Genomic DNA, 71,816 nt, shown 5'->3' on the forward strand with positions numbered 1-71,816 from the left:
CTACAAGTGGTGTAGCAAAAAGCAGGTCTTGGACCTGGTGGAGGAGGGTTTGTGGCCAGAGCTTCTAGATAGCGGCAAGATTGAGATCTGTGTCTCTGGTGGGGAGCCCGAGACGACTATGGTTGTGTGTACCGACTCCTTGTCCAGCTTCTAGATGCCAGGCTGAACGTCCTGGATGAATTCTCTTCCTCCCCGGATCCCGTCCAGCAGGGGAACAACCACTTCTGCTTTCAGGTCACCCACGTGTTCTCCAACATCAAGACGGGCATGCGCTTTGTGTCTTTCAAACACTGGGGCCAGGACATGCAGTTCTGGGCTGGCACTATGGAGCCTGTGTCACCAACTCCAGTGTGGTCGTGCGGGCCTGACTGTCCTAGTGGAGAGCTACCCTTGAAAAACAACCTCAGCGGTGCCTTCCGGGACCTGGGACCGCTGACCAGGACTTCTCATGAACCAAGGATGGATATCACCTCTCTGGGATCCTGGGATCGAGGGGCCGCTGGGCACCCTCTTCAGGTTCTGCAAACTACTAGAAGAGACTTCTTCCGTCAGAGCTACGTACTGCTGTTACAGGGCAGTCCTCCCCTTGGTGAGCACGGAAGAATGCTGGATCTGGAGGGGCTCTTGATCCTCCCGTCGGAGGCCATCTGCTCAGCCCCACTCCCCTCTGCCCTTGCCTTTCTGCTTCAGGGGCTTTATCGGTCCCTTTACAGAAGGCCTGCCTTCTCTGAAGTGGAATCTCGTCCTTACTGCTGGGAAAATTCCAGCCACCTCAGGTGGCAGACGGAATGTCGGCCAGCTTTAAGGCGGGGACCAGGTCTCAAAACTGAAAGCCAATTAGCCCCCCAAAATGTGTGCAGATCCTCAAGGACCCCAGTGATTGTGTGGTGTATAAAATTATTATTTTTTTTTTTCGGCCTGAGTGGCTCAGGTTAAGTGTCTGTCTCAGCTCAGGGCATGATCTCAGGGACCTGGGATTGAGCTCTGCGTCAGGCTCCCTGATTGGCAGGGAGTCTGCTTCTCCCTCTGCCTCTCACTGTTCCTCTCTCACCCCGCTCATGTGCTCTCTTTCACAAATAAACTCTTTTTTAATTTATTTTTTAATTTATTTTTATTTTTTTAAAGATTTTATTTATTTATTTGACAGAGAGAAATCACAAGTAGATGGAGAGGCAGGCAGAGAGAGAGAGAGAGGGAAGCAGGCTCCCTCCCGAGCAGAGAGCCCGATGCGGGACTCGATCCCAGGACTCTGAGATCATGACCGGAGCTGAAGGCAGCAGCTTAACCCACTGAGCCACCCAGGCGCCCCATAAACTCTTTTTTAAAAAAAAAAATTTTATATTGAAAAGTTCTGTAAACATTGAGAGAAAAATATATCAGCAACAACTATCTGCCAATCTCACATAATTTATTATTTTGCCAAAAAGAAAAAAAACCCTACAATTTCTTCCAGCATTCCACCTAACAGAATTGCTCAGAGTGGCACACACTGTGGCCTCGGAGCCTGGGATGCCGTGTGTGGGCTTCTAGTGAGAATTGGGTGGGATCCAGCCAGGTCCCCTTCCTGGGTCAGGTAGTCCTCCCTGCTGGGGGGACCCGGGGCGGGGGAAGGCCCCCTCCCCACCTCAGGCGGTCCCTGTGCTGGTGGGGAGCCAGGGCTGAAGGATCCCTCCCTGCATCAGGGGTTCCCTCCGTGGTAGGGACCTGGGACTAAAGGTCCCCTCTTCATGTCAGGGGTTCGCCTCCCTGGTAGGGACCTGGGCTGAAGGATCCCTGCCCGCATCAGGGGTCCCCACGCTGGTGGGGAGCCAGGGCTGAAGGATCCCTCCCGCAACAGAAAGTTCCCGTCCCTGGTGGGGTCCTGGGGCTGAAGGTCCTCCCCAGCATCAGGGGTCCCTCGCTGGGGGGACCCAGGGCTGAAGTTTCCCTCCCCATATCAGGGGTCTCCTGCAAGTTGGGACCCAGGGCTGAAAGTCCCTTTCCTGAGTCAAGAGGTCCCCCTGCTGGTGGGGGCCCGTGGCGGAATGATCTCTTCCCATGTCAGGGGCCGTGCCCCCTCTCGCCCCCCACCAGCTGGTACAGAACAGTTCAGACTCAGGGACTGAAGGTCCGGTGACCTGGGAGCAGCCAAGCGCAAAGTTGGGTTGTGTGTTAGGTCTCAGTTTGCTGACTGGGACAGAACACAATTAATTCCTTCTGTGGCCTTGTGATTTTTTTTTTTTTTTTTTAACAGTTCTCCCACTTTTAATCCAACGTTTTGCTCTCCTGAGGACAAGATCAAAATTTAAGGCCCTGGCGGGATGCCACCTGGATAACTCAGTAGGTGAAGCTTCTGCCTTGGGCTCAGGTCATGATCCCAGGGTTCTGGGATTGAGCCTCACATCAGGTCTCTGCTCAATGGGGAGCCTGCTTCTCCCTCTCCCGCTCTCCCTGCCTGTGCACACACTCTCTCTCTCTCTCTCTCTGTCAGATGAATAAATAAAATATTTTTTAAAAGAAAAATGTACGGCCCTGGCGCCCCTCCCCACTTGGTCCCTGAAGGTCTCAGTATTTGCTGATGCTCTGTGGTAAGCACAGGTCATGACTTCAGGCTCACAGCTGCTTAGAAGGTCATTGCCTTAGTCCGGTTTCTGACTCTCCATTCCTCATGGGAGCTCCGTGGGCTGGGTTCTTAGTGGCCGTGAACATGCATCTGAAGCTTTTTTTTTTTTTTTTTTTAAAGATTTTATTTATTTATCAGAGAGAGAGGGGGGGAGAGAGAGAGCACAGGCAGACAGAATGACAGGCAGAGGCAGAGGGAGAAGCAGGCTCCCCGCCAAGCAAGGAGCCCGATGTGGGACTCGATCCCAGCACGCTGGGATCATGACCTGAGCCGAAGGCAGCCGCCCAACCAACTGAGCCACCCAGGCGTCCCGCATCTGAAGCTTTTGAGGGCATACAGTGTACTGGGGAGCCAGCTCTGCTTATTACAAGCAGAACTGTTCCCACTGTCTGGGTGCACTTTGGAGCCATGGTCCCAAGACCCACACCAATCAAAATCAAGTCAGAGAAAGACCCTGTTGAAGGAATTGCTTTTGTAAGCCAAGTAGCCTATTTGGTGATTTTATGTCGCTGAGTTTCAGCTTCCCCAGAAGTGTGGGGCATGTGGCATCAGCCACAGTGCGGACACCTTGTCCAGCTACAAGATGTTCAAAGGCGATTCTATGATCAGGAACAACTTTGGCTCTGCAAGGACAGCTGCCACTGGTGAGATCACGATTGTGGGCACATCTGATTTGTAATCATAAGAGCACAGCGGTGTGAACGTGCCATGATTTGCATGGGCATTTATGTCTGATTGGGCAGGTACAGTTATAATTGGAGAAAGGTAAACATGAGGCACGGATGCTCTGGCCGTGAAAGGCAGATTCCTTTAGGTGACTTCGAAGGCGGAGTGGGGAGTAGTTGGAAATAGAAGAAAGACGGATCACAGGGAGGACCAGAGGTCTCTACCATCGTGGATGGGTAGGGGGTTTTGACGACAAATCCAGCCATCTGAAAGGTTGGCCCAATTAGCAAAAGGAAGTGACCTTCCTTACTTACCCATGAGCAAGATTACAGACCAATTTATCCAAGCAGTTCCTGAAAACTGTGTGGTCATATCTGAGTCTGTGCTCGTCTCTCTCAAACATGACATTCTAATCAAACCCTTGGTCATGTGGGCAGTGTTTCCAGTTGTGTCCCATTATGAAGAAAACAGATTCTTTTTTTTTTTTTTTTTTAAAGATTTTATTTATTTATTTGACAGAGAGAGATCACAAGTAGGTAGAAAGGCAGGCAGAGAGAGAGAGGAGGAGGAAACAGGCTCCCTGCCGAGCAGAGAGCCCGATGTGGGACTCGATCCCAGGACCCTGAGATCATGACCTGAGCCGAAGGCAGCGGCTTAACCCACTGAGCCACCCAGGCGCCCAAGAAAACAGATTCTTATTGAACTTATGAAAATACTCTTAAGTTTCTGAATTCTGGAGGGAATAATTACAGAGGAAAGGTAAATATTTTATCTTTGTTTACAAAACTACCCTTTACCAAATTGCTATAAGTCATAGATAATTTAAGAGAAGGCATTGCCTTAGGTCTGGAAAAACAAAACATTAGGGAATCAGCAGTAATTCAAACAAAAAGTAATAAAAAGTCATAATCATTGTTGTGATTTCATTCAGTTGCATATACTTAGTATTTGTTCTGCTTGAATCCAGTTTTTCTATTAATTCTGGAAATTTGTACCCCGTTTAAGTTTATGATTTTTAAGTTATCAAAAAAATTGTGCTTGTAAAGTCTTTTCCATGAATCTCTTTTTTAAAATTTTAAAAAAAGATTTTATTTTATTCATTTGATAGACAGAGATCACAAGTAGGCGGAGAGGCAGGCAGAAAGAGAGGAGGAAGCAGGCTCCCTGCTGAGCAGAGAGTTCGATGTGGGGCTCCATCCCAGGACTCCGGGATCATGACCTGAGCAGAAGGCAGTGGCTTTAACCCACTGAGCCACCCAGGTGCCCCTCCATGAACCTCTTTGAAGATGAAGCATTTTGCAGAAACACTTTTACGATAGTATTAGAGTTAAACAATAAGATTGCTTTTTAATAATTGCCATTCTACCAGGTATAACGTGATATCTCATTGTGGATTCAACTGCCTTTCTTTGATGATTAGTGATACTGAGCATCTTTTCATGTGTCTTTTTGGTCATTATGTATGTTTCCTTTTTCCTATCTATCAGGCTCTGAATATCAACTTTATATTGGACAATCTGACCCCAGAGCTACTCAAAAAATCCTTTCAAATGGGAGCACCTGGGTGGCTAAGTAAGTTAGGCATTTGACTCTTGATTTCAGCATGGGTCATGATCTCAGGGTCGTAAGATCGAGCCCTGCATCAGGCTCCATGCAGAGTGTGGACCCTGTTTGGGATTCTCTCTCCTTTACCCCCTGTCCCTCCCCTACTCGTGCACATGTGTTCTCTCTCTCTGTATTAAAAAAATCCTTTCAAATGAAACTCACCACCATTCCCATCCCCATCTGGGTTATATTTTTTATTTTTTCTCAGATAGTAATTTTCTTCAACTTATACCTTTAAGCCAAAGAATTGCCTCCCTCCCATGAAAGCCCGATAAAAAGGAAGTTGCTATGGTTAAAGTATAAAGGTTGGCCAGACATAGACAAAATTTACAGACCCTAGCAGAGGTTGGAGGAAGTGGAGAATGGAAAGCTATTGTTTAATGGGTATAGAGTTTCTGTTTGGGATGATGAAAAAGTTCTGGAATTGGAAGTGGCTGTACCACATTGTGAATATACTGAATGCCACTTAATTGTACACTTAAAAATGGTTAAAATGGCAAGCTATCTTATGTGTATTTTACCACACATATACATATGCAAACAATAGAGAGTTCAGATTAATGTGAGACACCATTAAGATTATCAATATATGTGTAATGAAAATGTAGGTAAAATTTTCAAAGAAAAAAATAGTTGAAAACTACCCACATTTATTGAAGAACATTTTTCTATACATCCAAGAAGCTCAATGGACTCCAGGCTCATGGACTCAATGGACAAAATGAGAGATCAACACCCAGGCACATCATTGCAAAATGCTGAAACACAAGGAGAAAATCTTTTTTTTTTTTAATCATTTTTTTTAAAAGATTTTATTTATTTGACAGAGAGAGAGAGATCACAAGTAGGCATAGAGGCAGGCAGAGAGAGAGAGGAGGAAGCAGTCTCCCTGCTGAGCAGAGAGCCGGATGTGGGACTCAATCCCAGGACCCTGAGATCATGACCTGAGCCGAAGGCAGTGGCTTAACCCACTGAGCCACCCAGGCACCCCACAAGGAGAAAATCTTGAAGGAGCAAGAGAAATATGACTCATCACATATAAGGAAACCCCACAGCATAAACTTCCAATAACTCCTCATTGGAAGCAGTGGAGACCAGAAGGCAGAGGGATGGCATAGTCCAAGTGCTGGGGGGAAAACATCCTGGCAACTAATGATCTTATATCCAGCAAAACTATCTTTTTTTTTTTTTTTAAGATTTTATTTATTCATTAATCTGAAAGAGAGATGGAGAGTGCCCAAGCAGGGGGAGAGGTAGAGGGAGAGGGAGAACCAGACTCCGTGCTGATGAGTGAGCCCAACATGAGGCTTGATCCCAGGACCTGGAGATCATGACCTGAGCCAAAGGCAGACGCTTGACCAACTGAACCACCTAGGTGCCCCATGAGAAACTATCTTTCAAATATGAAGGTAAGCATTTCCAAATAAACATAAACTGAGAGAATTTGTTGCTCAAGCAGCCATTTGATAAGAAATACTACAGGAAGTTCCTCAGGCTGAGAGCAAGGGACCCCAGAATGTAACTCGGTCCACATGAAAAAATAAAGAGCACCCACAAAGGTAAGTAATTATAACAGCTAGAATAAACACTTATTTCTTCTACTTATTTAAAAAGCAACTGTAGAAAGCAGTATGTATATAATTGTATCACTGGCCTGATAGAATATATCAATATAAATAACAATAATGGCACATGCGATGGGAGCAAAGCTGCCTTAGATCAAGGAAATGATACCAGATGGTAACTCAAATCTGCAGAAAGAAATTAAGAGAAATGAAAATGGTAAATAAGGCAAGTAAAACAAACTCCATATATAGTCCCTCAGTTTCTTTCTGAAGCTCAAGATCATATAAAGTAACAATTATAACAGTGTATTTGGGATTTGTAGCATACACAGATATAATATGTTTAATGATAGTAGCACAAAGCAGAGGAAAAGGAAATGAAACTACATAGATGTAACATTTCTTTTTTTTTTTTTTTTTTAAGATTTTAAAGTAAGTTATTTGACAGACAGAGATCACAAGTAGAGGCAGGCAGGGGGGGGGGGGAAGCAGGCTCCTCACTGAGGAGAGAGCATGATCCCAGGACCCCGAGATCATGACCTGAGCCAAAGGCAAAGGTTTAACCCACTGAGTCACCCAGGTGCCCCTAGGTGTAACATTTCTATATGTCACTGGAATTAGGTTAGAATAAACTTGATAAGAATATCCTGATAAGTTAAGATGTATATGGTAAGCACATAGAGCAAACACTATGAACATAACAAAAACACGTAGTGCAAAAAATCATTAAAGGAATTAAAATTTTACAAAATAAAATATTCACTAAATATGAAAGAAATCAGCACAGAGGAATAGAAGGGGAACAAGACTTGAGACATATAAGAAACAAGTAAAATAGCAAAGATAAATCCAACTTTGTCCTAATATTAAATGTGAATGGATTAAGGAATCCAATCAAAAGGCAGAGATCGACAGACTAGATGAAAATATAAGCTCTAAATACAGATCTTCCTTAACTTTGGCCAGGGTTATGTCCTGATAAACCCTGGTAAGTTAAAAATATGAACCATAAGTTGAAATACATTTAGGGGCCTCTGGCTGGCTCAGTTGGTGGAGTGTGCAACTCTTGATCTCAGGGTTGCAAATTCGAGCCCTCCGTTGTGTGTAGAGATTACTAAAAAAAAAAAAAATCTTAAAAAAATACATTAAACACACCAAACTTACATACCATCATAGCTCAGCCATGCGTCCTTTAAATGTGCTCAAAACACTTACATTGGCCTATAGTTGGGCAAAACCACTTAACACAAGGCCCGTTTTATAATAAAGTATTGAATATGTCATGTAGTTTATTGGCTATACTGTACTGAAAGTGAAAAGTAGAATGGTTGTATCAGTTGTTTACCCCCATGATCACATGGCTGACAGGATGCTGTGACTTGCTGCCACCCAGCATCGCAAGACAGTGTTGTTTCACACAGGAAAAAAATAATCATTTGAAGTATGGTTTCTACTGAATGCATATTGCTTTCGCAGCATTGTAATGTCGAAAAATTGTTAGTTGAACCATTGTAAAGTTGGGGACTGTCTGTATATAGGGACTACAGGAAAGACACTTCATATTCAGAGATGCAAATAACTTGAAAATAAAATAATGGGAAAAGATATGTCATGCAAGCAGCAACGATAAGAAAGCTGGAGTGGTTTTGCAAGTATTGGACACAAGAGACTTGAAACGTAGCGATAATGAGGTTCATTTTATGATGATAGCAAAACTGATCAAACTGCGGGGACCAGTAGGCATTTCAACTGTCAAAGCTGGAGACTTGAATATCCCACTTCCAATAATGGAAAGAAAAATTGTATGTGATCCACTAAGAATAGAAGACTTGGAAACACTGTGAACCCCTTGGACCTAAAGACTATGTATAGAACACTCTACACAGAAACAGCAGAAGACATATTCCTCTCAGGTGCACATGGAACATACTTTCAGATGGAAACTTAGCTTTGAAAAGTAAAAAGGATTGCAATGATATAAGGTATGTTTCCTGATCACAGTGGAATGAGAATTGAAGTAAAAAATGGAAAGCAATTTGGGAAACTCACATATATGTAGGAGTTGACCAACACAGTCCTGAATAACCAAAGGGTCAAAGATAAAGTCACAAAGAAAGTCAGAAAATACTTTGAGATGAATGGAAATGAAGACACACTACACCAAAAGTGTTGGGACACAGCCAGTCAGTACTTAGAGGGAAATCTGTAGCTGTCCGCCATCACCACCAGCCATTTTCTGAACCATTTTCCCCTTGCAAAACTGAAACCCTCTACCCCTCACCCCTCTAACCCCGGCCCTTGGGAGCCATCATTCTCCCTTCTGCACCTGTGAGTTTGATTAATCCAAGAATGTCATGTAAGTGAAGTCTCGGTACTTTTCTTTATGTGACTGACTCATTTTACTGAGTAGGCTGCCCTTGAGGTTCACCCATGTTGAAGATGGGGTCAGAGTCTCCTTGTTTTTGAAGGCTGAGTATATTCTGTGATAGGCAAAACACACCGCGTTTTGCTTCTGCACTCGTGTCAGCGGACATGGGTTGTTTCTGCATTTTGGCCATTGGTGAATAGCTTCTGGGAACATGGCGTGCACCTCTCTCTTCAAGACCCTGCTGCCCAGTCCTTTTACATTCCCAGAATTGGAACTGCAGGATCATGTGGTAATTCTATCACTTTTTTAGTGTTATGAAAGGATATGATGAAGGATGGGAATCAACAGCCAGATGGAACTGATGCACGGGGTGAGATAGGGGAGAAGGGTTTGGAACTTCGTGTCCCCTCCATGCGCGTGACACAGGTTCACCCACCCAGAAGCTCCAATTTTTAATTTTTTGAGGACTCTCTTCCACAGCAGCTGTACCGCTTTAGCTGACCGCCAACAGGGCAGGATAGTTCTGATAGCTCTACATCCTTGCCAATACTGTTAGTTTCAGGTTTTTTGTTTTGTTTTTTAAATATAGTAGCCAACACAATGGACATGAGCTGGTAGCTTGTTGTAGCTTTGATTTGCATTTCCCTGATGGGTGCCGGTAAACATCCTACACGTGCTTCCTGGCTATTTGATGGTACGCTTTGGAGAAATGTCTGTTTAAGTTCTCACACAGTTTTAAACTGGGTTTTTTGTTTTCATGGCTGAGATTTAGGAGATCTTTACATTGTGGCTATTAAGCACTTATCAGATGTGGGAGTTGCAATCACTCCCTGTTGTGGGGTGCCTTTTAACTGTGTGATCATGTCTTCCAAGGCACAAGACTTTTAACTTTCATGAAGTCCAATTTGTGAGAATGACTGGTGTTTTAATTTCACTGAAATTCTCAACCTCTAGTTTTCAAGCTGGAGGATATTTGGGAAAATGAACTGGTTTTCATTCCTGACAGGGTGAAAGAACCAGCGGTGACCACTCCTATGAATTGATTGGGAACATTTATTATAGTAAGGCAGTTATGGACTTGGGTTAGTGGCCTCGGACCCCGTCTACTGTGAGGCCTGCCTCATATGGGATTACAGGTCCTAGAAGCCTTAAAAATGTTTTACCTGCCGTCTCTGCCTTCTGCTCGGGTTGTGATCTCAGGGTCCTGGGATCGAGCCTCACATCGGGCTGTCTGCTCAGCAGGGAGCCTGCTTCCTCCTCTCTCTGCCTGCTTATGATCTCTGTCTGTCAAATAAATAAATAAAATCTTAAAAAAAAATGTTTTACCTGCCTTAGGGTGAATCCATGGCCAAAAAACTTGAGGACAAAAGTTACCTTTTCTAAGCGCTGCCCTTCTGTGCTATTAAGTTCTACATGCCATTGACTGCTTCTAGATGTATGGAATGTTCATCTGTATAGTTATTGCTCAGCTTAGAATGAAGGCCATCTAGAGTCTCAAAGCTCCCAGCTGGTTTAGAACGTGGAACAGTGTAGCAGGAAGCACCGGAGTTGGAGGTGCGCAGGTCTGTGTTCAAATCCCACTGAGGCACTTGTGTCTAATATTAGAGATACGCTGCTCAGCCTGTGGTTAAGTTCCCTAAGTGGGGTGCACCTGCTTCACCAGGCGGCTGCGAAGACCGAAAGAACACATGGAAAACACACACAGAGCTGTGCTTCCCCGGTGGGCACTAGCAACACAGCGCCCGTTAGAAGCGGACTCTGCCATCTTTTGTGCAGGAAATACAAAGAAAACAAGTAGCACTGGTTACAACACATTTATTCACGTACCCTGTTGTGTGATCGGGAGGTGCTTCTCACTCCCAGTAATTGAATTAGGTTGTAACAGTTAAAATTCCAGAAGCCAAACTAGTAATTTATTGGTGCTCATGAGCATAAGTAAACAGACATGGTACCACATAATGGAATTTTAAACACTTCTAAACTTTTGGTATAGCTTTGAATATGGACCAGTATACTTTGGCAGTGGACCTGATAGATTTCCAATATGCTTCGAAATCCCACGGTTCTTTCAGACACAACAGGAGAAATTTGGATTTAACTTTGGAATCTTGAGGACCAGAGATTCTCAGGAAGCTGGAAAAGGCCAACATTACTTAAGCCTCTACTTACCGTGAATACAATTTAGTGCTATTAGAAAGAAAACGGTGGGCAGCAGTCAACCGATTGCTGGTTTCATTTTTTTTAGATTGCTTTAGTATTTTTTGAAAAGAATTGACCTGAGATGGTGGGCTATAGGAACTTGTTATTTCTGAGGAGTTTTAACTTTGTAACCTTCCTGGACTACTAGTTATAGAGTCTCTTGTCTCAAGAAATTGATGGCATTGTCAGATCGGACTTTATGCGTTACGTATTAGAAATAGCCGGTTCCAAGAGAGACTGCATCATATGGGCTGATTGCTTTTCAGAATGCCTCTACTCCTGACTTCAGATCGTACTTCCATGATATTTTGAGTGGGCTGGATAAGTGCTAACAAATGGGTACTCACAGCTAGGGCAGGAGGTTAAGAATGTGCTGATCACCAAGGATGAGATTTTATGTTACATTAAATTAAAATTCTCACTGTTGGGAACAGACAAGACCAGGAGTTCCTAGATCCTAGAAAATATTATGGCTAAGGAAATAGAGAACTCAGGGAAGGGATCCACCTCCAAGAAACTTTGAGTAAAACAGAATTAAGTGCCCTGTCTTAGGAAACAGTTCACTACTGATCAGGAAGTGGGACATCCCACATCGTTTCTTTGGAGATTAAAGTGCAGGCTACGAAATGGCATAGAAAACAATGCATAAAATAGTGCAATTTCAAGGTGCCGTGTTGTCTGCTTCTTACACACAGCCTCTGTTCCTATGTCCATCTTTTCTTAAAAAACAAAACAAAAAAAAATCCAGCTATAGTGACACCTTTAGCTTATTTATTTAGGCATGACTCATACTGTTTTACCCACCTTCTGGGCTACATAGAATATTGCAACATTTTAACAAGTAGAATAATAGTGCATACACCTTGAAACTACTAAATAGAGATTAAGGCAAGCCCCTGTAAAGTTCAGTACTCCAGAAAACACGTTTTACCAAAAGTAAAAAAAAAAAAAAAAAAAAAAAACCCAAAACAAAAAAAAAACCAAACCAACCCAAAAAGCTGCTTCTAAGACCAGTGGCTTTAGGCCAGATGGCACCCCAATGGTTTTTTAAAACAGTGTGATTCGTTACGGGGACTGCGTTTGCGTCTGCCCCATTATTTTCAGGCTCTGAAGAGCCAGAAAGGAGCTGAAAAAGCAGGAGGTTGAGTAACCTCAGGTCTTGAAAAAGACTTTGTATTTGGGATTAGGGGAAAACCGAGCTGAGTCTGTGCAGGAGAGAGGCAGAGGGCCCTGGGTGGGTGAGGTGGGGGCAAGTCCCCATGGAACTGACTGACGCCTGTTCCCCTGGGTCTGTGTTGTGGGCACTGTGCCATCATCGACTGACAAGCGCGAGTGACCCACTAACACAAAGTCTCCTCTGAGAAACAGGACCCGAATAACTCTTGGCATCTCACTCCAGGACAACATGACACTCACAGATGCCGCCGAAGTCACGGGTGAAGCCACGGGTGTCTGACCCCGGGCAAGATGGCTCCCATCCGGGAGGCTCATCTGCGGTGTTGCTGGGGCCTGCCGGTTTTAGCTGATGAAAATCCTTTGTGATCTGTCGAACCCTCAATGCCACTCTACTATCCAAAAGCAAGCACCTGACTTTTTCTTAAGCAAGATGTCTTTGGTAAGATCGAAGACTTTAACAGATAACTGAACCGTAGTGCTTTCTTCTCCTACTCTTACGGACATTCGTGCATTCACAGGTACAACTCATGGGCCTTACGGACAGTTACAAGTGAATCTTTTAGAAATTTGGACTTTACAAAGAGACAGAAAATACCTTCCGATAGTGTGGATGCTTCCTACGAAAGCCAAATACTCATGCTAACTAACAGAAGGCTCTACATACATTTAGGGTATGTAGGTGCAGTTTAAAAAGACACCTAGGAAACTTGAAATAATTCAAGAACAACTGCTAATCATCTGAGGTTGTACCCCTTTGATGCGTAAGGATCCTACTTTATAAACCTGTAAACATGTTACCTGGTTACTCAAGAGTCTTCCTTTTACTGGGAAGGCAGACTATTCATGGCCATGAGTATCCCAGCAGGCCTGCTTCAGAGTTAGAACAATATGGCTAAATCCTAGGATTAAATAAATGACACCTGCCGAGAAAACGAGTTCCAGACGGGGACTTTTATGGATGATCTTGGCTGACAAATGTTTTTTGGAAATTGTTTATTTTAAAATTACCTTCCCAACAAACCATGAAAACACTTGGATGTTAGATGTTTTTTTTTTTTCTTCATTGAAAACATACTACATTGTAAATGGAGTTTCCAAGTCAGACAGAAAATTGATCAAAATCTAAGGACAGTATTATGGAAGGACAATATTAAAAATGGGTAAGAAAAAGCTTCGTTTGGTGAGATTAAAGGATGCATAACCGTGTCATGGTGGACAGGCAGAAAGGGTGGTAACCTTGTGCTTTTATTCAACTAAGGTACTTACCAAACCTTAGGTTTTTTGCAGGTGTCCAACTCCCACCTGGACAGGGGTAATTTTCTATATTACACCTAAACCTATTTTAAATAACTGAAGCCCATGGCAACAGCTGTTACGAGTTGATAAAAGAACTTATCAGTCAAATAATAACTACATAATTTAGTACATAAAATAAAACGAGGACAGTAATAGATGAAGGTCTCAAAAATATACGACTGGGGAAAGTAACCACTGTATACAATTTGGAGGTTGTTAAAGTGACCGCTTAGAAGGGTGAACAGTGCAAGACATGCTTTTCCAGTTATACGCTCAGAACAGGAGTGCAAACAAAATTAAAGCTTCTGTTTAAAGTTGTAGGAAAAGGAAAGCTTGAAATTAGTATTTAAAAGCTTCCCTCAGGTCATCCCCCAGAAATGAAATGATCAAAATGCTTTTTCATAGTTGGATTTTCTTCAGTGAGTTTTCTTTCAGTGGTAAAACTGCATCCTACAAGTTGGGTCCCCTGCTCACACCCGTGGTGATCACGTGCTGATCCATGAACACACACGGTGGTGAGGAAGGGCCACGACCAGTCCCCAGAGGTCCAACAATGACAGAGCCTGGAGTTTGGGGTTCTTGCCTTGGCTACTATACCTGAACCCTACAGAGAACAGAGAAAGCGATGAGCTTTAGTGTTCCCTTGTTCCCCTAAAACTGGAGGACAAATGGACTAATTCCTCCCTGGAGGCAAGCTGCTGTAGCAGTGGAAGGTGTTAGGCGCTCAAATAAGCTAACGCTGCTCTAGAAGGTGGAGAAGTAGAGAAGTTCAAGGTCAATGCCAGTGCCAAGAGCTTTTTCCGTGAGCTGACTAGGCGATGCGGGCATGCATCCATGCAAAGGCAGGGCGTGGCCCCAGAAGAGAACTGAAAACATGTGTAGAACAACTGGATAAGTCCCTTGCCAGTAGTTTATAAAAATATATAGTCAATCCTGTAGAGGCCCCTCTTACAGTCAACACTATGGAAGTCTGTTTTAGTTACCCATTACTTCGATACCAAAAAGCATTTACTACTTTTCAGACATTCCAGACAAAGGTCACTTATAACAAAAAGTCAACTTTTTTTTTTTTTTTTTTTTAAAACAAGAGACTGTCCATTTAAAAAGTAGGTCTTTTCTTTCAAGTGAAACAGGACACTTTCTGTATTCAACTTAACTTCTAGTCTGTCCAGACTGGTTTGTTTCAGATCCTTCTGTAATGTGCATATATGCAGGAACAAATAAACTTACTTTTAAACGTTATCTGCACAGAAAAAAGTTAACTCCTCAAAACATGATAGGACAGGTCTGGTTAGTACAAATCTATTGCAAAGTAAAAAGACTCTGTGCATCAGTTCAACCAGGAGAAGCGGGAGAAGACTGTCCCAACCGTGAGAGTTCAAGTTGAAGTTGTGTTCTGTCTGAAAGCCCAGAAGCCTCTGGGGCGTCCTGATGGGCATCACTGCTTCGGTTGCTCAACCGCGTCTTCCTTTGGAGCTTGAAAGCCCCCCACCCCCAACTTTACTTTCTATTCCGAAGACGCTTCGATTTCCTAAGGGAGTCTATGGCTTCTGGTGCCTTCTTCCGTTTCCGAGGGGACTCCTCGTTCTGCCCAGCCCCTGAGGAGTTCCCCACCGCGCTCTCCATGACCTCCCGCAGTTTGCGCTCCAGCTCCGCCAAGCGTGCGTTCTGTTCGCCTATGATCTGGGTCTGCTCTAGCAGCTTCTGGTCCTGGTCCTGAAGCTGCTTCTGCTGCTCCTGCACTTTGGTGCGAAGCTCGGAAATTTCACGCCTGAGAACAGTCACGCCGGCACCGTTTGTCTTAACCTGCTGCTGGAGTTTGGTAACCTCTTGTCTTGAAGGGTTTTGCTTGGAGAAGAGCTGCATGGTTGTGAGGGCTGCAGAAGGTCCCGGAACTGCAGAGAAATGGTTTTAAATGGTCAATTAATCACTTAAAATGTCTCCCACTACTGGTAATACTTCATTAAACTTCTTTTGAAATGGAACAGCCTTATAATATCACTTCTGATCATTTCCTCTTGGCAATCTACACCCGTCTTAACAGTAAATGAGTTTGAATTCTGATGGTTGGGTTCACGTGGCAAAGTATGGATTGCCGGGAAATGGACAAGGACTACAAAGGCAACATCGCCATAAAAATCACTATCATAAATAACCTCCCTTTAAAAAAATGTTATCTCTTAAAGGTTTTTTGAAAGGACTGGATGGATCCATTCCTACCCTAAACCCGCCAAGACATATATATATAAATAATCTTCCTAGACAGATGCATTGTTCCTTCTCTTTCTGCTTACCTTTATCTAATTTCCACAAACACAGCAAGGCTTAGATCAATTCCTACCTCTTGTCAACTCTCAGTCAACAATGGTTCTAGCTTCCTTAAGATCCTGTCTCTGCTACTCATTTGGCATTTCAATGGACCCTTCTTTAAAATGTTTCTCTTACCAGTGATAATTTAATTTCGAGTCTGGATATGTCTTACCTTTTGACATAGTAAGATCCTTGAGAGCAGACACCAAGTATTACACTTCCTTTTAGTCTCCACAGGACACAGTACAGTGCTGTGCGCGTAATAGGTACTCAATAAATAACTGATTAACGCTGAGATGCCACAGGCATTATGATTCAATTACAGCCAGCCGCTCAGTCACCCCACTGAGCACTCCAGGGAGATAACTCATCTGAACAGAACGTGACGTCTTACTAAAAAAGATTTTCCTGATTTAAACTATCTGTGAGAGTTGAAGATATTTTGAATAATTTTGTCTTTCAGTAGATAAGGGATATACTTCTGCAAAAGAGCTGCTAAAGAAGTAGCGGCAGGGCTCAAAGCAGCCTTACGTGGCCTGTCTTTTCAAGCAGCGGCCACTCTAGGGGCTGAAATAATTAAGTGAATAATCCGTGAAGAATTTGGGGGGGTTTTATCTGGTATATTTCATTCTGTTTTAGCACCATGGATGTTAACTAGTCAGAAACATCAAAACGAAACAACAAAAGACACTCCACAAAATCCCCCCCCCCCAAATATACATAGCTTTTTATCCAAAATTCTAAGTTATTGTATGTCAGTAGTCACGGATATGTACAAAGATACAGCCACTAGACTGTTCTTCAAAGTGTAGTTTAAATACTGCAAAACGAGCTCAACAAACGTGCTAACAGCGATGGATCAGTTACACGAGTGACGTCATTAAAAATCACGTTGCAGACACTATTTACAGACACAGGAAAGGTCACAATATACGACTAAGTGTGAGTGCGGGGAAGCAAGTTAGGGAACTGTGTAGGAATGTTCCTTTACACTGAACATATCCACACGAGCTACCTGGAGGAGAGCCCATGAGCCTTCCGGACACGTCTGATCCTGGTAACTTCCTCTTCAGAATGGGCACGATCTTCTCATCAAAGTACTCCATCGCCATGGAGGAGATGTCCCTTAGCTCTTGAAGTACTTCATGAGCTCGCTGAGGGGCTCTGGTGGAATTGACGTATCTCAACACTCGATAAATCTCATCAATCACCTACAATAAGGAGGTCTCATTAGCACTTTCAGTTTTGTCTTTATAAGAAAATGGCTCAACAGGGAGAGAGGGGACGATGCCGTCTGTACCGCATGGCTTTGGGCTTGTCATAAGCCTTCGTGTGTTTCATATGCACATTTATTAAGATTTTCTGCATCAGGTGCTGAGGCTAAGGAATCAGGATGAATAAAGTACAGCTCTTGCTCCAAAGGAAACCAGAGGGCAACAGACACGGAAATAAGTGGTAGGAAAAGGGACATACAAGCCGCGAGAGAAACCAGAGAGTGAACTATGACGCTGAATCCTGTCTGCGGAGAGGGCTAGAGGAACTGACCCAAATCCACTTCACTCCAGCCTGAGGGTTTCCTGAAGCCCCAGGAACCCAAACAGACTTCCTGCTCTGGGACCAGGCACTCTGTCCTCGGAGATTTCGTTTCTCTTCAGACCTGCTATGGACTAGGATGAGGTCTCCTCGGATTCCCCTCTCCCACTATCAGCAAAGGGTAGTGAGAGGCCCCTTTTCACTTTCAGGGTAACTGCAATGGGAAACACAGGCGTAACATACATGGGGGAGAGAAAGCTCTGACCACCCTGGTTCCTAGTCCTCTTGCTGGAATGGCAGCTGAACCTGCCTCAGCTCTAATCCCTACAACTGATACACTGTGCTCCTGTAAACTGACTCGTACCTTATCTTTACCGTTTTTGGTCTTTGAGGTAATAGTGTGAAAGCAAGGTCTCTCTCCATTTGCTCAAGTCTTCCATTAGGAAAGGTAACATGTTACAGAGAGATTACGGTAGTCAAGAGGAATAATCCATGTTTTCAATAAAATTAAAACCATTCTCTTAATTCTGTCCCAAAGTTATGCACCAAGGACAAGATGAAGGAGATGACCTACACAGCTTCTACCATTCAGAGGGACTGGTGGCCACAGTGTCACATGTTAGGAAAACATGGTATTGACCCAATTTTCAAAATTATTTCACCCTGCAAGGGTTTTAATTACTTTCTGAAAATTACTTTAGCAGCAGGAATGTAAGGGCACGATAAGTCTGGAGGTCTACTAAAGGGATCACAGGCCTTAGGCTGGTCACTTAAAGTATTTCTAACAGTTCGTGATTTTTCTACTTCTCAGTAGATCATTCCTTCAATCTTTTTAATAATGTCTATATCCAACATGGGCCTCAAACCCAGGGATTGCACACTCCACTGACTGAGCCAGCCGGGAGCCCCTGGCCACTCAAAGTTTTTACAGCTTTCAAATATGCTGCATGCTGAACCCCTCCTGAACCTGAGATGATAATATTTTACAAAGTACGGTATGACCATATATGATGCTTCTCTAATGCTCTAAGCTCATGTTAAAACTGGCACCACTGGGGTGCCTGGGTGGCTCAGTGGGTTAAGCCTCTGTCTTAAGCTTAGGCTCAGATCATGGGCTCAGGATCCTGGGATCGAGCCCCGCGCTGGACTCTCTGCTCAGTGGGGAGCCTGCTTCCCCCTCTTTCTCTGCCTGCCTCTCTGCCTACTTGTGATCTCTGTCAAAGATAAATAAAATCTTAAAAAAAAAAACCAACAAAAACCCGGCACTGTAATAAATGACATACCATAAACACGACTGAAGCATGTGGACTATTAAGAGAATTTCTATCTTGTGTAATCTAATGTTGAGCAAAGTTCCTATTAGAAAACAGAACTTTGATGTCCTCACTTTTTCTCACATTCCATCTTTTTGTTCTACTTGAAATTTTCTTAACTTTCCCCTCTACCCCTTTTATTTAATTAAATGCTTTTTCTATATTTAAAAAATTTAAATGCACTTAAAAATTTTTGATTATTTCTATATGGCATGTGTTTAACTCTATCTCTAATGATTCTCTGTGCTCTGCTCATATTTAAGAACCCAGCACACCTGGGGTGCCTGGGTGCCTCAGTTGTTATGCATCTGCCTTTGGCTCAGGTCACGATCCCAGGGTCCCAGGATGGAGCCCCACATCAGGCTCCCTGCTCAGCCTGCTTGGAAGGTTGATTCTCCCTCTTCCACTCCCCCGCTTGTGTTCCCTCTCTTGTTGTGTATGTGTGTGTGTGTGTGTGTGTGTCTCTGTCAAATCAATCAATCATTTAAAAAAAACCCAAAACAACACACAGACAGACAGCTCACCAGAACCCCTGTGCTTAACCCAGAGGGCAGGTGGGGTTGGGGGCAGAGGAGAAGGGAGAGGTGGAGACGAGGGGAGGGGAGGGGCAGTGTGCCAAGAAAGCAGGGAGGGGAAGGGGGGCGCAGGGGGGCTGATGACAAGGGGGGCGGGGTGGGGACACTGGGAAGGGGGGCGGCTGCAAAAGTCAACGCAAGAACAGATTGATTTTTCTTCTTTCATTTTAAAGGTTCGGGGACTGTATTTATTTTCAGCACAGTAAAAAGAAGAAATGTGCCCAAATAATACTGTTCTAAGAATGTCTTCATATTAAAATCAATTTTAAAAGAGATAAAAAACACAACATTCTGGAAACATTCAATAAACTCAAAGAATATTTCTCAAAATAAGGGACCCATGTTCTTCAAAAGCAAAGGAAGCCCAGGAACTATTCCACATTAAGGAGGTTATAGAGTCCAGCGGGACTGCAGACTGGGTTCTGGACTGAGAAAAAAGTCTCTAGGACGAGTTTCACTATCAGCGGTGAAATGTGCTGTGGGCTGTCAGTGAGAGAGGCCATGGTAGCAAACCTGCATTTCCTGATTTGGTAACTGTGCTGCAGCTCAGTTTGAGAATGCCCTTATCTCAGAAACTGCATCAGAATATTTAAGAATAAAGGGTCATGGTATCTCCACTATTTTGAAATGGTTCAGAAGAAATAAAACAGAGAATAAAAGCAAACGGGACAGAAGGTAATAATGCGGGATCTGGATAAAAGACGTATGGAAGATCCTTGTACTATTCTTGCAATTTCTGTGCAAATGTGAAATTGCATCAAGACATGTAGTTACCAGAAAAAAAGAAGAGACTGCAAAATGCCATACCGCTGTTCCTCCCGCCGCCTCCTGGCCCAAACATGAAAAACCAACTAACAAAACCCAATTCTCAGATTTTTAGTTTGTTCAGGGAAATCCTGCCTTGTGACCCTGCATAATCATGCACACTGAATATCCTGACTTTTGGGAACCACTGGGTTTCAGTGAGCACAGAAGCGGTATCAGAGCCACTGGTAAGGCCTTAATTAACAGGGTCTTACCCATGTTTTTCTTTACTATTCTATTTCCCAGAACGGTCAGTTGGCCTCTGTTCACTTGTGTGCTTCAGTATGTGTGAACTGCCAACATGGACACTGAATTTTTCGTACAGTGTGACTTCTGTCAGAAGAGTTGAAAAATACCAATACAGGGCGCCTGGGTGGCTCAGTGGGTTAAGCCGCTGCCTTCGGCTCAGGTCATGATCTCAGGGTCCTGGGATCGAGTCCTGCATCGGGCTCTCTGCTCAGCAGGGAGCCTCCTTCCTTCTCTCTCTCTCTCTGCCTGCCTCTCAGTGTACTTATGATTTCTCTCTGTCAAATAAATAAAATCTTAAAAAAAAAAATACCAATACAGTGATCAGGGTCAGCAGCTGGGGCCCTACTGACCTGCAGCTGTTTCTGTTCCAATGTTTTACTGGAACACACGCACATGCCTCTGTTTCCCGCATGCTGTCCATGGCTGTTTCATGGAGCTGAGAGAGACCACGTGGCCTGCAAAGTCAGAGATGCTTACTACCTGGCCCGTTATAGAAGGAGTTTCCTGATCCTGTTCCATGATCGACAGTGGCAAACTACCAACCAGTCTGACTCTCTTTTAATGCCCTTGTGATCCATACGGTCTCCCTGTCCAGAGACCCCATTCTAAACCCCTTCCGCGAGTAAGACCTGGTTTTTCACTCAGGAGGAGGGCAGTGACCTAGCTGTTTGGAGTTGGAGAGGGGACCTGTAGGTTTAAATCATTTTTAAATACAGAGACGCAACCCACCCTCCCTTGTTAGTCCCACTCGCACCTGGAGCTTTCTAGAAGCCAGCTGTGCAGACCACACTGCCACCCAGCTCTCCCACGGCCCATCTAGGCTTTAACCTCCTCAGCTCTGCTGAATCAGCTACCACTTCTCGTGTACATTCCAGCTTCCAGAATTTTGTTGCTGCTGCTCTCCTGACTTCACTCTCATGGGTCTCGGTCTTTTTTTCCTTTTTAAAACTAGCTCCTTTACTGTAAGAACAAGCTTTGGGAGGAATCTGAGGTAAACATGCATTTAATCTGTCATCTTTAACCTACCATTTGCTTTTAAGAGTAAATTTGATTGCTCTTTCAGAGAATATTTAATTTTGAGAGGCGGAGGGAATCTTAAGAAGGCTCTGGGCTGAGAATGGAGCCTGACATGGGGCTCGATCCTGTGACCCTAAGATCACGACCAGAGCTGAAATCAAGAGTTGGTCACTTAAGCGACTGAGCCACCCAGGCACCCCAGAGAACAACTTTAAAAATGCTTTTTGCCCAAGTGTTAGTTTAAAATTCCAAAATTCTGTATGTATTGGGCATTCTAATTTAAACTATAATGTTGATATTACCCAGGTTCACTTAAGTACCTTGTAAAAGAGTAATCTGTGAATGAAATATTTACTATAGACATGAAAACGAGTTCTTTTATCAAGTATGAAAATTCCTGAATTTTTAAAAGTTTTTATTTTAAAGGTTTACCCAGGGGCACCTGGGTGGCTCAGTGGGTTAAAGCCTCTGCCTTCGGCTCAGGTCATGATCCCAGGGTCCGGGGATCGAGCCCCGCATCGGGCTCTCTGCTCAGCAGGGAGCCTGCTTCCTTTCCTCTCTCTCTGCCTCTCTGTGATTTCTGTCTGTCAAAATAAATAAAATCTTAAAAAAAAAAAAAATAAAGGTTTACCCATTTGTCAGAGAGCAAGTGAGAGAAAAAGAGCACAAGCAGGGGGAGGGGCAGGCAGAGGGAGAAGCAGGCTCCCCACTGAGCAGGGAGCCTAAAGCGGGACTCGATCCCAGCACCCCAGGACCATGACCTGAGCTGAAGGCAGATGCTTAACCTACTGAGACACCCAGATATCCCAAAAGTTCCTGAACTTTTAAGTAAAATCCAGAAGCAGGGTCTGGGGGAACACAAGAATAACCTAATATAGAAACCTTGTACCAGATCACGATTATAGGTTAACACTGAGAAAGAATTATTATTTTTTAAATATCTTATTTATCTGTCAGAGAGAGAGGGAGCAGCAGGCAGACGGAGAGGGGGAAGCAGACTCCCCGCACAGCAGGGAGCCAAATGCAAGGTTCAATCCCAGGACCCTGGGGTCATGACCTTAGCTGAAGGCAGATGCATAACCGAGGGAGCCACCAAGTGTCCCTGACAACTATTTTATAGAATGTACTCCTTTTGCATTTGAGGATTAAATGCCACGTCCTTCGGTTCTGAAGACAGAATGTGAGGACTTTTAGGCTGAGAAGTGCAAAAGGGGAGAAATAGGAAAACAACCCCAAATTACAAAGTGTGTTAGGTTGGCAGTTTCATTTTTGTCTAAGCAAGCTAAAAAGTACCAGCTACATGAAAATAAAAAGTAACATTCTGGGTGGTGCCTGGCTGGCTTGGTCCATCGGTAAAGCAGACAACTCTTGCTCTTGAGGTCATGAGTCTGAGCCCCATGTTGGGCTCAGAGATTACTTAATTAAAAAAAAAGAAAAAGAAAAAGAAAAAAAGTAATATTCTAAGGATACACAGTGTTTGTTGTTTTAGGCAAAATATAAACTAAGAAGATGGCACTTTTAAGAAATAAAGTTATTCAAGATGAATCCAACAAAAATCATTTGTTTTTTTGGGGGGTGGGGATTTTTCAGGTTTACAGGAGAAAACTTTGGATGAGTTTTTGTGAAGACACAGGTCTTATTAAGGAAGAATCAGCAGGCTGGCGCGAAGCTTCTGTCAAACCCATCTGCCAGCTGGGCCCTGGTGCTCTTACCAAGGGTACAGGGACAGACCCTCCACTGCCGTGTGGAAAAAGGCAAGGCCACGCACGTGAATGTGCTCTGAGGACAGAAGTGTTTCCCGCATCTCGCTTGAGAGCAGTGACGAGGGAGAGGGAGAGGGGACGGGTCTGGGTTAAAGGTGGGCCTGGGCATGAAACTCCTTCTTGACCGCTGTGCCGCTGAGGGCCCAGGAAGGGCTGCAGTGAGGAGCTGGCCTGAGCTGATGTCCGGGGGGGGGGCCTGCCGAGCCTTGACACCTTAACATATTCTCCATGGCGCCGTGGTTTTGTTATTTTGATCCTAAAATTAACGTGAAGAGTCAACAGAAACTTGCAAAAAACCAGCAGGACTCAACTGGATTTATTTGTTCAGACAGTCAAGACCAGCATTCCAATCACATGATCCTGATCACCCAGAAAGACCCGTCCCTTCTGTAAAGGTCAAGTACTAGGCATCTCAGCTCTGCGGCCCGTGTGGACTGAGCACACACTACGCCACTCTCGTTCGTAATAACTGGCTGAAGTGTTTCTGAGGTTATGAAAACTCTAAGATGTTTCTCAAATATTGACATTCCTAACAATGAGATAAGCAACAAAAACCACGAGGCAGCAGGGGACAACCTACACTAGTTCCATGAACTTCTCAGATCACTTGAGAGATGAGGCCTGTACATGGGATCTGGATGCAATATGGAGTAAGAATCAGAACCAATTTTTAAAGTTAAGTACTCCATAGAAGAATTTGTAGCTAACAGGAGGCAAGTGAGATATACTGAAGAATATTTCAAATAAAATAAGAAACAGGATCCCCCTCCATAAACATCACAGAAAACTGAAAATGGAGGAAATACAGAATATTGTTAAATATAGAATATTGTTAAGTATCTACGGAAATAACCAAAAGAGAACATTCCAGTTTTTCTAGGAACTGATTAGCTCCGACCATAAGGGAATCTTTTGCTAGCATCAACTAAGTACCAAAAGGACCTTTCAATCCACCTCTGCCTCTTCCACATACGATACGAAGAGACTTCATCTGAATTTATTCTCCATTCAGGAAGCAAGATACCACAAGCACTGAGGCAGTATCTTAAGTAGCATGTTGTGAACTTGGGGACGGTAAATACGCCACGACAGACTGACTTCTGGGTTCAATAAGACTACTCCTGTGCTGCTATCCAGTAACTGTCTATTCTCGCTGAATCTGGAAGTATTTAAAGTGTCTCCATGAAATGCTTCTCACACAAAACAAAAACCAGCTTGTCCCTCCTACTCCACCTCCCCCAAATCCAAATTAGAACAATCCTGAAGGCAGGGACAGTACCTGACTTATTTGCTGTCAATCTTAAACAAAGAGTAAAAGCCCACAAATGTGTTTTTCAGCAGGAACTCTGTTTTCTCTTCCTATTTATGGAAAGAGTTTGTTAACTGGAGTTGAGGACGAATTCCTAACAAGCTTTTCTAAAGAACAGCAGAGCATCTACTGTGTGTTTCACAATGAAACTTTTAAACATGAAGGTCATGTATGGTATGGACTTATTATCAGTTACTGCACAGAAACCAAACAAATCCATTCACAGAAACTCATTCCAGAAAGATGGGTACAATTCTGACATTTAAACAATCGCTTAACAATAATAGAACTTTAAGTAGTGCACTCTAGCTGTTTTGGGAAAGCAGTTCTATTTTACCTTTCCTGGGATGAAGCAACAGAGATTGGAATCCACATACTTCATGAAAGTCATGTTTAACAGTGAGAGCCTTGTTTCCACAGCAGCAAGGATGTCTGCGTGACGAGCTAACGAGTGGTTTCTTCTTTCTGACTCCCTCCTGGAGTAAGAAAAAAAAGCAAGCATGAAAGTAATATTGTGAACTAAATGGCAAGCAGAGAAAATGACTTCCTGGGACCTCTTTTTTCTTTTTTAAAAGATTTTATTTATTTGACAGACAGAGATCAAAAGTAGGCGGAGGGGTAGGCAGAGAGAGAGGAGGAAGCAGGCTCCCCACTGAGCAGAAAGCCTGATGTGGGGCTCAATCCCGGGACCCTGGGATCATGACCTAAGCGGAAAGCAGAGGCTTAACTCACTGGGTCACCCAGGCGCTCCCTTCCTGAGATTTCTAACAGTCTAATATTTACCTGTGAATTTGATACCTACAATTGGGTCATGATTTAACCGAAATCATCAATGAATCGCTATGTCCAGAAATCCCTGCCAAGGACTAGCACTCACTAATAAATTATAGGGGAGAGGGGAATCCGTTTTTTGTTTTGTTTTTTTTTGTGTGTGTGTGTTTTGCTGTATCAAGCCTAATGGCCATTAGAATAAAAAAAAAATCAGAGAAATGGAAGAATTACACAGGGGTATGTGAACAAGGGACATATGTTTTTACCCATAAAATCAGCTTACTTAAACTTCTATATAAACTTTTTTTTAAACTGTTTATTTATTTTAGAGAGAGAGAAAGAGAGACAGAGAATGGGGGTAGGGGCAGAGAGAAATTTCAGGCAGACTCCGCGCTAAGCGGGGAGCCTAATATGTGACTCGATCTCACGACCCTGAGATCACGATCTGATCCAAAACCAAGAGTTGGTGGCTTTATTGACTGAGCCACACTGAGCTAGGCACCCCTAGCTCACTTACACTTTTCAGGTGTTACTGAAAAATACTTCACATACAAAATTCACTTTGGAGGTATGTGACTTCATGATTTCTGGTATATTCAGAGTTGTGCACCCACCACCACCATTTAATTTCTCAACGTTTCATGACCACAAAATGAAAGCCCGTAACTATTACCAGTCACTCCCATTCCCTAGCCCTTGGCAACCACTGGTGTACTTTCTGCTTCTACGGATCTGCCTGTTGTGGACATGGCAGGTAACTGGAGTCGTAGGATATGTGGCATTTTGGGTCTGTCCTTGTTCACGTAGCACAGCTCTCAGGGCTTATCTATGTTGGAGCGCATATCCATTTCTCTCCACTGCCTGCTGACATTTCTGTCATACAGACATGGCATCATTCTGAGGACCTGATCATCAGGTGATGACTTCTAGGCTGTTTCCACTCTCTGGCTATTATGAATAATGTGACACAGAACACTCACGTATGTTTTTGGCGTGACTATATTTCCATCTCTTTTGTAGCAAAAGAGATGGAAATATGTACGGAAATGGAAATACATATATTCTTTTTTTTTTTTTTTTTTTTAAGATTTTATTTAGGGGCACCTGGATGGCTCAGTGGGTTAAAAGCCTCTGCTTTTGGCTCAGGTCATGATCCCAGGGTCCTGGGATCGAGCCCCACATCGGGCTCTCTGCTCGAATAAATAAAATAAATAAAATAAAATAAAATCTTAAAAAAAAAAAAAAGATTTTATTTATTTATTTCACAGACAGAGATCACAAGTAGGCAGCAAGGCGGCAAGAGAGAGAGATAGGGGGAAGCAGGCTCCCCACTGAGCAGAGAACCCGATGCGGGGCTCGATCCCACGTCCCTGGGATCATGACCTGAGCCAAAGGCAGAGGCTTTAACCCACTGAGCCACTCAGGTGCCCTAGAAATACATATATTCTATGTATATAGAATATACGCTGGGTCATTTGTTAATTCTGTGTTTAGTCTTTCGAGGAACAAAGTGTTTTCTAAGGGCAGAACCACTTTACAATCGCACAAGTAATTTATGATGGTTCTGATTTGGCCACATCCTTTCCAAGATTTTTTTGGTCTTCTTTACTCTGGCCATCCAAGTGGGTGTTGTGTGCTATCTGTGTTTTGATCTGCAGTGCTACCGGCTGGGGACTGCTGATGTTGAGCACCCTGCATATGCTTAGTTAGCCTTCAGCTTCTCTTCTTTGGAGAAATGTCTCTTCAAATCCTTTGCCCCCTTTTAAACTGGGTTCCGTGTCTTTTTTATTGTTGAGCTCTATGAGTTCCGCATACTACGTGGATCAAGGTCCCTCACTGGGTTATTTGAGCTGTTCACGATTTTCTCCCCTGGTGTGGGCTGTCCCTTCACCATCTTGATGTCATCCTCTGCGGCACAAGTTTAAATTCTGAGAAGGTCCAGTCTGCCTACTCTTTTGTTACTCGTGCTTTAGGTGTCATAGCAAAGAAACCACTGCCGAATCCAAGTCCATGGAGGTCAGTACTGTTTCCATGTGAGGGTTTACAGTGGAGCCCTGACACTCACACTTCGACTATAGTCTACTTGGAGTTAGTTTTTGTAGATGGGATGAGGAAGGGGCCCAGCTCCATTCTTTTGCAGACACCCAGCTAACCCAGCATCATTTGGGGAAAGCATTAGTCCTTCCCCCATCGAGTTGTCTTGGCATCTGGCTTGAAAATCATTACATATCTAAGGATTTCTTGTGCATCCTCCTGGTTCCACTCCACCTGTGCAACCACCTGTCTTTATGCCCACACCACACTGGTTTGATTACAGCAGCTTTGCAGTAAGTTTTGATATTGGAAAGGCGCAGGACGCGGTCACCTTTGTTGATCTTTTTTAAGACTGTTTTGATTAGGGGCGCCTGAGTGGCTCAGTGGGTTAAAGCCTCTGCCTTCGGCTCAGGTCATGATCTCAGGGTCCTGGGATTGAGGCCCACGTCGGGAGCCTGCTTCCTCCTCTCTGTCTGCTGGCCTTCTCTGCCTACTTGTGATCTCTATCTCTGTAAAATGAATAAATAAAATCTTAAAAAAAAAAAAAAGACTGTTTTGATTATTCTGAGTCATCTGTATTTCTATGGAACTGTAGGATGAGCCTGACATTTTCCACACAAACCACAGCTAGGATTTTGACAGGGCTTACACTGCATGTGCACAACCACTTGGGGAGAACCGCCACCTTCAGAACAAAAAGTCTTTCCATTCAACACCATTTAAGTCTCTTTCTATTTCTTTTACCAATGTTTTGTGGTTTTCAGCAGACCAGTCTTCTTTTGTTAGTCATTACTAAGTATCTTATTCTCCTTGACAGTACTGTAAATGGATTTTTTTTTTTTTTTAAGTAAGATTTATGCTCAACAACCCAGAGATCAGGAGTCCCATGTTCTTGGGGCTGAGCCAGCCAGGCCCCTGCCCCTATTTTCTGAGTCTAGTTGCCACACAGTGCTACAGCAGTTTTAGGGGTACAACATGGTGCTTCAGCATTTTTCTAACTTATGCCATGCTCATCCCAAGTGTAGCAGACAATGCTATTATTCTGCCATGGACTATATTCCCTGTGTTGTACTTTTTATCCCCATGACTTTTTCATTCCATCACTGGAAGTCTGTGGAGATTCCACTCCGATTCACCCACCCTGCCCATCCCTGCATCCTGCAGTTAACTTGTTTTTGGATCATTGGTTGCTAACACAATTATGCAACTCCTTTCCCGCATTGATCTTGCACCCCATATCCCTGCTGAGTTTTTATGAGCTCTAACAATTACAGGACTCCTTATGCATATGATCACATATATGGGAGATCTTGTCACCTCTAAAGAGAAAAAACGACTTCCTCCTTTCCAATATGGAAGCTTTGAATTTCATTTTCTTGCCTAACTGCCCTGGTTAGAACCTCCAGTATAATGTTCAACAGAAATGGTTAGAGTGGGCGAACCATAGTCAAAATCACTTACTGTGATTTAGGTACCCTTCCCTATAAAAACTTGGAAACCATTTAGTATGTAGACTTACCCAAATTAAAAAAAACAAACCCCAAAACAACAGGGGTGCCCCATGTCGGGTATAGCCATTACTTTAAAGACAAAAATCCAAAAAAACCCCAACCAAGAAAGGGAAAGAAAATTCCCACTTGTAAATTATTGCCAGCACTAGGCACAACGTACCTTGGAAGTTGTGCTTTAACTTGTTTCTGACATAGATTGTGGTATCTCTCCACTTTTAGAAATCCCTGATTCAACATTCTCTGGCAGACCAAGTCCATTCTTTTACAAACCTACAGGAAGAAAGAAGGAAAAGGGAGAATTTTAACAGATAAAACCCAAATATATAACAGACAATTAACTTAGACTCCTGTTAGCTGAAAGTTCTCTGTGCCAGTACTGTTCCGCAGTTTGCGGTCTGAATCTCTAAATCAGTACACATGGTAACGTGTAGTGTATAGTGAGGTGAACCCCTCCTGCTTTATAACTCTTGTGGCATTATGTTAAGAAATTAATACTATGTGTAGGCAAGGAATTTTACTTTTATTTTAGTTATTGGTTGCATGTTCTGAATGTATCCCCACTACTATGGTCAGAAAATGTAGTCCTGAAGATCAATAAAACAAGATATTCAAAAAGTTTTTAATGGTTTGAAAAAAGAAAGTTCTCTGGTAGCTCAAAATGTGTATTCAAACTGATGCCCAACCTCTCATAAAGTTTGTGAGCTATAACCAGAATGAGAATTCTTACTTATTTCTACAAGCCAGGGTTAACTATGGAGAGTTACTAAATACTGTCCTGTCTTCCATAATATCAAATATTTTAACATATGGAGCAGAACCTTGACTATTTTGAATTCTTAAGGAAAACTATGTTTTTATACAGTAAAAGCACAGGATTGGAAGTCCGAACACCTGAATTTCAACATAACTTTTATGTGTTCTTGAGCAAGTCAGCTCAATAAAGCTGGAGCCAGCCTTCTGTAAAATTGGATAGTACCTAACTCACAGAGGTAGCATTAGGATTAAATGAAACAATACACACTAAAATCACTTTGATAAACTCTAAAGTGCTCTGTAAAAATTATGTTAAATTGTTTAACTTTGTACTAACTGGAAGATGTTGTTCCAGAGATGCCGTATTTCTGAGAAATACGTATTATCTTAATAAAACCTGGTGCACAAAATCCTTTTGTTCTTCAATTCCTGAGGATTTTGCAGTGACTCGGAGGCATCAACTTGAATGTCAGTTCCCACTGTATAGGTGTGGATATTTGAAGTGCAAGACATTGAAATAAATCTAGATCAAGGCCAAGGCCTATGCTTGTCTCTCTCCTAGCACCCGGCACAAATGCTTGACAAATACTTGCTGAAACTGAAATGTTTGTTTTCTCTGAGAATACACAGACAAAAATTCTGGCAAACTGGATTGAAGCTAACAAAAGCTGTAATACTTATTAATGAAAGCTTTAATACTACAGTATTAAACACCATGTAGTTCCAAAATCAGAGCACACTAAATGAAAGGTATTAAGGAAAACACTTCTTTTCCATTTGAAAAGAAATAAAAACAACAAATTTTAAGTAATGAAACTAAGAGTAATTCCTAGTTATATTTTAGAATATGGTGGGATCTATTTCTAACTAAACCAAACCAGCTGTCAACAGTCAACACATGGTCAGTGTCTATTAAAAAATAACATTAATAGGGGCGCCTGGGTGGCAAGTTGGTTAAAGCCTCTGCCTTCAGCTCAGGTCATGATCTCAGGGTCCTGGGATCGAGCCCCACATCAGGCTCTCTGTTCAGCAGGGAGCCTGCTTCCTCCTCTCTCTCTGCCTGCCTCTCTGCCTACTTGTAATCTCTGTCTGTCAAATAAATAAATAAATATTAAAAAAAAAAAGACATTAATAAAACTAATAAATATAAACATAAATACATGTTAAAGTTTATTTGTTTTTTAGTAATTTCCACACCCATCCCGGGGCTCAAACCCATGACCCTGAGACCAAGAGTTGCACACTCCTCTGCCTGAGCCAGCCAGGTGCCCCAGTATAAATAATTTTTTTTTTTTTTTTTTTAGATTTTTATTTATTTATTTGACAGACAGAGATCACAAGTAGGCAGAGAGGCAGGCAGAGAGAGGAGAAAGCAGGCTCCCTGCAGAGTAGAAAGCCCGATGCGGGGCTCGATCCCAGGACCCTGGGATCATGACCTGAGCTGAGGGCAGAGGCTCAACCCACTGAGCCACCCAGGCGCCCCCCCTCCTTTTTTTTTTTCCCAGTATAAATAATTTTTAAAGGAAAAATAACTCTTCAGAAAAAAAATATTTAGAGTTACATTTTTGCAAATCTCTTTGATATGTAGTTTTATAGAACAGAAATAAACTGCCATATCTGCTTCCGTATCCAGTCTACTGAAGTATTACCTTAGTTCGAGAAAGCACACAAGCACATGTTTCATGAGTTATCTGTATGCTGACATCATCACATGTCACAGAGCTCCTGGAAAGCTCCACTGTCTACTTGTGAAAGGCAGAAATAACAACTTAAAACTATAATGAAAAGACTTCAGATCTTACAGACTCCCTCCCTGAAAGGGCCTTGGGGACTGCTCTGGGAGCCCAAGACTAAACTTTAAGAACCACTGTCCCACTCCTAAATATTGTCACGAGTACTGGTACTGAGACTTTAGGTTAAAAAAAAAAAAAAAAAAAAGTATATATATATATATATATATGATCTACTTTTACTTTATCTTTGTTTTTGTGCTGTTGGTCATGGCTTACTGAACATCCAGGAAAGAAAGAATACCAAATTAAATGCTGTTCTTTTCTTACAATATTGATTAATGCTTAAAATATTTTTGACCTCAGCTTTTGTGGTTCTGTTCTCATTTGTCTGTCTTTGTGACCTCCTGTTTTCCCAAAACTGACGGGAAAAAATTTTACCTTACTTGTTATTAAAATACAACAAAAATCCTAGCAATCTGGTCATTTACCCAAGACAGTAAAATAAAATTCTGGAGTCTAATATATCAAGATGATGACTATGTCAAAAACTATCATGGCATTCAGAGATCAGCACAATAGATACTTATCAACATACCAGGGAGACATTCAGTTTGGGCTCCTCTGTTACTGCTGTTCTAATTAGAAGAGATGTGGTTTTTCTTTAATTGTTTGAAGAGTTAAACTGCCATGTTTACCCTCTTCCATCATTTTCTAACCTAAGTAGTAATGAAATATTTTGTTCACTTTGTCTAGGAATCTTTTTTGATTTCTTGTGCCACCATGGTCCTACTTAACAACGCAAGACACATATGCCATAAATTTGTGAAACCTGTAATTTTCCTATGAAACCTAATCTTAGTGTCAAATCTCGGTTGATTCTAAGATCCATATCTTTCCAGATTTTAACATTTGACATTGGAATGTTCTTACAATAATTGGCAGCATTTCTTTTTCAGAGGGCTCACAGGCTACGAAATATAAAAGGGTGGACTTCTTTGATTTTGTTTAAGATGCTGCAGAGACTTTAAGACGTCAATAAAAGCTCTTCGGAGGGATGGGGAAGCACTGCCAGAATATACATACAAATTGATCAAGATGCATTCTGATTTCAAAAATCCTAAAACACGAAACTGTATCTCAGAATCCAGGAAATGTTGGAATAGGTTCGGATTTTTCATGTCCTTATTTAGTGCTTTACAGTTCTCAAATGAATTGAATACCTGATGCTTTTCTCCAATTAATGCAGAAGCTATTATCAAAGATTAGGCCACTTACCAATAACCCTCAAACTGGAAAGAACTTAAGACACCAGAACCTTTCCTTTCTTTTTACAGTGAGAACATGGAGGCCTTAAGAAATTATGTAACGTGTACAAAGTCAAACTATGCAGTGGCAAAAATGAAATTAAGAATTCAGGCTTCTAATTAGTATCTTTTTAAATTTAGTGATCTGCAGCTCTACAGAGTGAAACAATTATCCTAACAATTCTCAACTGATTGGTCTCAACTAACACTCTGCTGCTACAGAAAATGTTGGCACTAGTCTCAAGTAGGACTTCCTGAGGCAGTATGAGATTTTAAGGACATTAGGGGGTGTTCTCTAATTAGAGAGATGGTGCTAGTCTATATCTTTCTAGAATTCTTCCAAAGTTCAAAAATCAGAAGTCAATTATGAGGAAGCAATGAGACAAATCTGCACTGTAGAACATTTTATAAGCCATCTGCCCCGATTCTTTGAAAAGCCAACTGCACCAAGAATGAAAAAAGTAGGGAGAATGTTCTAGATTAAAAAGACATTCTGGGTTAAGCCTCTGCCTCCAGCTCAGGTCATGTTCCCACGGTCCTGGGATCAAGCCCCACATCGGGCTCTCTGCTCCGAGGGGAGCCTGCTTTCTCCTCTCTCTCTGCCGGCCTCTCTGCCTGCTTGTGATCCCTATCTGTCAAATAAATAAATAAAATCATTAAAAAAAAAAAAAAGAAAGAGCTGTGGTTCTCAAAGTGTGGTCTAGGGACCCCTGGGATTCCCAAGATCCTTTTGAGAGTCTGTGGGGCCAAACTAGTTTCATAATACGAAGACGTTATTTGCCACTTCTACTCTCATTCCTCCATAATATACAATGGACTTTTCCAGTGGCAACACAACACATGACAACAATTTTCTGGCAATTAATGAAGAATATACTGTCTCTTCCTGCGTCTTCTAGAATTTTCTAAGGTAAGCTCTTAGGGTCTTCAGTAACTTAAGAGTATAAAGATGTCCCGAGGTTTTAAAAAAAAAAAAAATTGGGGCGCCTGGGTGGCTCGGTTGGACAACTGCCTTCGGCTCAGGTCATGATCCTGGAGTCCCGGGATCGAGTCCCACATTGGGCTCCCAGCTCCATGGGGAGTCTGCTTCTCCCTCTGACCTTCTCCTCGCTCATGTTCTCTCTCACTGTCTCTCTCTCAAATAAATAAATAAAATCTTAAAAAAAAAAATTGAAAACTACTGGCACACAGCAAGAGATGTAAGGAAGACAGCATGCCTATTAAAAAAGGAGTTAATGGTTTCTCATTTTCTTACCAATCAACGTTCTCTAAAATTTTCTAACATGTTTGAACAAAAGATATAAAAGGAACTATAAATGGGTAACAAATTTAACTAGCTACAGTGCTCTGAAGTATCTCAGGATGAAAGTATATAGGTATTTTGTTACCTACCAGAAAATTTCATTCCACATAATGAGCAAGACTTCTGAATTTAACCTTCAGTCATATTTATGTCCTGAACTACTAATAGGATTCCATTAAATTTATAGAAGCTCAAACCATACAGGAAAAAATTTCATAGGATACCTCTAAAACAGCTTTTAAAAAGCCTTCCATATTCATATTTCAGTGAATGAGAACACTATGCTCACAAATCAAAGTCAAACGCTCAAACTTGGCTTAGATACACTCCTGAACTGGGGGTAGGACCTCACTTCTTAACCTTTGCCACGTGTTTCAAAAACTCTCACCCTATCAAGAGGGCCTAGGTGACAGTCTAACGCTGTATCAGCACAAATTTGTCTGATTTACTGAAAAAACAACTCAAAGTACAAGTTTTATCACTTCAAAAGCTGTGTTCCGTCAAATAATTTTAAATACATTGGAAGAGTTAAGTATTTAAAGCATTATTTCTGTGTAATCAAGATTTCTAGGCTCTGGATACATTTTTGGAGCATCAATGGCAGGAAAAATGAACAAACAAACCAACAATTCAATAAGGCATTTGGATAATCCCTTGGAAAGAACTGGAGAGTCAAATTTCAATTATTCATGGCAACAGGAAGCAAAGACTATCATCAACCAAACTGAAGACACAAAGAACTGAAAAATGTTATTTTAGCAATCTCAACCAAGAGCACATCTTTTAAAGAAAATACAGAGTAATGAGTACATGGCTTATGTGTCTGTCTTCTAATTTAGGTGCTAACCACAGTGACAACTGAGTCCCTAGTAAGTAAATCGGAGAGAAAAAAAACCCTGAAACATCCAAACAATACATACACTAGTTCAGCAACCACTGAGCTGCTGACATTTAGCGTTATGGAAACTAATTCTATTCTTAATTAGTATCACTCTCTTCCAAGCATATCCAGCCTAATCCCACTAAAAAAAAAAACAAACAAAACTTAAAATGAAAGGAGCTGGAGTAACGTGTACTCCAGATAGCAGCATACATACTAATGTTCCTTGATTTTTTCTGGCAAAGAGCCCTTTAGATATAAGGAAAGCACGAAGCAGGCACTGTTTCTACCCTGCCAATGTCATTAAGAGACCACAATTAAATTAATGCTGACATCTAGTGGCAAGAAAAAAATCTTTCTTTTATAATGCTACCTGAATTGTACCTTATGACCCCAAACCGATCAATCTGAAACCAAAGACATTTCCAAATAGCCACAAAAGATTATCCACTTAATCTACAAATTATCTATTAACCTTAAGCAAACAAAAGAATAAGAAAATAGTTCCTCATTACTAAACCAGAGGGGAAAGACCCTCTCTAGGACATAAAATTGACTTAAGAATCTTTGGGGGGGGGGGGGGACACAGGGGATGGTAAGGGGCTCCTTATGAAAAATCTGTTTGAAACCACAAATCTGTGCCCTAAAAGTCTAGAAGAGATGACTGCTTTAAAATTAAGAATGCAACTGAGTATTGCACTTGAAAGAGATGTCATTCATTAATAAACAGTGGGATGTCCTAAGAAGCTAGTCCCCCCCCAAAAATGTTTTTAATTTTTAAAAAGGTAAACGACTGACAAAAGAACAAAAAAACCAGTGTTCCCCAACACTTACAAAACAGAACTGTGAATATTCCAAGCTTTACAAAGCCATTGTTTGGCTGAGAGGCTCAATTCAATCAAATGTTATGCCTAATTTCCAGACACTGTGAACATACAGCATGAATCTTGAGCAAACATCACCCTTCATAAAAATCGGACTATTTAAGATTCTACACGGAATTCTAGGATGACATGTTTGGGGAATGCAGGGACAATCAATTTTGACAAACGATTTTTCAACTGAAGTATCTTCCATTCTGCAAGACTGGCGTGGTAGAACTGCTGGGCTGACTAGAAAAGAGAAACCTGGTCATCAGTTTGAATCAAAATTAATAAACTTTCTTTAAAAAGTATGATTTCCCTTCCAAAACGCAATTAGAATCGAATTTAAACTGGAGGTGTAAACCTAAAATGTGGCACACGAACGAGAAAATGCTGTACACACTACATTCAGAAATATGTCTTTGTCCTCTTAAAAACAATCCCAAGCACAGATTGAGCTCCTACACAGAGTCGGCACAGAGTCCCTTCAAAATGTCCACCTCCTTCAATTTCCTTCCCACTTAAAGGATAAATTCCCCGACAGGAAGCCAAAGATCTTAACTGAACTAAGACATTCATCAAACCTTCAGTCCACGGTGTGGAGCGAGGTAAAGTCCTCCTTTCTATCAATCACTTGAACTACTGTGATTTGAAGCTGGCGGGTGGGCGTAAGTCACTAGTTAGAAAATGAACTGCAAGAGAAACCAACCCTGTCCAGGGGCGAGGTGCTCCCCGAGGGTGGGAAGTGTCGGGGCGAGGCCGAGCCGGACGCGCTCTCGGTGGGCTCTACTTTACTGGTCACCTGGGGAGCTGGGGCCACCAAATGGCGTTCACGCCCCTCGGAGCCCCCACCGGGTTTGTGGAGGCCTCCCCGACCCTACTTCATCTTCTCCAACCGGGAAACCTGGGTCGGGGTTGGGGGGGAAGCGGGGACACAGTGCGTGATTCCTGCGGACCGACCAAACCTGGCTGGGCCCGGCCGGGGGCTGGACGCTGGTGCACAAAAGGCGGCGACCCGAGCCGCGGAGCCGGCGTTCGGGCCCGGCGGCGCTGGGACGCCCCAACTCCCGCCGCCGCCCCGCTTCCGGGCCGGGGCAGCGAGCCCCCTAGCTCCGCGGCAGGAAGGGGAGGGGGGATGACCCCGCCGCCCGGCGCCGGGACTCCGCGTCCTGGAGCCGGCTGCGGCTCCCTCCCCGGGGGACGCGCTCCCCTCTCCGCCCCTCCCCAGACCTCGGCCGGCGGAGGGGGCGGCGGGGGTCCCGCGGGGGCCTCACCAGGCGGAGCTGGCTAATTTCGTCGTAGGACATAAAGCTGAGGATGTTCTCGATGGCTACGATGGGCAGCGCCACCAGCGTGTTGTTTTGAGGCAGCTGGTCGGGAGCCAGCGCCTGGGCTGGGGGCGCCTGGGAGCCCGGCTGCGGGGCCGGGGGCGGGGGCGGGGGGGGCAGTCGCTGGGTAGAGCCGATGGCCGAAGAGGGGCCGCCGTCGCCGTGGCCGCCGCCTCCTTCCTCAGCCATCCGCTCCTCCGACGCCGCCGCCATCTTGGGGGTTTGATTTCTTCCCCCCGCTGCAAGAGGAACTAGGGCGCTTCCGGTGCGTCACTTCCGCCTCGGGCCGCGGGGCGGGGCCCCGGAGGGGTGGAGCCTGCGCGGTGGCTGGCGGCGGGATTCGCTTGAGTTGCAGTTGGTTCCCGTGGCGGTGCGGCCAGGGGGTGTTTTTCCCGGGAAGGCGACCTTTGGAGGCCCTCTGACCCGAGGCCGGCAGGGACCGGAGGGCGAGGGAGCCCGGTCGGTTAGAGTGCAGTCCGCCGGCGCGATTTTCTTGTCGCGCCTCCTGACACGGGGCGGGGAGAGTAGTGTTGCCTCGCGGGTGTGGACTCGTCGTCGTTTGTGGAGAATGAGGTAATGGTCCCTTTAAGCGAATGACGAGGAGTGAAGTACTGACTAAAGCCACCGTGTACAGGGACCTTGAAAACTTCCTGTTAAAAGAAAGAAGCCAGACCCAGAGGACAACACTGGTCTGGGGACGTCTGCAGCCGTCAAGTGCGCGGAGGGCGGAGGGGCGGTTTTCGGGCTCCGGGGCTGGAGGGAGGGAGGGGCGTCCTGCTGCGACCCCAGGGTCGTGCTGGGGGATGGAGAGTAAGGAGGGGAGCTGGGCGGCCGGGGTCCTGCTGGGGGAGGGAGGTGGGGCAAGGAGAGGAGTCCTGCTGGGGATGGAGGGGAGGGAGAGGAGTCCTGGGGGGTGGAAAGAGGGAGCGGTGTCCTGTTCTGGGGCTGGGGTCCTCCTGGGGTGGTGAAGTGGAGGGTGGGAGGAGTGGTTAGGGCGGAGGCACCCGCAGAGTGGAGGAGGGAGAGGCATCCTGCCGGGGTGAAGATGCTTCCGGGTTAGATAGCGTGGGTGCACAACCTTGTGAGTACCCTAAAGCCAGTATGTTAAAGTGGTTGTACACCTTGCGCATTGTATCTCAATGTAAACGTTGACTTAGGCAAGAGTCATTAAAAAATGCTATAAGGAGGTATATAAAGGTATGACGCGGAACGTAAAATTTAGGTAGTCTCAAAATAACTCCCCATAAATTACATGTTAATTACAAAAATAAATAAGTTTGCAGTAGAGAAGTTGGGTGGACAACTGCCGTGATCAAGTCACTAACACTAATAGGCGTTTTGAGAGGGATGAACATCATGTACCTTCTGACAGGATATCCTGAAAACGTGACACAAGATAGTACTCCTGAAAAAAAGAAAAAAGCAAGCATAACCTTTATTTGAGGCAGGCAGATCTGATTAATTGTTCCATGCTCTTCAAAAACATTACTGTCATGAAAGACAAAGACTAAGGATTTGTGTCAGATTAAAAGAGGCTAAGGAGGGCGCCTGGGTGGCTCAGTGGGTTAGGCCGCTGCCTTCGGCTCAGGTCATGATCTCAGGGTCCTGGGATCGAGTCCCGCATCGGGCTCTCTGCTCGATGGGGAGCCTGCTTCCCTCTCTCTCTCTGCCTGCCTCTCCATCTACTTGTGATTTCTCTCTGTCAAATAAATAAATAAATAAATCTTTAAAAAAAAAAAAAAAAAAAAAAAAAGAGGCTAAGGAGGTAAGACAGCTACATTCATAGGTGATTTTTTTTTTTTTCATTCATAGGTGATCTTGAATTGGATCCTGGATTAGGAAAAATAGCTAAAAAGAACATTGTGACAATAGGCAAAATTTGAATATGGGTTATATATTAGAGAGTATTGTAATCACTACATTTTTTTTATTTGGTTAATTTTATTGTGCTCTTGGAAGAGAATGTCCTTATTCTTAGGAAATACACATTGAAGTATTTAGAGGTCAAGGGGCAGATCTCAATTTGATCTCAAATGGTTCATTGGAGAATGAGATTAATAAAGCAAATATAAATGTCAACAAATTGTGAATCTGGATGAAGAATATACAAGAGTTCCTTGTACTATCTTGTAATTATTTCAAAATAAAAACTTTTTAAAGGTCGTGCTTGTTAAAATCAGTAAAGGGAAACCCCACCAGAGTGGATTCTGGGTGCAGAAGGGGAGAGGGAGCCGCGCCACTCAAGGTCAATCACAGACCCAACAGAAGAACCCTCCCCAGGGAAGGATCCCAAATTCCAGGCCCCCACAGGGAAAGGTGGACATTGCATCTCCTATAGAAGTGAGCTCCCTGGCAGTGCGGCCAGGGACAAACCACCACCACCCTGAACTCCTGTGTTTCTCCAGTGGATTTTGCTTCAGAACAGCCCTCCCAACTTCCTCCTTGTCCACAAAACCACGTTCCTCTCCTTTGTGTGTTGGACTTGCCTGTGGTCTTGCCGTAGCTTGCGTGTCCCAAACTGCAATTCTCTGCTATTCCCGAATCCATTTCCATGGGGAAAGTAACAACTTTTATTTTTAAGGTTAGTAGTTAATATTTCCATATTTTTGTATTCTCATAATCTCCTATAACAAAGGTGAGGATGCACAGGTGACTAAATTTTGACGCTTTGTCTTCTTAGTCCTGAGTCTTAATCTCAGTCTCCAGTGTGTCCCTTCTTTTGCAGCTCTGGTTTGGAATCTGAGGGTTGCAATGTAGATGCAGAAACCACAGGAAAAGCTATGCGTAAGGGCTATGGGCAAGGGGGCAACGAACACAAGGAGATTAACTGGGGGTAGGGGTGTGTTGGCCAGAATGGGCACACTTTCTGGTGATGGGCATTAAGGAGGGCATGGGGTGTAATGAGCAATGGGTGTTACATGCAACTGCTGAATCGTTAAATCCTGACCTTGAAAAGAATAGTACACTCTAAGTTAACTAACTGAGTTTAAATAAAAAATAAAAAATAAAGGATTGGCACACTTTACCCATTCACAGGCTCTTAAACAACTGGTCACTTCATCTACCTTGTTGCACCTGAGAAACCCTTTGAAATTACTTCTTTAGTTCGCCCCTCGCATGTCTAGCATTCCATAAATGCTTTATGCCTAAATGTTCCTGATACACTTGAAAATTTATGAAATGTTTGTTTCATTGACACTAGTAGATTGTATGTTCACTTTTTTACTTAAGGTATTGCTTGCTATAGAACCAATTACAGTTTGAGCTGAAGTGAAACTTCATTTTATTCAAGTTTGATGCTTTTTTTTTTTTTTAAAGATTTATTTGTTTATTTGAGAGACTGTGTGCTTGCATGCAAGCTGGGGGGGAGTGGGGCAGAGGCAAAGAATCTTCAAGCAGATCCTCACTGAACATGGAGCCCATAACAGGGGCTGATCCCACCACCCTGAGGTCATGACCTGGGCTAAAACTGAGAGTCCAACGCTCAACTGACTGAGCCACCCAGGTGCCCCCAAGTTTGATACTTTCTTAATAGTCAAAATTGAAATTGGACGTCTATAAATGGAACTATGTTTTAAATACATTATGGCAACTCTTTTTTTTTTTTAAATTTATTTATTTGAGACACAGAATGAGAGGGAGAGAGAGAGCATGAGAGGAAGGATGGTCAGAGGGAGAAGCAGACTCCCCACTGAGCAAGGAGCCTGATGTGGGACTCCATCCTGGGACTCCAGGATCATGATCTGAGCTGAAGGCTGTCCCTTAACTGACTGAGCCTCCCAGGCATCCCGGCAGCTGTCATTATAAAGGAAAACCATTGGAAATTTTTTTTTTTTTAAATATTTTATTTATTTATTTGACAGAAATCACAAGTAGATGGAGAGGCAGGCAGAGAGAGAGAGAGGGAAGCAGGCTCCCTGCTAAGCAGAGAGCCCGATGCGGGGCTCGATCCCAGGACCCTGAGATCATGACCCAAGCTGAAGGCAGCGGCTTAACCCACTGAGCCACCCAGGCACCCCACCATTGGAAATTTTTGAAAGAGTGAATCATCACTCCCGAACTTATCTGTTCTATAAATCCACTAATTACCTCCAGTTTTGTCTTTCTTGAAATGGGTGGGTGAAAAGCCTTCCTACTCCCTTCTCTTTCCATCTGTGTTCAACTAGTTAACCTAGGGCAGGCTGACCACAGATCTGCACAACAGAATACAACTTTGGAAATGACTTAAGCCATTTCCTGCCAGTAAGCTCATTCAAACTATCCTCTGCTTATGAATATTGGACCTCGTGTCCTTATGTTCCCTATACATTTTTTAATAGAAAAAATTTCAAAGCATATAGCTTTTTTCAATTACTGAAATCAATGCTTGCTTTGAAGATGCTTTCCATCAAAACAAATAGTTGTAACTAAAACGAATATTTGAACTTTCAGGAGTTCTGGGTTCTAAATTAGGCTGCATACCAGTCAAGTACTGTAAGACCTTTGTAAAACAGTGATTGTAGTATAGGATGGAAGTATGCATCTCAGGAACTCTATTTCCAGTTTCATATTTACATGAGAGAACAACATTACCTTCCTCCTTAAATCTCCCAAATATGAGGATGAGTTGATTCAGCAATTAAGTGGAGTTTTGAATTCCTCTGATTAATTTATTACCATGCAGACACTGTATCTCACGTATGTTATTTTGGTCTGCCTTATCCATCAACCTTCCCGGTCAGGGTGTGTTGGCTTGGGTGCAGTCAGGTGTAGGGAAGGATGAACTGAGCTATGGCACCTCTACAGGAAGAAGGGCTTTGTATATGAAAAAGAGGAAACCCAAACCAGACATTGGTTTTCCTATTTGTTAGCAGGTTTATAACATACAGAGAAAGGATGAGCTCACAGACGAAAAAGAAGTTTGGGGGCACCTGGGTGGCTCAGTGGTTAAGCGTCTGCCTTCTGTTCAGGTCATGATCTCTGGGTCCTGGGATCAAACCCTGAGTGAGGCTCCCTGCTCAGTGGGGAGTCAGCTTCTCTCTCTCCCGCTGCCCCTCCTCCCTGCTTGTTCTCTCTCTCAAATAAATAAAATCTTAAAAAAAAAAAAAAGATTAGAGTGTTTCTACAGATTGTAATTAGCTATGTTTTTCTTTTTAATGATAGTAAGAGAAATAACAAAATTTACCATCTTAGAAAAAAAAATTACCACCTTAACCATTTCTAAGCATACAACTCAATAGTATTAAGTATATTCACACTGTTGTGCAACCAGCTCAGAACTCTTTCGTCTTGCAAAACTGAAACTCTACACCCATTAAACCACCCCCCCCATTGTCTGCCGCACCCCCCACCCTTGGTAGCCACATTTCTACTTTCTGTTGCTACAGATTCGACTACTCTAGATACCTCATCTAAATCTTACTATATTGGGGGGGAGGGGTTTGGTGACTGGCTTATTTCACTGAGCATAATGTCTTCCAGGTTCATCGAGTTGAAGTGTGTGTCAGGCTCTCCTTCCTTTTAAGGGCTGTATAATATTCCGCTGGAGCCATATACAGCAGTGGGATTCCTGGATCATATGGTAGTACTATTTTTAATTTCTTGAGGAACTGCCATACTGTTTCCCAGAGCACTTACACTAGTTTTATAATCCCACCAACTGCGTGGGAGTTCCAATTTCTGTCCATCCTTGACAACGCTTGTAATTTTCTGGTTTTTGGATAGTAGCCTGTGGTTGTTAATGTGAAAATGTTGGGGTTCAGAGCAAATGATCAAGAAAGAATTCTTGAGTGGTGCCTGGGTGGCTCAGTGGGTTAAAGTCTCTGCCTTCAGCTCAGGTCATGATCTCGGGGACCTGGGATCAAGCCCCACATCGGGCTCTCGGCTCAGCAGGGAGCCTGCTTCCCCCTCTCTGCCTGCCTCTCTGCCTACTTATGATATCTCTCTGTCAAATAAATAAATAAAACCTTAAAAACAAAGAATTCTTGAGACATCTTTGGTGCAGAAAGGTGGTTTTATTTTATTTTAAAGATTTTATTTATTTATTTGACAGAGAGAGATCACAAGCAGACAGAGAGAGAGGAGGAAGCAGGCTCCCTGCTGAGCAGAGAGCCCGATGCGGGCCTCGATCCCAGGACCCTGAGATCATGACCTGAGCCGAAGGCAGCGGCTTAACCCACTGAACCACCCAGGCGCCCAGAAAGGTGGTTTTATTAAAGCACAGAGACAGGACCCATGGGTAGAAAGAGCTGCTCTGTGGTTATGAAGAATGACTGATTATATATTTTCAAGTTGGGAGAGGGTTAGAGATAGCGAAAGTCTCTAAGGAATCTGGAAGCAAGGTTTCCAGGACCTTGAGGGGCTAGCTGTTAGGAAAAAAGTCATTTGTTACTGTTTAGTAAAACCTCAGTCATGAGACCCTTCACAGATCATGGGCTTGGAGATGAATACTAACATGTACTTTGTGGGGCAGAGATAAAGGGAGTCTCCAAACGAATTTTTATATGTTAAAGTAGACTCCTAGGATCCTGGGGGTCAGGCTAAGATTGCCTCTTGCCCTTAGCCAAGTATCAGCATCGAGGCAGCTGAGCTCCCAGAGGAAGGTCACTGCCTGTCTCAAGGATTTGTCAGTGGATTGTAAGTTGCAAGGAGATTTAATTTTTTTTCCTATATTACTTTTACCTTTGTTCTCCACATCAGTTTTGATTTGCATTTTCCAGATTGTTAGTGATGTTGAGCATTTTCTCATGTTTGTTGTTCATCTGTGTCATCTCTTTAAAAATGTCTGTTCAAATCCTTTACCCAGCTTTTAAAAATAATTTTTATTGATTTGAGAGGGAGAGAGAATCTCAAGCAGACTTCCTGCTGAGCACAGAGCCCAAGGTGGGACTCGATCCTTCAATAGCCATGTCACAGCCTGAGCCAAAAACAAGAGTCTAACGTTTAACCTACTGAGCCACCCAGGCACCCCTGGGGTATTTGTTTTGTTGTTGTTGAGTTGTCTGACTTCTTTATATATTCCGGATATTAACCCCTTATCAGATACATGATTTGCAAGTAGTTTCTCTCATTCTATAGGTCGTCTTTGTGTTCTGCTGATTGTGTCCTTAGATGCACAGAAGATCTTGAAAATAGAAGTTTTTAAGTTTTCTTTACAGATGTCCCATTTGTCTGTTTTGTCTCCTGTACTCTGGGCTCATATGCAAGAAATTGTTGCCAAATCCAGTGTCATAAAAGCTTTTCTCTATGATTTTTTTTTTTTTAAGGAGAGTTATAGTTTTAGGTCTTTCATTTAGGTTTTTGATCCATTGTGAGTTAATTTTTGTATATGAAGTGAGACTGGGGTCCTACTTTAGTTGTCCACATGCATTTGCCCAGTTTTCCCAGCGCTGTTTGTTGGAGGGCAGGCACCTTTCCCTATTGATTGGTCTTGGTGACCTTGGCAGAAATCATTTGACCATGTAGTTGAGAGTTAATTTCTGGGCACTCTACTCTATTCCTTTGATCTGTCTGTCTGTCCTTTTTTTCTTTTTTTAAAGATTAAAATAAAAAAAAAATTACTAGAGAGCATGTGAGCAGGGCAAGGGGCAGAAGGAGAGAGAGAAGCAGACTTACTTCCTGCTGAGTGGGGAGCCCAACGAGGGACTCGATCCCAGGACCCTGATATGACCTGAGCCAAAGGCAGAGACTTAGCTGACTGAGCCATCCAGGCACCTGTATGGTCTGTTCTTGCATTAGGACCACAGTCCACAATGTTTTGATTAGTATAGTTTTGTAATACATTTTGAAATCGAGAAGCATGAGGCCTCCAACTTCATTCTTCTTTAATTATCTTTTTTTTTTTTTTTTTTTTTTTTTTTAAGATTTTAAAAAGAGAGATCACAAGTAGGTAGAGAGGCTGGCAGAGAGAGAGAGAGAGAGAGAAGCAGTCCCTGCGGAGCAGAGAGCCCGACGCGGGACTCGATCCCATGACTCTGAGATCATGACCTGAGCCGAAGGCAGAGGCTTAACCCACTGAGCCACCCAGGCGCCCTTTAATTATCTTTTTAAAGATCCATCCCTGTGACCAGATGAGAAGTTACCTGTCATGGCCAATGCCTGAAATGCTATCATTAGATGCGTTCTTTTTAGTTTAAAGCTTTGACTCTATGGAAAGATAGCCCACTAACCTTCAACTCAGCAAATGCTGATTGGTTGCTAACCAGATAGGGTTAGCCGACCAATCAGACCAAGTGATTCAGCGAGCTGTGCCCTCCCATCGTTTGCAAAGTCTGCAAACCAAACTGAAGCAAACATCTAAGTAGGAGTCATTACTTCCAAGTGGAAGTGTCAGGGAACTCGTCACAGTGGAGGTTACAGGTCAGCCTGGCCTAGAAGGATGGTCGTGTTGGGATCCTTCTGGAGGCTTTCTTCATGAACAAGCTGAGGAGGATGAGAGGGCATCTCAAAGGAAAAAGGAACAGTGATAGCAAGTAGCGTGGACCCTGCGACAGTAAGGAGTTGCTCATGGGTTCCTCTGGGCACCAACTCCCGTGGTGCTCAGTGGTCAGTGGCACCCAATGGCCACCAGCGCCTCCTCTCCCCCCATACCTGCTGCTTCCTTCCGTGGCTATAGTGCAGTGCCTCTCGTGGGACACCTCCCCTGGCATCCTGGAGACCAGGCTTTGTTCAGGGAGTTCCCGAGGGCAGATTCCCAGCCTGTCCTATCAGCACCGCCCGCACAGCGATGCTCCGCCCTCCTCCGAGCCCCTGCGGTGCCCTCCCAACAAGTCTGGGTCCTCTACCGTGGAGGCTGTGTGTCTCAGCTGCAAGGAGCCTGTGGCTGCTCCCCGGTTTGCCGTGCCTGCATTGGAGTCCTTCCAGCTTACTAGCCAGTGTCTCGTTCTCATCCCCTGCTAGGGTTATGAAAGCTTGGGTGTGAACCGAACTGCCGCCATCTTGAACAAATCCCCCATAGTGGCCCCTCTGACCAGAAACCTTCCAAAGGGCAGCCCCCACCACATTCTTCCCCTCCCTATGCCCTTGAGGCACAATCCCTGACCTGCTGGGAGGTCTGACTGTGACACGTGCTGATTGTTAAGGGTCTGTCCTGGTTGTCCCAGCTTCTAGGGCTGTGAAAGCAGATCCTGAGGCAGCTGGGGTTTGGAGACCATAACTGGTGGCGGCGCAAGACTCACTTCTTCCCTAAGGCCCTTTAATAAGCCATTTCTGGTCAAGCTGGACTTGTTGGCCTTTGGTTTCTGTCTTACAGCTCCTTTGGCCACTGGAGATCTTTTCCCACCTACACTCCCTTCCACCAAATGATATTAAACTCTCCCTGTTCAATTACCGTCTGGTTTCTCTCTTTATTGGACTCTGGCTGATAATAGCAGTGAAGTTTTTACCATGAAAATTTTTTTAAGAACCCTAGTACAGACCTTTTCTGGTAAAGCCTGGGGAGGTGGGGGGTGGGGGGACGGTAGAGACTCGCCCATCTGATTGATCTCCCTCTTGTTCCCTGAGGCAGCTTCTCTAAAACAGTCTGCAAACATTGAAAAGCCTTTGCTGTGAGCAGTTGGAAGCCCTGTGGAGATAGAGGAGTGATGGGGTCGGTTGTGTGTTTGGGGGGGGGGGGTAATTCTGGTGATAAGGAGACTGGACTGGAAGGCAGAAAGTTGGTGTAGAGGGAAGCCAGTTAGGAGGATGGTCAAGGACAAAGAAGACTTTGGATTTGAAACAGAGCAGTGACTCTTAGAGTGGAAAAGAAATGCACGCAGAGTTAAAAATTGTTAAAATTGATAGGTCTGTAACAGTACTTAATGACCGGGTGCTAGAAATACGGTGCTGGAGAAGTTAAAGAAAACACTGTCCTACAAATTCAGCAATAGGATTGTTGTAGGAAAATGTTGGAGTCCAGAGCCATCAGCCAAGAAATAATTCTTGAGATGTTTTTGGTGCAAAAAGGTCTTTTTATTAAATTAAAGCATGAGATGGGGCCAGTGGGCAGAAAGAGCTGGTCGGTGGTTCTGTCTTGTGGGTGATTCTATATTTTCAAGCTGGGAGAGGGTTGGCGACACCGCACGTCTCTAAGGAATTTGAAAGCAAGGTTTCCAGGATCTTGTGGGGCTAGCTGTTGTTAGGAAAAGGTCACTTATTACTGCCTGGTAAAACCCTACTCATGAGACACATAGTGTGGGCCATATGCTTGGAGGATGATTGCCAACATGTATCTTGGGGGGGGGGGGGTCGAGATAAAGGACGTTTCCAAAGGAATTTTTATACTTTCAAGTAGACTTACAAGATCTTGGGTGGGGGTGGGGTGGGATGGGGAGTTGGGCTAAGATTACCTCTTGGCCTTTGCCAAGTATTAATCAAGGTAGTTGAGTTCCCAGAGGAAGGTCACTCTGCCTGTTTCAGGGACTTGTCAGTGGGCTGGAAGCAGTAAGAAAATTTAATTTTTTCTTTTGCCTTTATTTCTCACATCAGGGTGCCTGATAGGCCACGGAGGGAGGCAAGGGTGACGGGAAGAGGCTCAGGTTGGATGGGAGGAGAGGGAAAATGAGTCCAGGGAACGATAACCCTAGCTCGAATTTATCAAATGGTTACTATGATTCCCTGAATCTCTCCTTATCTTCTGTTTTTAAATGCACCCAGGATTTTGTGTTGATTGGGAAAGACAACAGACACAGAGACAGCCCCTTGAAAGAAGCTTTTTCCTCCTGTAGTCCCCGAGCCCAGGCCATGTGGGGGAGCAGGGGGAATGGGAAGTCTGGCCCAGAGCCTTCATGAGACTTTCACAGGGAGGAACAGGCGAAGCAGGATGGGCAAGCTGACCAAATGTAGGGGTGCCTAGTTTGAATAATTTTGGTGGCCTGCGTTACAGGAGGGTCTAGTTCTCCAGTACCGGGGCCCTGGAGTGATTTAGAGACAGGGGACAGTCTTCCAAACTGCCAGAGGCTGATAAAAGGAGGGGGTGGAGTCTGGATGGGTTGGTCTGCATCTCAAGGACGTTCAAAGGCAGGTTATTTGCTCTCTCTAGGAATGCGCTGACCCTAAGGAATGCTTGAGGGGCAGCCTCTCCCCCAGATCAGAGTAGCCCCTGACACCAAAGCATCATAAATCTAGAAACAGAGCACATGACCTCATGTCCTCTGGTCTCCAGGATCCTCTCGTTTCAGTCTTAGCTGCTCACACCCATGGTCACTTTCCGTGCCCGCAACTTTCTGTATCTTCTTCACAGTGTTCCAAGCATCTGTCTCTGGCCTCCTGTCTTTGTGCCTCATTCTCTCACCTTGATGCTAATTGTCCTCTGAACCCTGCACCTGCCCCCGTTGCTCCCACTGGCCTGTTTACTGCCCCTCGTCTGGCTCATGGCACCTTCCTGCCTGATGCTTCAAGCCTCGTGGACTTGTTACCACTTCTCCAGGCAGGGAAGCCTCTTTGCGCTGTCATGCTTCTAGCTCTGACGTGGTTAGCACACACTCTGCTCACCCCTGCCTGCACTAGTGGGCTGAGCGTGGCTGCCTGTGGATATGTACCTGTGCTGACCATTATCCCTTCAACCTCACAGTCACCACCGCCAAGTGAGCCTCACTGCTGCTCTGCAGTCATTGTACGTTTCCCCAGTTCACGCCGCCCGCCATTTTCGTAAGTGATTGTTTCATACCCTCCCTTCTGTGCTCAGATCTGCCGTACTTCTCACCCAGCTCCCGACTCCATTCAATGGTGACCTGGCTTCTTACATCAATGACAAACCAGACGGAGTCAGGAGAACCTCCACCAGTTCCTGATGAGCCGACTGCAGACCTGTACCTGCCCAGATGCTCTGCCTTCTCCTTTGTTCTTTTGACGCACTTGGCTAGCTCCCAGCCTGGCTGACCTTCCGCGGGGTCACCTCCCCCAGGCCCCCTCCTACCTTCTCTCTGCTGCTCCAGGACTCCCTCCCGCAATCCTCCTTTCTCGCTTTTACAATATCTCTCTTTACCTGACATTTCTGTTCCGGTACACCCACACCACTGGTTTCCCATCTTGGAAGAAGAATCTCTTCTTCTTTTACACTGTTGGTGGGAATGCAAGTTGTTACAGCCACTTTGAAAAACAGTGTGGAGGGGCACCTGGGTGGCTCAGTCGTTAAGTGTCTGCCGTTAGCTTAGGCTGTGATCCCAGGGTCCTGGAATGGTGCCCCACATGGGGCTCCCAAGCCTGCTTCTCCCTCTCCCTCTCCCCTTGCTTGTGTTTCCTCTTTTGCTGTGTCTCTCTCTGTCAAATTAATAAATAAAATCTTAAAAAAACAAAACAGGGGCGCCCGGGTGGCTCAGTGGGTTAAGCCTCTGTCTTCGGCTCAGGTCATGATCTCAGGGCTTTCTGCTCAGCAGGGAGTCTCCTCCCTTGCCCCCGCCTGCCTCTTTGCCTTCTTGTGATCTCTCTCTCTGTCAAATAAAAAAATCTAAAAAAAAAAGCAAAACCCAAAATAAACAGTGTAGAGGTTCCTCAAAAAAATAAAAATAGAGCTACCTTGTGACCCAGCAATCGTACTTCTGGGTATTTACCCAATGATACAGATGTAGTGAAAAGAAGGGCCATATGTACCCCAATGTTCATAGCAGCAACGGCCACAATCGCCAAACTGTGGAAGGAGCTGAGATGTCCTTTAACGGACGAATGGATAAAGAAGATATGGTCCATATGCACAATGGAATATTACTCAGCTATCAGAAAGGATGAATACCTAATATTTGTATCAACATGGACAGAACAGGAGGAGATTATGCTGAGTAAAATAAGCAGAAAAAGACAATTATATGGTTTCACCTATTTGTGGAACATAAGGAATAGCATGGAGGACAGGAGTAGAAGAAAGGGGGAAATTAAAAGAGGGATCAGAGGGCGCCTGGGTGGCTCAGTGGGTTAAGCCGCTGCCTTCAGCTCAGGTCATGATCTCGGAGTCCTGGGATCGAGTCCCGCATCGGGCTCTCTGCTCAGCGGAGAGCCTGCTTCCCTCTCTCTCTCTCTCTGCCTGCCTCTCCATCTACTTGTGATTTCTCTCTGTCAAATAAATAAATAAAATCTTTAAAAAAAAAAAAAAAAAAAAAAAAAAAGAGGGATCAGAGCGGGTGACAAATCATTAGAGATTACGGACTCCGGGAAACAGAAACAAACTGAGGGTTTTAGAAGAGGGGGTTGGGAATGGGTGAGCCTGGGGTTGGGTATGAAGGAGAGCCGGCACTGCATGGAGCACTGGGTGTTATATGCAAACAGTGAATCATGGAAACTACATCAAAAGCTAATGAAGTACTGTATGGTGACTAACATAACATAATAAAAAAATTATTAAAAAAAAGAAAAGAATCTCTCCAGCTCCGCTGCCCTTCCAGCCACTGTTCCATCCCTCCTTCCCCTCCCTGCAAAACTTCTTGAAAGAGTTGGCTGTGATTCTACCCTTAACTTCTCATGTTCTCTCTTGATCTTATTCTAATAGGCTTTTACTCCGACCACACACTTCCAAAATTGCTCTTACTAAGGTTCTGGGGCGATGCATCGCCAAGTCGAATGGTCAATTTTCAGTTCTCATCTTACTTGACTTGTCAGGAGCATTTCACACACTGATTGCTTTACCCTCTTGAGGACACTCTGTGCACCTATCTTCGGGTGGCCTTCTGCCCGGGTGTCCTGTCTACCCACTAGTTCCTGCCCTGACTCCTTAACGTTGGAGTCCTCAGAGCTTGATCCTTGGGCTTCCTCTCTTTATTGTCTATACTCACTGTTCTCACCCAGCGCCTTTAAAATGAAAGTATCTCCAGCCCAGTCCACATTGTGAGTCTGAGATTCAAATATCCAACAGCCTAAGGAATGTCTCTATCTGGACATGCATCTCAAATTTAGTGAGTCCCCACATCGCCATATTCCCAGCTGAGCCCCGTCAGACCTGCTCTTTCCACAGACTTCCTCATCTCTGGAAGACTTCACCCTTCCCATTGCTCAGGCCCCAAAACTTGAGTCATTCATTAAAAATAATAACAATTTTATTGAGATATAATTTGAATATCATACAAATCACCCACTTAAAGTATACCACTCAGTGGCTTTTAGTGTATTCGCAGAGTTGTGCCACTGACACCAATCAATTCAGAACACTTCGTCACCCCAAAAAGAGACCCTGTACTTTTCACGGAGGCCATTCTTGACTCTGCTCTCATGCCCCACCTGGAATCCATCAGGATTCTGCCTTCCATCATTCTGAATATTCCACCTCTCACCACCTCCGGTGAGCACCCAAGCCCCATCACCTCTTGCTTGGGTTGTTGTGACAGCTTCTTTGCTGGGGTCCCTGTGCCCTCTGTGGCACCTCTTCAGAATGTTCTAACCAGTAGCCATAGCAATGTCCCAAGGCAGACCGCATCCCGCTGCAGGATGATTTCCATCCCACTCAGGAAAGCCAGAGTCCTCACAACGGGGCATGACAGTTCTGACGCCACTGTTCCTCTTGGTCTTCTGTCACTCTGGCCTCCCCCCACCATCAGGGCCAGTACTCACCTCTCATGGTCATTCTCTCTGTCTTCAAAGTCCCTCGCCTAGGCACTCCCGTGGTTCACTTCCTCACACAGTGGGCTTACCGGAAAGCTCAAACCTCAGCCTTCACTTGCTGCTTCTCTCACGTTCAGAGAAGCTTCTAGTGAAGGGGGATGGGGGAGGATGGGTGGACAGAAGGGAAGCTGGATATTTGAATCTCAACATTCCAGGTAAATCTTGGGACAACTAGGCATGGCCTGCCTTGGCACCTGTCAATGGGTCACCATGTCTCCCATCTGATCAGAATCCTGGCTCCGAAAAATCTGGAGCTTTGGATAAAAATGATAGTTCCTAGACCCTACACAAGATCTACCAGATCAAAAGCATTTATTTGCTTCTGCAATAATCTTTATTGTCAGTAAACTCCACACTGATTTCTTTTCTTGCTTGCTTATGTTTTAATTTTAATTCTAGTTAGTAAACATACAGTGTAATACTAGTTTGAGGTGTACAATATGACAATTCAACACTTCCCTACATCACCCCGTGCTCATCAGGACAGACACAACCCTTCATCCCCATCACCTGTTCCACCCAATTCTCCATCCAGCTCCCCTCTAGTGACCAACAGTTTGTTTCTCTATAGTTAAGAGACTGTTTCTTGGCTTGTCTTTCTCTCTCCCCCCTGACTTCGTTCGTTCGTTTTGTTTTTTAAATTCCACATATAAGTGAAAACATATGGTATTTGTCTTTCTCTGACTGACTTATTTCACTTACCATTCATTATATTCTCTAGCTCCATCCTTGTTGCAGCAAGTGGCAAGATTTCATTCTTTTTCATGATTGAGTAATGTTCCATTTACATATTTACATTCACATACACTTCTTTTTTAATTAATTTATTTATTCGGGGAGGTAAAGGGAGAGGGAGAGAGCATCCCAAGCAGGCTCCATGCGCAGCACAGAGCCGAACACAGGGCTCAATCTCACAACCCTGAGATCATGACCAGAGCCGAAATCCAGATTGGATGCTTAACTGGTGGAGCCAGGTGCCCCAATATACCATATGTTCTTTATCCATTCGTCACTCAGTGGGGTGCAAATGGTCACTTTGGGGTGCTTCCATATCTTGGCTATTGTAGATAATGATGCTATAAACATCAGGGTGCATGTATCCCTTTGAATTAGTATTTTTGTATTCTTTAGGTAAATATCCAATAGTGTAATTGCTGGACCATAGGGTAGTTCTATCTGTAATATTCTGAAGGACCTCCATACTGTTGTTCACAGTGGCTGTACCAGCTTGCATTCCCACCAACAGTGCACAAGGGCTCCTCTTTCTCCACATCCTCTCCAACACCTATTATTTCTTATGTTGTTGATTTTAGCCATTCTGACAATGTGAGGTGACATCTCATTGCAGTTTTGATTTGCATTTCCCTGATGCTGAGTGATGCTGAGTATCTTTTTATGTGTTTATTGACCATCTGTATGTCTTCTTTGGAAAAATGTCTGTTTACATTTTTTACCCATTTTTAATTGGATGATTTGGGTTTTGGGTGTTGAGTTGTATAAGTTCTTTATATATTTTGGATACTAATCCTTTGTCAGATATGTCATTTGCAAACATCTCCCATTCCATAGGCTGCCTTTCAGATTTGTTTGTGGTTTCCTTCACTGGGAAGAAGCTTTTTGTTCTGATGAAGTCCCAATAGTTTATTTTTGCTTTTGTTTCCCTTGCCTCAGGAGATATATCTAGAAAGAAATTGTTATGGCCGATGTCAAAGAGGTTACTGTTTGTTTTCTCCTCTAGGATTTTTATGGTTTCAGGGCTCACATTTAGGTCTTTCATCCATTTTGAATTTATTTTTGTGTATGGTGTAAGAAAGTGGTCCAGTTTCATTCTTTGGCATGCTGCTGTCCTATTTTCCCAACACCATTCGTGAAAAAGACTGTCTTTTCCCCACTGGATATTCTTTCCTGCTTTGCCAAAGATTAAATGACCATTAGTTTGGGTTCATCTCTGGGTTTTCCTATTCTGTTCTAACGATCTATGTGTCTGTTTTTGTGCCAGTACCATGCTGTCTTGATTACTACAGCTTTGTAGTATAATTTGAGGTCTAGAATGGTGATGCCTTCAGCCTTGCTTTTCCTTTTCAAGGTTGTTTTGACTATTCAGGGTCTTTTGTGTTTCCATACAAATTTAGTTTTTTTTTTTTTTTTTATTCTAGCTCTGTGAAAAATGCCATTGGTATTTTGATAAGGATTTCATTAAATCTATGGATTGGTTTGGGTGGTAGAGACATTTTAACATTTATTCTCCCAGTCCATGAGCATGGAATGTCTTTCCATTTCTTTGTGTCCTCTTCAATTTCTTTTCTCTATTTTCCATGTATAAGTCTTTCACCTCTTTGGCTAGGTTTATTCCTAGGTATATTATTGTTTTTGTCCACACCCATTTCTTGGGCATGTTATATGATTTGATTGTCTGGATTTGTTCCTTCCCCCACACCAATCTGTGTGACTGTGACTCAAGTTCAGGGTGCGCTGGAACTCAGATTTCCTGCTCAGTTCACTATTTTAAAACTCCTTTTCCTTATTTTCCTCTGACTTTGAGGCACTGGCTTATATTTTTGTGATTTTCATACAGCTTTTTGGGGAATAGGCCATCCAACTTTTTGTTTTGGGTAAATACTTTTTTTTTTCTTTCTAAATTTGCATCTGTGATTCTTTTCAAGACAAATCTTGTCTCATTTACCTCCATGTGCCTTGAGTACCTAGCATGGTGCATTGGCATAGTAGATGCTAACAAGTACCTAAGGGATTCAATTATGTGATAATGATGCAGAGTGAGGGGTGTTAATAGTTATTTGTCATTGGAATGGGGGCAGCTCTTTAACCATGGAGGGCTCAGTATCACCCTTCTCTGTGGGGGTGGCCAGCAGCAGTGTGAATCATATCTGGTCGACAGTCTGAGGGGAATTGTCCTCCAAATCCAATCCTGATCTACATAGTTTCAGGGTCACCTGGGGTACTGGTCCAAGATCAGTAAGAGACTCCTGCCTGCAGGGTCTCTGGCAGAAATTATGCAGATGATGTGACTCATTAGTAACTGCTTCATAGTTCTGCAGGCTTCCTCAGAACGTGGAGCCCTGGTTTGGAGTCCCAAGCCATAAACAAGTCAGAATGAGTCTGCAGCTTTCAAGGGAAGAAAGGCCTGCAAACTTTGTATGGAAATGAGGTATGGCCTTTTGAGCATCTCTGTTGTCCTCCCCCGTCATCGTTCTAGGGCATTGGTTGTGGAAGGAGGTGTAGCAGGAGGGCAACATAACCAGGTGAGGACATGCAGGGAGTTGAGGAGCAAAGCTGTTCCTATGCAGTTCCTTCTTCCATTATCATCCTCTAAACTGTCATCCCAATCATGTTAATGCTCCTGAAAATCATGCCTTCCTCATCCCAATGTTTACGGCAGCATCATCTACAATTGCAACGATATGTAGTCAGCCCAAGTGTCCATCGACAGATGAATAGATACAGAAGTTGTATATGTGTGTGTGTGTGTGTACATACATACTAGGGAAAATACAGCATACACACACACATACACAATGAAATATTATTTGGCCTTAAATCTTGCCACTTAGCAACAACATGGTTGTTGCAAAATCAGCCAGTTAGAGAGAGACAAATACCGAATGATTTCACTTGTAAGTGGAATTTAAGAAACAAAACAAATGAACAAAAGGGGAAAAAAGAAACAGAGAGGCAAGGCAAAAAACAGATTCTTAACTCTAGAGAACACATGGATGGCTCCTAGAGGAATGGGGGATGAAGGGATGGGGATAAAGGCGTGTGCCTGTTGTGAGCACCACGTGTCTTATGGAAACCTGGAATCACTGTATTGTACACCTAGACCTAATACCACACTGTATGATCACTAACTGGAATTTAAACAGAAACTTAAAAGCCATTGTATCTTAAAAACAGAACAAGGCAAAAAACCTCCCCAAACCCTACAAAACAGAGTGCTTGGGTGGCTCAGTCGGTTGGGCATCTGACTCTTGGTTTCAGCTGGGGTTTTGGTTTCACAGGCTGTGGGATCCAGTCCTGCATCAGGCTCCTCACTCAGCCAGGGGTCTACTTGAAAAATTCTCTGCCTCTGCACATCCCTTCAAAATAAATAAACAAATCTTTAAAAAACAAAACCCCAAACCCCATAGCTTCCTTTCCTTAGTCTCTGGATCTCATAAATGACGCCTCGGTCTACTCTCTACCTGTGATTCACTGAGTGATTCAAGCCAGCCCTCCTGTTTCTTTTCTGTTACCATGTGTGGCCTGAGACGTTGCTGCCTCATGAGCTCACGGAGCAAGTAGCTTGACAGGCTTGTTGACATGGTTCTCTGAGGCTCCTTAATGAGAGGGGATGGGGAAGAGTAAGCAACATATACTTATGGATGGGACAAATCAGTTAGTGGCCCACAATCGACCCTGTTCTTTTATGTCACAATGATGCTATTCTCTGCCCCAAATTAGTGGTTTCCTGATCGTCAATTTTAAAAATACAGCTCCCTGGGCAACTCCTCTGGGGACGTGGACTCCGTGGACCTGAGGAGGGCACGGGGCATTAATAAGAACTCCACGTTCCTCAAGAAGTTGAAAATAGAGCTACCCTACGAACCAGCAATTGCACTACTAGGGATTTACCCCAAAGATAGAGATGTAGTGATCCAAAGGGGCACGTGCCCCCTACATTTATAGCAGCAATGGCCACAGTAGCCAAACTAGGGAAAAGAGCCCCGGTGTCTGTTGACAGGTGGATGGCTAAAAAAGGTGGTGGATATACAACGGAATATTATTATGCAGCCATCAAAAAATGAAACCTTGCCATTTGCAACAGTATGGATGGAACTAGAGTGTATTACGCTAAATGAAATAAGTCAATCAGAGAAAGACAATTATCATAGGATTTCATTCATATGTGGAATTTAAGAAACGAAACAGGATCATATGGGAAGAGAAGAAGAAATAAAGCAAGATGAAATCAGAGAGGGAGACAGACTGTAAGATACTCTTAATCATAGGGAACAGACAGAGGGTTGCTGGGGGGAGCAAGTAGAGGGTTGGGGTAACTGGGAGACAGACATTAAGGAGGGCGTGTGGTGTAGTGAGTGCTAGGTGTCCTATAAGACTGATGAATCACTGATCTCTACCTCTAAATCTAATCATACATTGTATGTTAATTAATTGAATTTAAACAAAACTAACCAAAACAACAACAAAAAACCCCCAAGAACTCGACAGATTTCTCAGGTCCAGAATGTTTGGAAGCCAAATAGTGTCCACAGGATCCAAGGATGTAGATGTCATTTTGCTCTGTATCCAGATCTTCTTAGAAAAACTTACTGAGGGTCACCTGGGGAGCTCAGTTAAGCATCTGCCTTCAGCTCAGGTCATGATCCCAGGGTCCTGGGATGGAGCCCTGCATTAGGCTCCCTGCTCAGCTTCTCCCTCTCCCTCTGCTCCCGCTCCCTCTGCTTGTGCTCTCTCTCTATCAAATAAATAAAATCTTTAAAAAAAAGGAAGAAAAACTTAAAAACATTAAAGTTGAAAACAAACTATCTTTATTCCTGCCGTTTGAATATAGGGATTCCATGTTTTTGCAGTTCCTTACAAGCTATACTCACATTTTACGTACTTATAAATGTAAAAATACAAAAAGTTGGGCTCTGCCTCTTTTTTGCTTACAAAACATGTCAGAAACATTTTTTTCCTTGGTGTTCCACAAGTTTGGTAATTATAATGTTAAACATCTATAATTTACCTATTTACCAAGTACTGGGTGTTTTGATTATTTCTAATTTTCTGTTTATAGCACAGATGATATAGTAAATATTTTGTGTATAAAAGTTTTACCTTTAAAATTTTTTAGAATAGTTCTTCAGGAATGATATTAGTGAATTAAAGAGTTTGCATATTTTAAGGCCAAAGTGATTAATACTGGAATATACAGTATTTCCTGTAGAAATTGATTAACTAGATTTATGTTTCAAATGCTTGTGAATCTGTAGTACATTTCCTTCACTTCTTCATATTTAAAAGTCCATTTGCCTTTATTTGCATCGTAATGGTTTAGCGGGAATGTTGTTTATACAGTGATGACCTCTCTGATGAAGTTTCCGGAATGTCACCAACGTCACTGAAGGCAAAGGAATAGCTCAAATGTCCTGAGGTGGGTGGTGTGCTTGAGAGTGCGGGAATGTGGGGGACGAACGGGGCGGGGGGGGCAGGTCTCGGAGGTCCTGCAGGCCATGCAAGCACACTGGAGGACATACTGTGCAGGCAGGGGAGTCACCTGTATGTCATGGGACACCAGGGAGAATAGCAGGGTGGCTGAGGATGGGGTCAGGGAGGCTAATCGGAGGCTCCTGCGTCAGGCAAGCAAGGACAGTGGCTGGCAGCGAGCCAGAGGAGGGGAAGGGGGTGAGAGACATCAGAGCAGGATGCAGAGAGGAGTCAGTGATGCAGGATCTGAGCAAAGTAGGAGGAGAGCGGACATTTTCTGAGACAGAGGAGCCCAGTCCAGGTGAGGGGATCATGAGCTTTGCTTTGAATGTGTTCAACTTCCCTTTAAAAGCCAGTTTTATGGGAGCACCTGGCTGGCTCCGTCAGTGGAACATGTGGCTCTTGGTCTCGGGGTTTAGTTCAAGTCCCACGTTGGGTGTAGAAATGACTTAAATAAATGAACTCAAAACCCCCAGCTTCATGCAGGTATGACATGCACACAATTGATGGTGTGGTTGGTGAGTTCCACGAAGCCACCACCATAGGTGAGGTGCAGGACGTCTTCCTCACTCCGAGGGGCTCCCTGGACCCCTTCTAGGCCCCCCACCTCATGCATTCCTCGTTGCAGGGGACCACTGTCATGCATTCCACTGTCCCGGAGAGGACTTTCTGTGACGTTTCTGTGCAAATGGAGCCATAAGCGCTGGGGAGAGCAGGAGGAATCCGACACGTCCACTGTCTGGCAGTGTTTCTTTCGCACCTGCTTAGTCCACATCCTCTCTGATAGCTTGGGGGGCAGTCTCGGGTTCTGTCCTGCCAGACTGGTTATGTAGGCTGGGACCCTACTTTCTGATCATGACTGTGAGACTCACGACTTCTCTGTATTCTCTGCAGCCAGGAAGATCTTGTTGAGCATGACTTTCAGAAGTGTTTACAATGAAAATATTCATTTCCTCTTTCCTGATGTAAAATAACATCAGATTCCAGTGTGACTCCAGCTTACGTTGTTCTTGTCTCCAGATTCTGAGAAGTCCGCCTGTGGCGGGGAGAGCCCTTGCTCCCCACAATCACCTGCCTGTTCTAGCAAGCACATGGGCATCGGATGCTAGCCAGTGGCGCTGACCTGCTAGGCGACATCCGGGGAGGACGTCGTGTAACTCGTGCCTCATGCCGCCTCGTTTCCGGTGCTCGGCCTACTCTGGACACCAAGCACAGAGCAGTCACAACCCAGGGCAGTCGCTCCTGACCCTTTTTTATATCCCTCGGCTTCCTGACGTTATTTTAAATGGTTCTTCCCATGATCATATAATAAAGAGCAGCATGTCAGAGGTCACCGGGATCCAGGAAACAGGGAGCATCAGACAGGTCTGTCAGAGACAGGAAAGAGCTGCTCCAGGCAGGACATCCCCAGGAGGGCTGCTAAGGGTAGCATAACGGGGCCAGGATCTCACAGCAGAGATGTGAAGAACTATTGTATTGTCACTGCAACGGGAGATGTCAGTGTTGGAATCTATGTGTCCTAATGGCACATTCAACATTTGACCTGCGGGATGGCAGAACGTGGGGCACACGTCTATGGTAGCGGGTTGGTTTGTCTACAGGAAGGACCAGTTGATTTATTTAGGGAGTGACATCCTCCTTTTGCTCCCCCACTCCTCTTTATGACAATGGTGACTGCCACAGTGATTTTGCCCTTAGTCTCTGTTTTCAGCCCAAGACCTCATAGCTTCTCCACTAATGCTCGAAATACCAAAGAGCAGGAAAAATTTGAAAATGTTGCGAAGGAAAAATTTTGAGAGAGAGAGAGAGAGAGAGAAGCTAGGCATTGTGTCCATCTTTCTCATTCCTCTAGACTCTCTGTGTGCATTGAGCTACCATCAGGAAGCTAAATCACCAAGTTTGGCACCCTACAGATGTTTCTGGGGACGTTGATGACTACACAGGATTTCCTTTGTGAGCACCTGCAGAAAAACATTTTCCCTGGTCTCCACCAGGAAGAGTTGCGTCAACTTCCCGAAACATGCCGTGCATCCCGTGGTCAAATCTGCTTCCCTCTGTCCTGGAGTCTTTCGCACTCAGAGCTCGGAACCCGCGGCTCCCGTCTCTACCCAGAACAAGCCTGCCCAACTTCCTGCTGTTTCTCCTGCCCATATTCTTTTCATTTGTAATTGTCATTACACTGTTGTGTAGAATTACTGAGACTCCTGATACCCTCTTTAAAAGCAGTGGCATATAAATAAATTGTAGTTAGAAACTTGAGGGGAGAAGTCTTTGATTGTAGGGGTCTTGGGCAACTATCCTGTGGTTTTGCTGTTTGGTTTTTTCCAGTAGGCATGTAAGGTAGTGTTTTAATTCACAGGTTCTGGAGTCTGGCCACTGGGGGCTTCAGGTCTTCACTTTGCTACTTACCTCCTGTTTGAGCTAAAGTCAGTCACTTGATCTGTCTGCCCTGGTAGTTTGCTGCTTGATAATCCAGCCCATTTTTTTTCATTTATTCAGCAAAACTCCAGGAAGTCCATTGGTTTGATTGCAAATTCTGGTTTTGCTATATTCCGGACATCCCTGAATTTTAGGCCCAGTACAGTCAGTGTACTGCTGTATTATGTGTATTTCTGTGTAACAAATTATCCCCCAAATCCAGCAAATTAATACAGCACACATATTATTTCATAGTTGGTTGTTCCCCATGAGTCACGAACCTGGGAAGGGCTTAGCTGAGTCCCCTGCTTCGGGATTTCTGTTATCTGAAGGCTCAGCTGGGGAAGAGTCAGCTTTTGAAGTTACATGGCTGTTGACACGATTCCATGCTTCAGCGGTTGTTGGACCCAGGCCTCCCTCAGCACCTTGCCATTCGCTTCACCAAAACTGGCAAGAGAGATATGCTAACAGCAACACGGAAGCCACGCTCTCTCCTACCCTGATACTGCACAGTGAAGAATCTTCTGGTCCTGGCTCCCGTTTGCGGGAGAGAACGTCTAAATCCTGAGATTTCCCCGAGCTGCAGGCATGTTTTGTTACTCAAGGAGGCCCTTCTACCCTGTTGCATTTCTGTTGATGAGGTGACCCAGGGTGACCAGTCTGGAAGACCAACCATGTGAAATGGGGGCGGAGGGGGGGTAGGTTGGGACTTGAGCGGGACCTCCTGTGAGGGAAAGGCTGGAGATGGAGTCCAGCCACACCAGTAACTGTTGGTAGAGCAACCACGCACCCAAGGAAACCCTAGTAAGAACTCCAGACACAAGCTCAGGGGAGCTTCCTGGCTGGTGAGCCCAGCGAAGTGCTGGCAGGTCTACTTGTCCTGGTTCCACAGGGAGAGGGTACGGGAAGCCTGCCTCTGGGACCCGCTCCAGCTTTGTGCTGTCCTGATCTGTATCCGTTACAGTGAAACAGTAATTGTGTGTACTTTCCGTAGTTCTGTGAATCACTCTAGGGAATGATTAAACCTGAGAGGTGGTGAGAATTCCCCAGATGTGGAGCCACTTGCTCGAAGTGGGGCGACCCGCTGGCCTGTGCCCTTAGGTGCCGAAGCCTGAGCTCCCTGAGGGTGCCTGACGTCAGACTGCACCTAATCGTGCAGGGACAGTCCCCCACCTTGCTTTACTCTGTGGGTCACAGGTAAGGCCCTGGGCTCGGCCCGCATTGCAGGGCAAGGGGATTGCGTAGAGGGGAGGGGAAGCAGACACTTAAGTTTTTCTATTTTATTTTAAGATTTTATTTATTTATTTGACACAGAGAGAGAGAGATCACAAATAGACAGAGAGGCAGGCAGAGGGGGAGAGGGAAGCAGGCTCCCCACTGAGCAAAGAGCCTGATGGGGGGCTCGATTCTGGGACCCTGGGATCATGACCTGAGCTGAAGGCAGAAGCTTAACCCACTGAGCCACCCAGGTGCCCAAGTTTTTCTATTTTAATCGTAGTGTAGTTAACATAGTGTTATATTAGCTTCAGGTGTACAATAAAGTGATTCAACAATTCTTTTTTTTTTTTTTTAAGATTTTATTGATTTATTTAGAGAGCATGATTGGGAGAGAGGGTTGGGGGGGATAGAGAGAGAATCTCAAGCAGACACCCCACTGAGTACAGAGACTGACCTGGGGCTTGATCTCAAGACACTGAGATCAGGACCTCACCGAAACCAAGAGTTGGATGCTTAACCAACTGAGCCCTGGTGATTCAACAGTTCTCTACATTACTCAGGACTTATCATGTTAACTGTGCTGTTCATCCACATCTCCTAGTTCACTCATGCCCCCTACCTCCCCTGTGGACCTACCCGTTTGTTCTCTAGAGTTAAGAATCTGGGCTCTTTTTGTTTTTTTGTTTTTGTCTCTGTTTTGTTTCTTAAATTCCAGAGTGAGGTCATTTGGTATTTGTCTTTCTCTGATGGACTTATTTCCCTTAGTATTATACCCTAGTATACCTTTATACCTTAATCGTATACCCTCAAGATCCATTCATGTTGTTGCAAATGGCAAGATTTCACTCCTTTTTTAATGACTGAATAATATTCCATTTATGTATATTATATGTGTGCGTGTGTGTGTATTACATATTCTTTTTTTATTTTTAAATTTTTTAAAAGATTTTTTTAAGATTTAAGATTTAAATCTTTAAATCTTAAAATTTTAAATTTAAATTTAAATCTTAATTTAAGATTTTAAGATTTTTTTATTTTTTTAAAGATTTTATTTATTTAACAGACAGAGATCACAAGTAGGCAGAGAGGCAGGCAGAGAGAGAGGAGGAAGCAGGCTCCCTGCTGAGCAGAGAGCCCGATGCAGGGCTCGATCCCAGGACCCTGGGATCATGACCTGAACCAAAGGCAGAGGCTTTAACCCACTGAACCACCCAGGCGCCCCGTGTATTACATATTCTTTACTCATTCATCTATCTGGGCATACTTGGGCTGCTCCTCTATCTCGGCTATTGTAAATAAGACTGCTACAAACATTCAGGTACGTGTATTTCTTGAATTAGTATTTTTGTATTCTTTGGGTAAATACCCAGCAGTGAGATTGCTGGGTCCTTGGGTAGTTCTATTTGTAACTTTTTGAGGAAACTCTATACTGATTTCCAGAGTGGCTGCACCAGCTTGCATTCCCACCAACGGTGCACTAGGATTCCCCTTTCTCTGCATCCTCGCCAACCCCTGTCGTTTCTTATATTGTTGATTTTAGGCATCCTGATGGGTGGGATCTCATTGTGGTTTTGATTTGTGTCTTCCTGATAACAAGTGATGTGGAGCATCTTTTCATGTATCTGTTGGCCATTTGAATGTCTTCTTTAGAGAAGTGTCTAGTCTGTTCATGTCTTCTGCCCAATTTTTAGTTAGATTGCTTTGTTTTTGTTAGTTTCTCTCTCTCTCTCTTTTTTAAAAGTAATCCTAACACCCAGCATGGGACTCGAACTCACGACCTGAAGATCAAGATTTGCACTTCTTCTGACTAAGCCAGCCAGGTGCTCTGGTCTCTAAATATTCTTATTTCTTGAATGCAGTGTCTGTCTTCTCTTCTTTCTGAGGTTATTAGTTAAGTTTTGTGCTGTCTCACTATCTCTGTAGTCTCTGTGTTCTTTGAGTTGTTTTCTTTCCTTTTTTTTTTTTCCCTGTGTATTTATTATGATCTGTTTTTCATGCTGGAGATTTTCCTAGGCTGCCTGGTGGGCCTTAGATGTATTGTATTCTGCTTGTATTGAAGAGAGTCACCCTCAGAGGCTGTCTGGAAACTCTGAGTGTGTGGGTGGGGCTTGTTCATGGGTTTTGCCAAATGATGGAGGTGGAGGAGTGGCAACTCTTCAGCTAGGTTCTTAGGTCTCTACTCTTTGGACTGGTTGGACTCTGTACAGAAGGATTCGGTGCTATTTTCCCACTAGGAAAGGGGCTGAGCTCAAAGTACTTCCGTATATCCATGAGAACAACACGGCAACCCTCCAACAGAGCGTTTGTCCAGACAGTGTACCCCCTACTAATGGGGTGGGGCAGGGGCTCGGGGGCCCTGCTAGGGATCCCTTTCTGCCTCCCGCTTTTCTTATAGGCTCTTCCAACATCAACAAGAGGAAATCCAACAAGGGCAAACTCTCTCATGTCCTGTACTTGAAATGCAAATTCCAAATAACCCAGAACATAAGAGGAAGTGTTTAATGCCCCCTCACGGGGAAGAAGACTGAGAGCGATGTGAGGATGAGACACTACTGTCCTTCAGATGCTAATCCACGCTTGGGCTGCATGAAGGGAAGTGGAACCCTCCCTGTCCCCTCTGCGGCCTTCTGTGCCCTGGGGTCACCTGGTCTCATTCAGGACCCCGAGTCTTTGATTTGTCTGTCCTCATTAATCGTGAAACCTGGGCTCGGGCATTTCCATCGAAGACCGTCCCTACCCTTGCCATACTGTGAGGACGGGCCTAGTCCAGAAGCCCAAGAGTCAGAATTATGGATCGGGTGGAAGGCAAGGATCTATGCCGGTCGAGTTGTGTTAAGGAGCAGGTGTTATCAGAAGTCAAGAACGGGTCAGGAATTCAGGGTGGCAGGTCACCAGCGAAGGGGCAGTGAGGTCCCCAGACTCAAGCAGACAGAGAACTCAGGCCCAAGGCTAGTGTGAGTATTACTCTCCCTGACGTCTTCCTTGGGGGGGCAAATCAGAAATCTAAGAGTGCGTGGGCATAAGCTTGAAGGTCACTTGTCGCTGTGATTACACCTGCTCAGACAGGAGGTCGGACTCCAGAGACGGTGGGTTCTGCTAACCTGGAGAGAGCTTCTGGAAGGTCATACTTCTCCTAACTGACCACCTAAGGGAAAAAGCATGTGATGATAACACGATACTTTGCAATCACAGAGCACTCTGGCCAAAGAACCAATCTATTCATCCCTTAAAATCCAGCTGGGGAGACCAGCTGGAGCGGGGAATAGAGAAGAGGCAGGTATGATTTCAGAGTCACACCCTACACTTTTAGGAAGTGATGGGCAAAATTCAAAATAGCCTCTCACATCTGACCACTGGAAACAAGCTCCCCACCCCCTACACCTCGCCCCGTGGTAGCTTCCCTTTCTTTCTCCGTAGGTAAGAGGAGATGAGCACCAATCTCGGCGGCCGGGCGAGGGCCAGGAGTCGACTGGGGTGAGTAAGACTCAGTCAGGGGCAATATGTTCAGTGCGTAACCGCAGTGAGCTACTGTTTGGTGTCGCATGGCGGGACCGGTGACCCATGGCCAGGCCAAGTCCCGTGGCTGGAATGGCTGTAGCTCTTACACTTCATTGCTTGGTGATGAAAGGGGACCAGAACAGAAGCGCTGACCTCGCTCCTCTGAACCTTTCCATCCCCTTCACTCAGATTCGTTTTATTTTCAGGTATTATTTCAGGAAGATTGTCCCTCTTGATCTGAGCACACAGGAGTCCATCCCTTACGTTTTTTTGGCAAGACTTGAATATATAATCGCCTTATCCTGGGAGCCTCCTTGAGTTAGAAAACAAACAGAACACAATTGGAAAAAACTGTCAGAGGTTACCTAACTGTGCGGAGTAATGGCCTCACTTGGAGCCTGTTTTCAGGAAACTGGCTTTGTTTTCTTGAAGAGTCTCAGGGACGAACGTCTTGTAATGGTGCAAGGCCAGGACTCCAGGACTGGGCTTCAGCAGTTTGTCCCCAGGGGCTGCTTCTGGAGAGGGGAAGCTCAGGGGTCATCTGCAGAGTCTCTTGGTCTGAAATGATCACAGGGACATTAATTCCTATGCGGGGAGGCGGCTACAGGTTGTCCCACTCAACCTTACTACATTTGCAGGACGCTTTTCAAACCAACTGTGGATGACAGGTGCAGAGGAAGAAACTGAGGCACAGAGTACACTGGCAGACCGTCTTGCTTTTGCAGCAAGGATGGGACTTCTGTCTGGGTGATGAGTTGTCTAGACAATGGTTTTCAGTGCTGGGCTCCCTGGGGTGAGAAAGGAAGGTGTGGGTCTGGGGGGACTGGGGAGGCTTGGAGTGGGCTGCTGCCTGGGAAACATGTCTATTGCGGGGAGGTTTTTTTAAAATGTTCAGTTAGTTAACATATAGTAGATTGTTAGTTTTTGATGCATGGCAGAGTTTTGTGACTCACCTTGAAAAAATTAAGTAAAATAAAAGAGAAAGGAAAGAATGAGAAAGGAAGTTACCCTTAAAAATGATCCATTAGGGGTGCCTGGGTGGCTTAGTCAATTGGGCAGCTGCCTTTGGCTCAGGTCATGATCCCAGTGTCCTGGATCGAGCCCCATGTCTGGCTCCTGCTCAGCAGAGAGCCTGTTTCTCCCTCTCTCTCTGCCTGTCACTCAGCTATGTGTGCTCTCTCTATCGCTCTGTTGAATAAATAAAGTCTTTTAAAAAATGATCCAGTAGCAGTGGAATTTTCACATGCACACTGCCCGTGTTTTGCCTCAGCCCTAACTTCTTGCTCTGTTCCTTTTTGTTTTTAAGATTTTTATTTATTTGTTTGACAGAGAGAGAGATCACAAGTAGGCAGAGAGGCAGGCAGAGAGAGAGGGGGATACAGGCTCCTTGCTGAGCAGGGAGCCTGATGTGGGGCTCAATCCCATGACCTGAGCCGAAGGCCATTGAGCCATCCAGGTGCCCCCCTGCTTTGTTCCTTTGCCTTCTACTTCTTTTTCGACACCCACCGGAAAAGATGGCAGGAGGGGCTCTCTGGGCAGTGAGGACGGGCCCACTGTTTGCTCCTGGCTATCTGCCTCTCTGATAGGATGCTCAGACTCCCTTTGGATTTCCAAAGTAATTGCCACATATTACTTTTTTCATCTCTTGACCAAAGGGCTTTTTCTCCGAGGGGGGTTTGCTTGACTGGTATAATTTTGTATTTTCGGAGTCAAAACCTTAAAAATTAGATTTGCCGAAATGTCTCTCTCCTTTTGTGTCTTAGTCTGTATTCTGTATAGTACATTACTGAAGGTCAGGAAAAAAATCAAGCTCTGAAAGTGTTGTCCAATAAGTGAGCTGAACAGTCAGAACATGAGGTAGACTTTTTTGTCACTGTTCAAAGACGGGTCCAGCAAGCTTTTGCAAACAAAGCCAAGGGAGCTGCTCTCGTTGCCTTGAGAGATGGACCATCAGAGGCTCTGTGCTGCGATGGGATGCCTGCCTTGGCCAAACCTCACGTCGGGTCTCATTCGTCCCAAGCCCCTCGCCTCGGTTCCTTGGCTCCTGTGCTTACTGCAAACAGTTGGCTTTGAAAGTCCGCAAGGACTCTCTCCCTTAGCACAAGCACCCAGATGATTTCCCATAATTCTTGCAAAACGAAATTAGGTTAAAAACCAAACCCGCTATTTTAAAAAACGAAAGTGTGAAATCCAAATGGCTCCCAGCAGAGAAACGCTTAGAAGCTGCAGAGAAAGTTCTGGAACAGCCAACGAATGTTCGTGGACATGAGTCTATTGATTTTTCATGAATGTCAAGGAATTTGCCTCTGGAATCAGATACCTAACACCCTGGATGAGATGGTTTGAACAGCAAGGCCTCCAGTCCCACACACCAGAGCTGGGGAAACAGCCTTCCCTCCTCTGTCCCTTGGGCTGTGACTGCCAGGTGCTGAACAATTCCGACTGAGCCTCTCAGCGGGTCTGCTGTTTACCCACCTTCATCCTCACATTCAGCCGGCCTCCCCTGCAGGGTCCTCCATAACAGGTACAGCATGGGTATCTGTCGGAGCGTCAGCCACGAAGACGAGCCCAGTGTCTGGGAGGTGGTGACAGACTGGGCACAGCAGAGGAAGGTAGGCGCCACCTGATTAACATTCAGCTTTTTAAATTTTTTATTTAAAGTAGGCTCCACACCCAGCATGGGGCTTGAACTCACGACCCTGAGACCAAGTGTCCAGGTGTTACCAACTGAGCCAGCCTGGCGCCTCCTGCTTTAGCGTTTGGTTCCATCAAGCTTCCACTGCCCCTAGATTTAAAAATGAGCACGAAGAGCACTAAAAACCACAGACTGCTGCCCCCTCTTAGACTCCCTCCCCACCGCACCCACACTCACTTCTGTTAGGCGGTTCTTCTGAGATTCATCTCTGTATAAAACAAGCATGCTTGAACTGTTAGGTTTTGGTTTATTGATTTTAGACCTCTTCTGAGAATCTCCTGGGATGATGCATGGTTAGTGATTATAGGAAATGGAAATAGAAAGAGGGTCCAGTCTTTTTAGCTACACAAAATGTGGCCCCATCTCCCATTCCTATTAGCACAAGTTTGGTGGCTTCAAACAACCCCAGTGCATTATCTTACCGTTCTGTGGGCCAGCAGTCCGACAGAAGGCCAAGTGAGCTGCCATCAAGGTGTCCGCAGGGCCATGTCCTTCCCAGGAGTCTGGGTGAGAGCCTTGCCCAGCTTCCCGATGCTGTTGGAACTCCCCGGCTTGCGGCCCTTCCTCCGCCTTCAAAACCTGGGATCGAGAGTCACCCGCTCCGCGGATGGAGCCGGCCATGGGCCCCGACGCACCCAGGTTTAGCTCTCAACCCCACCATGGAGAAGTTTGGAGTCCTCATGAAATTTCCCTTCTGTATCTCGGTTCCTTCATTTGCGAAACTGTGGGTGTCACAACAACACGTGTCTCCTAGGATTGTTGTAAGAATTGTGTTGTAATGGTGTTGAATCTTCGCTTGATGCCTCACACGGAAGCACCAGCTTCTCATTGGCTGTTGTCTGAGGGCAAGACCAGCAAAGCCTCCCTGGGCCCGTAGGGCCGGAGCCTGGACTGACCTGGGGGAACCCCGAGGCACATCTGCGCCTTGTTCTCAGAAGAGTGTTGCCATGCCAGGTCCAGACAGACAAAGAATCGAATCCCGACAGCGAGTATGACCGCTCCATTTAAAAGTGCAGCTCCTGTGAGAGCCTCAGCCTCTTTTCTCACTTATGTGAAAAACCCACGAAACGTGGAAGGGGAAGACCTGAGTCTTGAATGTTCTATTTTTGTGCTCTCTCTTTTCTTTCTTTCTTTCTTTCTTTCTTTTTTTTTAGAAATAATTTCAAACCTACAGAAGAGGCACAGGAATAGTGCACAGAGGGGCACCCGGCTGGCTCCGTCGGTGGAGCGTGTGACTCTTCATCTCGAGGTCGTGGGTTCAAGCCCCACAATGACTGTATTTCTATTAAAAAAAAAAAAAAAAGGAATAGCGTGCTGAAGCTGCACGTTTCTTGACCCCACTTTTCATGATTTTGCACATCTGCTTTATCACTCCCTTTCCTCTCTATATTCATATTACTTTTCCTCTAAACTATTTGTGCTGCCTTACTTCAAAATACTATAGCAATGATCACCTAGAGCAAGGACGTTCTCTTGTCTAATAGGTCAATTCTGAAATCCAGGAAATTTAACCTTCCCATGATCTTATTATCTCCCATTAGCTCCTTATATAAAATTCTGCCTCTTCCCTCAATAGCGTCCTTGCAATGACTCTTCGGTGTCCTTGAATCTGGAACAAAAGCTCCGCCTTTGCTGACTCCCATGACCTTGTTATTTCTCAGAGTAGAGGTCAGTAGATTTGTAGAATGTCACTCACTTTGCTTGTGGTTTATGTTTCCTCATGATTAGATTGACGTTGTGCGTGTTTGGCAAGAACGCAGAAGCGATCGTGTGTCCTACCTGGTGCGTTCTCTCCACAAACTCGTGCTATCCGTTCGTGGCACTGTTGGTGATGGTAACTGTTGGCCAGTGCTTTGATCCCTGACGAGCACAGTAAGGATGGAGGGAACAGAGAACAACACATACTTTGGAATCCAGTTAAGACCTCTTTTAGACAAATGCCAAACATGTTCCTAAGTGTTTTGTGTCTCTGTTCTCAAGTTTTTTGGGGGTGGGTAGCACATCTTCTAATTTTCAGTGAGTTTGGAAAAATCAGGCCATTGTCATGCTGTCACAAGTGGATTCTGGGAAAAATAATTTAGAACATTTCCTGACCTGGCACACACAGGCCCAGGTTGGAGAAGATGGGCTGATGGATGGATGGGGATTCTCATGCAATGCATAATGTTAAGGTAGATGGGGTGGCTGAGGGGTACTCTGATCCTGGGACTCATCAAAGCCAGAGATGGACCTAACAGCTTCCTGTCTGGTGTGACCGGTCCCTGCCATTCTGTCCCAGACTTCTGGGCTTTACACAAGTCTGCTGGTCTAAACCCCGTAGAAGGACGGGCGTCAGTTAGGGCCCTGCTATGACCCACTTATGGCCATGGCAAATAGAAGAGCAGCGCTCAGCTGAGTAACCGGGAGGCAGAGGCCTGCCGGAAGCTGGTCAGAGGGAAGCTAGGGGAGGCAGGTGTCAGCACACCAGGTCCTCTCTGGAGACACGTTTCTCACCTTTGCAGCGACGTGTCACCTGGGGCCCTTCCTTCAGGCAGCCAGGGCCCGCTGCACAGGGTGCTACTAGAAACACTAGCAAACACAGACACAAAACAGAATGATCTGACTCCCCCAAACTCCCCCAAAGGACAATCAAGAGTTGACTGAATAGTGGAATGAACAAGACATTAAAAAAAAAAAAAAAAAAAAAAAGGGAGCGTGAGACAGTGTGGGTGTTTGTGTTTGTGAATCAAGCACTCCTTTATTTCTTATTAATAATACAAACACATCGCTGTGCTCCCGGAGAAGCGGCAGGGGATGTGGCGAGGCGCAGCGGCGGTCTTCCCGGCTCCAGGCGCTGGAGCGTGGTCACCCGCGGGCGATGCTGACGCCCCTGCAAGTGGCATTCTCAGAGGCAAGATGGTGATAATTCTGTTGCCTGGGGCCGATTGAAGGCACGACCGAGAGCCTCGGCCAAGACCGAGAGGAACAGGTCTCACAGGAAGCAGTGAGATGAACCAGGAGCCAGTGAAGACGCTTTTGTGCGCCTGCAAAGCTAACAGATGAGAAGTGGGGGTCACTGCAAGTCTTGGCCTGTCCTCGCGCCTCTGACTTCCTGGATTGAGGCTGCACTTCTCAGCGTAGCCAGCAGGTGGCCTCAACTCCCTCGCGAGCACCTGGCACGGGCAAGTCTCGGGCTAGGCCAGCTGGTCTCCGGGTCCTGAAGGTGGGACGTCAGTGATCCTCTTGCCCGCGTTCTTTCCTCCGCCAGTGCTGACCTGCTACTGAGCCCATCTGCTCCTCCGTGCTCTGTTACAGCGCCTGGCGGACACTGTAAGGTTTCCATTACAAGGGAGCAGCCGATCACCCAAAGACCAACCCACACTTCAGGACAAAACACTTCCGCTCCCCCAAATTCCTTTTCTACTTGCCATAGTGTCTCCATGTAGATTTTCTATAGTTGTAACAAGTGTGCATCTACTATTGGGCATTCTACTTTTCATTCAGTGTTTTCCCACCTGAAAATTTTTATTTTATTTTTTAAAGGTTTTATTTATTTATTAGAGACAGAGACAGTGAAAGAGGGAACACAAGCAGCGGGAGTGGGAGAGGGAGAAGCAGCCTTCTGGCGGAGCAAGGAGCCCGATGTGGGACTGGATCCCAGGACCCTGGGATCCTGACCTGAGCTGAGGCAGATGCTTAACGACTGAGTCACCCAGGCGCCCCTCTCCATCCATCTATTTTAGAAGGCAAGGGGCACCTGAGTGGATCTGTGGGTTAAGCGTTTGCCTTTGGCTCCAGTCCTGATCTTGGAGTCCTAGGATCGAGACTTGCATTGGGCTCTCTGCTCAGCAGGGAGCTGCTTCCCCCTCTCTCTCTACCTACCTACTTGTGATGTCTCTCTCTCTCTCTGTGTGTGTGTGTCAAATAAATAAAATCTTTTAAAAAAGAAAGCAAAATAAAGTTTCAACCTATTTCTCACATTCCCATTATTATACAAAGCATTGATATGAACCACAGGAGTTTTCGACACCAAAGTAGAAGGATCAAGAATGATTTTAAATTCTTGTTATATATTCCCAGATAGCTTTATAGGAGAACAAAACAAAACAAAACCCACATTACCTCCCGCCCCCGATTTCCACTTTCCCTCAAAGCCTCTAACTCCCAATAAAAAATAAATCACTGGTGCTGGAATCTTGCTAAGCTGAAACCTTCCCTGCTTGCCTCCTCTCTCCCTGGCACCGGCAGGTGCCCCTTCCTCCCTTCTCTGCTAGGGGCTGGTGAGCGAACAGCAGGGAGGTTGAGGACCTCGACTCTGAGGTTGGGAACCTCAGAGTCTCTTGCCAGGTGCGCATCAATGTTGTTTGGGGAAAGTGCTCAGACGCCATCTGAACGAGCAGAACATCTTATAAACTTCAGTTTTATCCATT

The 71,816-nt window shown here is 44.6% G+C and overlaps 1 protein-coding gene and 1 pseudogene across 1 annotated transcript; one reads left to right on the top strand and one right to left on the bottom strand.

The window, feature by feature from the left end:
* Positions 1–1,389, top strand: part of LOC131814643 (F-box only protein 27-like) — a 2,286-nt pseudogene extending 897 nt beyond the window's left edge.
* Positions 1,390–11,754: 10,365 nt separating this feature from the next.
* Positions 11,755–37,078, bottom strand: FBXO28 (F-box protein 28). Its single transcript, XM_059145431.1, has 5 exons — positions 36,777–37,078; positions 28,827–28,936; positions 24,688–24,826; positions 16,803–16,998; positions 11,755–15,372 (listed from the first exon to the last, which is right to left on the bottom strand). Exons 1-5 carry the CDS (start codon positions 37,041–37,043, stop codon positions 14,978–14,980), a joined length of 1,107 nt encoding a protein of 368 aa, XP_059001414.1. The 5' UTR covers positions 37,044–37,078; the 3' UTR covers positions 11,755–14,977.
* Positions 37,079–71,816: the final 34,738 nt, after the last annotated feature.

Source organism: Mustela lutreola, chromosome 14, assembly GCF_030435805.1.
Source record: "Mustela lutreola isolate mMusLut2 chromosome 14, mMusLut2.pri, whole genome shotgun sequence".
In the NCBI taxonomy this organism is placed as follows: domain Eukaryota; kingdom Metazoa; phylum Chordata; class Mammalia; order Carnivora; family Mustelidae; genus Mustela; species Mustela lutreola.

Excerpts from the sequence above, each read along its gene's own strand:
- FBXO28 (XM_059145431.1), bottom strand. The coding sequence starts at position 37,043 with ATGGCGGCGGCGTCGGAGGAGCGGATGGCTGAGGAAGGAGGCGGCGGC. Across the intron at positions 28,937-36,776 it reads AAATTAGCCAGCTCCGCCTG|GTTTGTAAAAGAATGGACTT; the intron begins GTGAGGCCCCCG and ends TTCTTCCTGTAG. Across the intron at positions 15,373-16,802 it reads GCTCATGGGCTCTCCTCCAG|TTCCGGGACCTTCTGCAGCC; the intron begins GTAGCTCGTGTG and ends ATTTCTCTGCAG.